Source organism: Schistocerca serialis, chromosome 5 (assembly GCF_023864345.2).
Source record: "Schistocerca serialis cubense isolate TAMUIC-IGC-003099 chromosome 5, iqSchSeri2.2, whole genome shotgun sequence".
Lineage (NCBI taxonomy): Eukaryota > Metazoa > Arthropoda > Insecta > Orthoptera > Acrididae > Schistocerca > Schistocerca serialis.
In genome coordinates this window covers 90,707,928-90,780,016 of record NC_064642.1, presented here as the reverse complement: position 1 = coordinate 90,780,016, position 72,089 = coordinate 90,707,928, and positions in this window count along the sequence as shown.

Here is a 72,089-nt window from a genome sequence, read left to right as displayed (position 1 = left end):
CACTCAGTGATGTGGTTGTTAGAGTAAAGGACAAGGGCAGTGTTCTGCTCATGGGGGATTTTAATGCCAGGATTGGAAATCGAACAGAAGCGTATGAAAAGGTTATGGGTAAATTTGGAGAGGATACGGAGGCCAACAGAAACGGGAAACAACTCTTGGATTTCTGTGCCAGTGTGGGCTTACTAATCACAAACTCGTTTTTTAAACATCAGAACATTCACCGGTATACTTGGGAAGGCAGGGGAACCAGATCAGTCATTGACTATATAATAACAGATCAGGAATTCAGGAAGGCTGTGAGGGACATACGTGTATTCAGGGGATTCTTTGATGACGCTGATCATTATTTAATCTGCAGCGAAATTGGGATTTTGAGGCCGAAAGTGCAGGAGGTCAGGTCCATATGTAGAAGGATAAGAGTGGAGAAACTTCAGGATAAGGAAATCAGACACAAGTACATAACAGCGATCTCAGAAAGGTACCAGTTAGTTGAATGTAGTCAATTACAGTCACTGGAAAATCAGTGGACAAGGTACAGGGACACAATACTAGAAGCGGCTAAAGAATGTCTTGGAACAGTAGTGCGTAAAAGTAGGATGAAGCAAACAGCTTGGTGGAATGACACAGTCAAGGCAGCCTGTAAAAGAAAAAAGAAGGCGTATCAAAAATGGCTACATAGAAAAGGCATATGACTGGGTTCCTAGGAGGAAGTTATTGTCTGTTCTACGAGGTTATGGAATAGGAGGCAAACTTTTGCAAGCAATTAAAGGTCTTTACATGGATAGTCAGGCAGCAGTTAGAGTTGACGGTAAATTGAGTTCATGGTTCAGAGTAGTTTCAGGGGTAAGACAAGGCTGCAACCTGTCTCCACTGTTGTTCATATTATTTATGGATCATATGTTGAAAACAATAGACTGGCTGGGTGAGATTAAGATACGTCAACACAAAATAAGCAGTCTTGCATATGCGGATGACTTAGTTGTGATGGCAGATTCGATTGAAAGTTTGCAAAGTAATATTTCAGAGTTAGATAATAAATGTAAGGACTATGGTATGAAGATTAGCATCTCCAAAACGAAAGTAATGTCAGTGGGAAAGAAATATAAACGGATTGAGTGCCAAATAGGAGGAACAGAGTTAGAACAGGTGGACGGTTTCAAGTACTTAGGATGCATATTCTCACAGGATGGCAACATAGTGAAAGAACTGGAAGCGAGGTGTAGCGAAGCAAATGCAGTGAGCGATCTGCTACGATCTACTCTCTTCTGCAAGAAGGAAGTCAGTACCAAGACTAAGTTATCTGTGCACCGTTCAATCTTTCGACCAACTTTGTTGTATGGGAGCGAAAGCTGGGTGGATTCAGGTTACCTTATCAACAAGGTTGAGGTTACGGATATGAAAGTAGCTAGGATGATTGCAGGTACTAGTAGATGGGAACAATGGCAGGAGGGTGTCCACAATGAGGAAATCAAAGAAAAACTGGGAATAAACTATATAGATGTAGCAGTCAGGGCGAACAGGCTTAGATGGTGGGGCCATGTTACACGCATGGGAGAAGCAAGGTTACCAAAGAGAGTCATGAGTTCAGCAGTAGAGGGTAGGAGGAGTCGGGGCAGACCAAGGAGAAGGTACCTAGATTCGGTTAAGAATGATTTTGAAGTAATAGGTTTAATATCAGAAGAGGCACCAATGTTAGCACTGAATAGGGGATCATGGAGGAAATTTATAAGGGGGCTATGCTCCAGACTGAACGCTGAAAGGAATAATCAGTCTTAAATGATGATGATGATGATGATAATGATTTTATGGACAAATATTTCACTGTTACATGTTGTATGCAGCATGATAATTTAAAGCTACAACCTGCAAGTTCCCTTACCTCAAATAGTGATGCTATGACCGTCCCAATAATGTTTCCAATAGAAGACTTTATGCATGGAAACGTCTTTCCTCTGAATTCAGTTATTAATTTTCCTTCCTTCTCATTATTTTTTACTAAAAGTTTCCAGCAAGATGTTTATGCAACATAAAAACCATACATTGTCAGCTGATTGTAAGTTCAGTTGCGGTCTCGCTATCTTTATCGCCTTTTTTTAATGTTGATTTTTTAAGTGTTGGTTGTAAGGAATAAGGTAAGCAAAAGAGATGATGTACGATTATATTAGTGATAGAAGAAATTAAAAACAGTGAAGCCTTTAAAACGATGATGCATGACTGTGGAAAGACAACTAAAAGTTTTTGAGTCAGAATTGACTTTGTAATAAAATCACGTGCAAAATATGTGTTCGGACTTCGGTTTCTGGCTACTGATTGAAGAGAGGTTCGTTTTTGGAACATGCAATAAGCACTTAAGGCTGCAACAACGGCGGACTATCCATTGCATCACCACATTCAGACGACCGACAACGAATATTTGCCGAGAGACGTTTTAAAAAATGAGATGATGATAAGGAATAAGTTTGTGGTGTCACCGCCAGACACCACACTTGCTAGGTGGTAGCCTTTAAATCGGCCGCGGTCCATTAGTATACGTCGGACCCGCGTGTCGCCACTGTCAGTGATTGCAGACCGAGCGCCGCCACACGGCAGGTCTAGAGAGACTTACTAGCACTCGCCCCAGTTGTACAGCCGACTTAGCCTGAGGTGGATCACTGACAACTACGCTCTCATTTGCCGAGACGATAGTTAGCATAGCCTTCAGCTACGTCATTTGCTACGACCTAGTAAGGCGCCATAGCATTTGATATTATTTTATATTGTTGTTATAACATGTACCGTCAAGAGAGATGTTCTACAATTGTGGATTAAAGTTAAGTATTATATCAACTACGTACTTTATTTGCTACTATTAATTTCCTTGTAATGTTCCAGACCTCACGCCAATCTGCGTGAGCTTAACGCGTGCCTCTCGGCTTCCTCTCATTGTGACTTGGCTGTCTTGCCAAGTCACAACAAAGTTAAGCAATAAAATATAATAAAAGTAAATATTCAAAACAACATCATTTTACTCAGTCAATACATTAGTATATGACGCCTCCTTTTCTCCATCTGTTCAGGAGAAAGCTAAGAAACGAGGGAGTTAAAGATGTTGCTGAGACACCAGCATTTGTCCTTTAGTAAAACAAACCAAGAACTAAATGGAGTCCCAGGATGAACTTCTTTGAGATCGGAGAGCAGTGGGAATGAAGTTAATTGTTGTATAATATAATGCTTTATACGATACAATACATTCCTGTTCGTTAATAGTACAGTCCTCCTGATGATTGATCGTAGTGTCTATAATGTTTACTCCTGAATACCAGTCTTCATTCAGCTGCTAAGCGAACATCAGCATGTCCACTCTGTGCACTATACATGATATTTTATGTAATGGTACTTTTACTTATGACATTCCGGCATTCCACGCCTTGCATGTTGTTGAAATGTCTTTTTTACGTTGTGATATATATATATATATATATATATATATATATATATATATATATATATATATATATATATTGCGTATATGGACGACATTCTTTGAAGTGTAGTACATGACATACGTTACATATCCCTATTTTGTGAAAAATGTTTCGAAGACGTGTCGCCCCTGATTTTTTATAGCCACATTGTGCTTTCTAAATTCATACTCATCAAAAGCGATAGCTGGTGTTTCAAGCTTTTTACTTCTGTTTTCATATTAATCTAAATTGCCCCCAAACTGATATGATATTAGGTATATACGAGTAGAATGAACATTTGTTTCAAACATACATTTTACAAGGCGAGAGTACAAAAACTTTATATCAAAGAAGGTTATATGCTTATCTACAAGCTCAAGATATTAGTCAAGCTATTAATTATGAATGGGATAACATAACATAAGCTGTAAGAATTATAGCTAACTACGTGTTGCGTAAAAATGGGAAGTACTGGAAGGTAAATGATTAAGAATATGGAATGAAGAAATTACAAATCCGATAAGTGACAAGAAATTGTCTCATCTACAAACGATACAACAACAACGGACGAAGCAAGAGAGATATACAGGGTGTCCCATTTATCTTGATTACCGTAAATGGACGATCCCGTACAGGCGTCATTTTCAGAGTTAGGCAGATAACAGAAAAGAGGAGAGAATATCAGTTTAAACTCTTATTGCTTTTAGTGATTACGACCGAGTAAATAAGGGAATATTATGTGAAATTATGACTCAAAGAGGGTACCCGAATTACCCAAGCGTTGACGAAACGATTAGAGAATGGATGTATAAAATTAAAGGAGGGGTTTGTATTGCACCAAAATTTACGCTTAAGACTACGCCATTTGCTGACAAACAGGTTATTATACGCAAAACTAAAGACGAACTGCAAAGAGCAGTAGATTCGTTACAGAAGTTATGTGAAAATTATAATTTTGAAATTTCTATAAATAAGAGAAAAACAATGGCCTTCAGAAGTAAGTATATACTCTTCGCACCATAATTGTAATCATTGACACTTTGTTAGAACAAGTTACCAGTTTCAGTTACTTAGGAACATATGTCAGTTACAAATATGAAGAGAATTGTAAAAAAAAAAAAAAAAAAAAAAAAAAAAAAAAAAAAAAAAATAAGGCTTCAAAAATAAATTATCCATTTTCCAGCATACATGCGGTACATTAAATAAAAGCCTAAAAACTAAAACCAGAAAAGAAACACGAATGAATTTCTGCGAAGTAATTGCTACGCCTGTTTTTCGCTATACATCTGAAACGCGGACGTTGACAAAAGATGATGAAAACAAGTTACATTTTGCCGAAATGTGATTCTTAATACCAGGAAAAGGATGTACTCTTTGAGACAAAACTGCAAATGAAAAAAAGGGGAGAACTAGAAATAAACTCTTTGGAAGAAAAAATTGTAAACTATAGAAATTATTAGAAAAAACATCTCGATAGAATGTTGAAGGAGACGATCCCAAGAAGAGTGTTGTACTATAGGCCAAAGGGGGACAAGGTATCCGGGAAGACCAACGGAACGATGGTCAGATACGTTTTGAAACCAGAACATACAACATTACCTAATCAATGGAGTGCAGAAAGAAGAGAAGAAGACTTACTTTGTTCCATCTGTCTCATTTATTTTTGACTGCCTCTTGTAAAAAGATAAATAAAAACTGTAAACACACTTATGTGCTATGTACGTAACCAGTCCTAAATCTGGATGAAACCACAAAACTATCGGAAAATCCACGCCTAACAACGACCAGTTTTGCACCCTAGTATTTCCGACCAACTCCTACCCCACTGTCGCGGCTTCTTCGACGGCCTGAACAGCCACAGATGAAATATTTGTGGTCGGAAACACTACGTTGGCGTCGCTGGTCGCAAAGTCCAAGGTCGGAAAATTCCATGTGACTCAAGGGTACGCTTCTCTGAAAATGCCCCACTCTTGTTGCATAACGGTCTTAGCGTGGGACAACATGTGTAACTCAGTCCTTTAAATCCACTAGTAATGTTAACAACAAATTATTTTCGGATGACAGTGGCACATTATTCAAATGTAGCGCCCTTTCCTGAACAGAAAGTGAATTAGTTATAATGATGAACTATTTTGTACTCACCAGGTAAACTGAAGAATATATAAATGGCCTAGTAGATAGTGTCGGAAGTGTCGGGTTTTCGCGGATGATGCTGTAGTATACAGAGAAGTTGCAGCATTAGAAAATTGCAGCGAAATGCAGGAAGATCTGCAGCGGATAGGCACTTGGTGCAGGGAGTGGCAACTGACCCTTAACATAGACAAATGTAATGTATTGCGAATACATAGAAAGAAGGATCCTTTATTGTATGATTATATGATAGCGGAACAAACACTGGTAGCAGTTACTGCTGTAAAATATCTGGGAGTATGCGTGCGGAACGATTTGAAGTGGAATGATCATGTAAAATTAATTGTTGGTAAGGCGGGTACCAGGTTGAGTGTCATTGGGAGAGTCCTTAGAAAATGCAGCCCATCAACAAAGCAGGAGGCTTACAAAACACTCGTTCGACCTATACTTAAGTATTGCTCATCAGTGTGGGATCCGTACCAGGTCGGGATGACGGAGGGGAGAGAGAAGATCCAAAGAAGAGCGGCGCGTTTCGTCACAGGGTTATTTGATAAGCGTGATAGCGTTACGGAGATGTTTAGCAAACTCAATTGGCAGACTCTGCAAGAGAGGCGCTCTGCATCGCGGTGTAGCTTGCTGTCCGGGTTTCGAGAGGGTGCGTTTCTGGATGGGGTATCGAATATATTGCTTCCCCCTACTTACACCTTCCGAGGAGATCACGAATGTAAAATTAGAGAGATTCGAGCGCGCACGGAGGCTTTCCGGCAGTCGTTCTTCCCGCGAACCATACGCGACTGGAACAGGAAAGGGAGGTAATGACAGTGGCACGTAAAGTGCCCTCCGCCACACACCGTTGGGTAGCTTGCGGAGTATAAATGTAGATGAAGATGTCTTCGTCAAAAGATCTGAAATCGAGAAAGGAGGTTATGTATGTTGGACAGGTGAAAATTTGCACCATTCGCTACGCTTTGTAATTCGATATATACATCATTAACGCAGGGAATTCGAAAGCAGCTCTGACACCAGGAAGCATCAGGTCGAGATATTAAAAGCATTTCAAGAATACTGCATTAAGGGCGTCAAGAAGCAAGAAGACAGCTGAAGAACGCATGTGGGAGGACGTGAAGGCGAGACGCCGCTCACTGGGAGCTAAAGTTCACGGCTGACGCTCCGCTAGAGGAGTATCGAGCCCAACTCATCTCGTCTCCCACGCTGTAACAACAGTTGCACTTTAGACCAGCTGAAAAAAGCATACAGGGTGCGGCAGAAACAACAAACTGTTTTACATTGCATGCCATCGTTGAAAATGGCTTCCTAGAGAGCGCTTAATGCGCTTCAAAACATGACCATTAAGCCTACCACCTTTTTCCACGAAAATATGGGACTCCTAAAACGGCTGCGATCAACGCATCAGTAATTTCTGATATGCTGTGTTAACAGAACAACATGATGGCAGAAAGATGATACTAACTACATGCACTTTGCATCGGAACATTGTTAATGACTACCTTCTAGTGAAGTGCAGTAACAAATCCTTCATATTACTAGAATTTGTTTTGGATTTCTCACCTGAGTCAGTTATTCACACAACTGTTTCTTGCGTAACGATCTATTGTACAAGTCCGCACATCAAATTTTTTGATTATATTTGAAAAGAGTCGCATTGGTAACTGCACTACCCAAACCACGTGTTTTCTCACGTAACCATTAAAGTTTCAAACTCAATTTCTGCATTTGACCCTAGAATGCACATAACAGCTTTTACAATTTTAGGTATGACTTTTACTTTTAAGCATTTTCCCTTACTTTTAAGCATTTTCCCTTACTTTTAAGCATTTTCCCTTTAACTCTTTAAATATTCCAACCCATTTATTTGCACTACTTCATTCGGATCGCTGCAGTAACTTAATTATTCAGCTACAGTTGTTTGGACAACATAAAATCCACCAAAGAATTCTGCACTATCTGTTTCTACACTGCTTGCTTTCTGAATCAGTGGTATACTTACTCTTATATCACTCCGTTGTAGCTCCTTTTTCAAATTGGTCCAACAAAGCGAATTATAATTTGGAAACTGCTTCCTCCAGGAAACTAAATATTCAAATGTGGAATCTGTGGAATGATGAACATAGCAGTAAAACCTCCTGTGAGCAACTTGACCACCGTCGTACAATTCTTTCAGCATAGATTTAATCATAAAACTCCAAAAAATATTTTGTTTCTGATTTTTGGGGTTTCGTGCCTCAATTTACAAAAACGGGACCCTTATAGGTTTTTTTATCCGTCCGTCTGTCTGTCTGCCAGTCAGACATTTAAGAACCGTTTTTCTCAGGAACGGGTCAACGTATCAAGTTCAAGTTTATCTCACATATGAAGGGCTGTAGTTCCCTGGAGGTGGAAAAATTTTAAGTCGCTGCTGTCAAAAGATACGACCATTTATGTCATATATTTCGATATTCGAAAACTCACTCACCAGTATCTATAGGGTACTTTTTGTTGACTTAGAATCTTGAAATTTGGTGAAAGGCAAGGTTTCACAGTACAAGTAAAGAAAAAAATCCGAAATTTGTTAATTTGTGATTATATAATAAGAAATAATTTTTTTTATTATTTATCCGTCTGTCTGTTCGTCTATCGCGCTGTGAAGAGCCTTTCCCTCTGTAACACTTTGGCCTATCAAATTCAAATTTATATCACATACGCTCACTTGGCGACGTAAAAATTGTAGGTTTCTAAGTCCACGTAGTCAAAAGATACTCATCAAAGCCTATAGGTTCCCTGTTAATCTACAATCAAGAAATTTGCCAAGAAGCAGGGTTTCACAGTACAAGTAAAGGTAAAAAGATGAAAGTTGTTACGTTATAATTATATCATACGAGAAAACGTTTTTTGTCTTTTTTAATCTGTCTGTCTTTTAAGACCCCTTTTCCTCTAGAACACGTTGGCATATCTAGTACAGATTTACGTCACATACATAAGTCTATGGTTCCTTGGCTGCGTAAAGGATTTAAGCTTGTAAGCCAATGCAATCTAAAGGAGCTGTCATTCATATCACACAAACTGACTCGAACTCACTGGTCAAAACCGATAGGGCAATTCCCATTGATCTACTATCATGAAATTCGGCAAGAATAAAGGTTTCACAGCACAAGTAAAGTGAAGAACTTGAACTTGTTAAACTGTAATTATACCACGAAAAAATTTCTTTTGTCATTTTAGCATAGAGTGCATTCATCATACGTCAAAAGTATAGTAGACTAACATTACTGCATGCAAATATAAAAGGCCGGCCAGAGTGGCCGAGCGGTTCTCGGCGCTACAGTCTGGAACCGGGCGACCACTACGGTCGCAGGTTCCAATCCTGCCTCGGCCATGGATATGTGTGATGTCCTTAGGTTAGTTAGATTGAAGTAGTTCTAAGTTCGAGGGGACTGATGATCTCAGAAGTTAAGTCCCATAGTGCTCAGAGCCACTTGAACCAACCAAACATAAAATTTAAGTTGTAGTCATGTTTTAGTAAGCAATTAAAAATGTTTTATTAAACAGAAGCCAACGCGGCAATGAGTTGCAGTTGCTAAATATGTATGGGAATTGGATATACGTACCAGTCTCCTTCTCCCCCACTCTCTATCCCTCTTCTTCTACCCCTATCTCTGTCCATCTCCTGCTCCTCTCCCCTACCTCTGTCCATCACCTTCCCTCCCCCACCCCTTATATAACTCCCACCTCACACTCTATCGATTTCCTCCCCCTTATCTCTCTGTACATATCCTCCTCCCCTTTCTTTATATCCATTTCCTCTCTCCTCCCCCTCCCCACCCTTCTCTGTCCATTTCCTTCTCTCCACTCTCCCAGACCTTATTTATTGATATTGCAAAATGAGCCTTGATTAGGAGTAGAGGTCAAAATGAATGGGTAAATTCGTAGGAATCATTAGTAAACAGCGTATGAGAGAAATCATTCCCGATGCTGATCTGTGAGGGCAGTACCTTTAATGACAGTATTTTGCATGATTTTCATCTAGAAAAAGGTAAATTGTAAGGTTAGCCATAAACACAGATTTGCCGCTCTCTCTTGAAAATTACTGCGAAAAGGGAAACAAAACTGCGCATTTGGACAGCACTGATTAGCATGTTCTTCCTCGCAGCCGGCTTCACACAGAGTGTTTCCAATATACACCCATTAAAGAAGTTTTGCATCACCCCGCTTCTCAGAACTCCTGAAGATAGACGCTTACTGTGGATATTGTATCACAGACACAGTCCCTTTGACTGTTCAAAGATGTTACTAAACCCGCCCAAAGATGTAAACAACCACGCATGAGCAGGGCCCATTAGACAGAGGGGGTCCGACACCCGATCAGTACCAGTCATCAACCAGGAATGAGGTACACGGCTCACGTTGTCTGTGGTTCAACCATGCCTAGACGGTCAATACCGTGGTTCGATCGCGTCCGCATTGTTACTTTGTGCCAGTAAGGGCTCTCAACAAGGGAAGTGTCCATACGTCTCGGAGTGAACCAAAGCAATGTTGTTCGGACATGAAGGAGATGCAGAGAGACAGGAACTTTCGGTGACATGCCTCGCTCAGGCTGCCCAAGGGCTACTTCTGCAGTGGATGAACGCTACCTACGGATCACGGCTCGGAGCAACCCTGACAGCAACGCCACCATCTTGAAAAATGCTTTTCGTGCAGCCATAGGACGTCGTGTTACGACTCAAACTCAATAGGCTGCATGATGCGCAACTTCACTTCCACCGTAGATGGCGAGATCCATCTTTGCAACCACGACACCATGCAGCGCGGTATAGATGGGCCCAACAAAATGGCGAATGGACCGCTCAGGATTGGCATCACATGCTCTTCGCCGATGAGTGTCGCATATCCCTTCAACCAGACAATCGTCGGAGACGTGTTTGGAGGCAACCCAGTAACGCTGAACGCCTTAGACACACTGTCCAGCGAGTGCAGCGAGGTGGAGGTTCCCTGCTATTTTGGGGTGGCATTATGTGGAGCCGACGTACCCCGCTGATGGTCATGGAAGGCACCGTAACGGCTGTAAGATACGTGAATGCCGTCCTCCGACCGATAGTGCAACCATATCGGCAGCATATTGGCGAGGCATTTGTCTTCATGGACGTCAATTCGGGCCTCCATCGTCCGCATCTTGTGAATGACTTCCTTCAGGATAACGACATCGCTCGACTAGAGTTGCCAGCATGTTCTCCAGACATGAACCCTATCGAACATGCCTGGGATGAATTGAAAACGGCTGTTTATGGACGACGTGACCCACCAACTACTCTTAGGGATCTACGCCGCATCGCCGTTGAGAAGTGGGACAATCTGGACCAACATTGCCTTGATGAATTTGTGGATAGTAAGCCACGACGGATACAGGCATGCATCAATGCAAGAGGACGTGCTACTGGGCATTAGAGGTACCGGTGTGTACAGCAATCTGGACCACCACCTCTGAAGCTCTCGCTATATGGTGGTACAATTTGACATGTGTGGTTTTCATGAGCAATAAAAAGGGCGGAAATGAGATTTATGTTGACCTCTATTCCAGTTTTCTGTACAGGTTCCGGAACTCTCGGAACCGAGGTGATGCAAAACTATTTATGACGTGTGTAATATGTCTCTATCTCTAGCGGCGTGGACTGCGTGATGCCCTGTTAGTAAGACAGTTGCACGAGGAAAGATTTATTTGTATGAACAACTTCAGTAAGCTCATGAATTTATTCAAATGAATGAAATCGGATTTCGTTGCTTTCATAATGATATATTAGTGCTTTTAATGTGGATGTCGTAATGGCTAGTGATGAACGATATTCTTGCCTTTCCGTCCGGACAGAAAACGAATGGCACCTATAGTTTACCGACTCTCGAGCACGCCACGTACAACTGTTCTACACTTTACCAACGACTGGCCTTGCGATTTGTTAATTGCCATTGCGAATGCAAGGCGAAGCGGGAACTGGGCATGCTTAAATTGAAATGGCAAGTCGGTTTGAGTCAGTGGTATTATTGGAATCAGAACATCCTCGCCTTTAAAATTTCCCATGTTTATCGTTGCTTCAGTCATGCTGTTCGTCATCTTCTTAACAGAGAGTCTTGTTCCACTCCGTAGTTTCAGTTGGTTCAGATTGCGTAACATGATTATTACCGAGCCGACCTTGTTTTATTCTTCACGAAACGTCCATATTCAATGGGGAATTTATTGTTGTTTCGGAAACGCGTCGGCAGAACTGTCAAAGTGAACGTCACATTTCTTTTATTGAGATTTTCATACAAAAACTACTATCGAGATTTTTCCGGTGGACTTCGCAAAAAAAATTTTTCGTGCAAACGTTGTGCTGAAATTTACGAACATAAAAAAAAATCAGCCAAATCGCTCAAGCCATTCTCAAGTGATGATCTCTAATACATGCGGCAACTGATTTTTGTTTATATGGATTATCTTTCTAAATATATAATCCGAAGTCCCCTACTCCCTTTTTTGTATGTCTCAACTAGTCTGAGGAGCTACTGTAGAGATATTGATACGGTCTTGGAATTCCCGGGAACAATATCCTGCCAGTATCGATATCGATAACAAGCAAAACTTGTTGAGATTGTTGATTTCCAGCCTGGATGAACCACATATATACATAATTATTTTTCACGGTATTCTGAGTGAGAGAGTTTTAGTTGCACATGGCCAATTTTTAGTGTGTCTTTGTTATGAGTAAGCCTGCAAGGCAGGCATTCTGCTTTTTGGTTTCTCGAATGCTTCTTTCAAAAACATTTATCTGACTATGAGCAAATCACAACCATAAACCAGGTTCCTCTTTGTTGAAAACTGTTTTGAAAGATAAAAGAGAACCTGATTCAGAGAGGTAAAGTGATTTAGTGCACGATTACATTCAAAACTATTTCAAGAGCAGGTAACAACGCCAACCATGTTGTACTGCCGTAATCCAGCAACTGATGGCAACTGACATTCACTTAATCACATAACTCTTTGAGTCTTTCCATCAATACAGTATAAATATGAAAATCCTTATAAATTTTACAAATGATATTCACTATATCAACGGGAATCTTCCCAACGTCTGTTTCCACACTGCTGGGGATGAAAGGTGCAATGCAACACACACCTATAACATAATTCCTAGCAAGACTAGTTTGTAATTTAGCGTAAACATTTTCTCTACCAATTCTGTTTACTCCATCAAACATAATGTTTGTATTGGCGGTAGATAAACACACACACTTTGATTCTAGGCAGTGATCATACAGAACCGACATCATATTTTTAATACGTTCTTATTAACTCGCATTCTTGTCTCTCTGTTCGGCACAAATTTTGCAATAGATTTTAAGGTAACTTTCCCATGATCTAGAGACTTGAAGCTTTCCAAACAGCTCTTAACTAGATAATAATGCAGTATTAACTCGCTCTCATGCTGGTTTGTGGAGGAGGGTACTTTGTTTTTCTGTCTGTCGGCCTGTTCGGTACAAATTTTGCAGTTGATTTCAAATTAACTTCCCAATGAACTAGAGACGTGAAACTTTCAACATGACGGAGAAGTGGATGTCGCGCAAGATTAACGCGCTCCCTTGACTGGAGTGTGGCGCAAGATACTTTTTTTTGTCTCTGTTAAAATGGTTCAAATGGCTCAGAGCACTATGGGACTTAACATCTGTAGTTTTCAGTCCCCTAGAACTTAGAACTACTTAAACCTAACTAAACTAAGGACATCACACACATCCATGCCCGAGACAGGATTCGAACCTGCGACCGTAGCGGCCACGCGGTTCCAGACTGTAGCGCCTAGAACTGCACGGCCACACCGGCCTGCTCTCTGTTCAGAACAAATTTTTGAGTTAATTTTAAATTAATTTCTCGATGACTTGGACACTTGAATTTTTTGAGATAGCTCAGAAATGGATGACAGAGACGTATTAACTTGCTTTCTTGTACGGTGGAGGGTATTTTGTATACCATTATTATTTCCCCATTTTCTTGTTCCAGTCTCGAATATTTCGCGGTAAGAACGATTACTGTTAAGCCTTCGTGTGAGCGTGGATCTCTCTAATTTTTTCATTCACGGGCTTTTCGAGAGATATGCGGTGGAGAAAGCAATATACCGGCTGTCTCAGCTGAAGGAAAAATGAAATAATCATGAAATTTACCACATGTCTCTCTTGTAGTCTCATCAAAACGTTTGAAAGCTACTGAAAAATTTCGTACACACAGGACTAAAAATCAGAACATAAATACTTCAATGAAAATGAATTTTTAATACATCAAGTTTTTAAATTGGTCTGAAAAGAATAAAACAAAACTCTCCCAACCCCATACAGACTCATAACACCATACATACAGTCCTGAAAATTTGTGCTTGAATTTTTTCCATGTTATAACAATACCCGTAACAGCAAACGTGGGGGGCATGCAGCAGATGATGGTAGGGAGTGTAGGGAGTCAGCGTTGCTGAAATATCACTCAACAGTTCACATCATTTGCAGTTCAATAAAATTTCTAGTGACTTAGGTGACCTACTCATGTGTCAGTTACTTACCGCAGGCACCCCATGTTTTTCATTTTAAATTTCATAAAGATTGTCACAGCTATCAAAAATTCACAAGTACAATTTTTTAGGACTATTTGATTGGGGCTAGTAACCTGTATGAGGATAAGAGAAATTATTTTATACTTTTTATTCCTTTCTGAAACCGTGTTATGTTACAAAGTTTTTTGTTTAAATAATTATCAGACATTATTTTAAAAGTTTCACTTTCAGTAGAACTGAATTCCATTATTTTTTATACATCCCATTTTCGGGACTGAAATATTTAACTAATAGCTGAAGAAATTTTGTTGATCTGTGATTACTAGTATCAATGGATAAAGTTACAGACATCTCGTTTAAGAAATTTTTTACACCAAGGAGTGAATACATTGTTAACAATGGTTTTATCTTTGGTTCATTTGCAACTAAACTTGACATAATAGGGTTTTTAAATTATATTTGTTGTGCAGTCCATGGAACTTTAACTATGATTATGACGCACGATATGTTATGCAAAAGCTCCTTTAGTTACAGCTGATGTATCCTCTCCATTTCACCGATTTCACTTTTACTGTTTACCCATTTTTCCCCCTGTAGCTGAGTGATGCCGGCACAGTGGCTCAGTGTGTTCGGTCACAGGGCTGCGTGCTTTCTGTAATAAAAAAAATTTAAAAAAACTTAGTCAAAGAATCAATGATCAACTTGAACGGATGTCTTGTGATGTCAGCCCAGACCAAACGCAACGAATTATATCGAACAAAATAAAAAAAAAGAAATGGTCAGCAAGTAACGTCTGTACGATACGTGAATGCCTTCCTACGTCCGATTGTGCAGACGAATACAGGCATGCATCAATGCAAAAGGATGTGTTACTGGGTGTTAGAGGTACCGGTTTGTACAGCAATCTGGACCACCACCTGTGAAGGCCTCGCTGTATGATGGTACAACATGCAGTGTGTGGTTTTCATGAGCAATGAAAACGGTGGAAATGATGTTTATGTTGATCTCTATTCGAATTTTCTGTACAGGTTCCGGAATTTTCGGATGCGAGGTGATGCAAAACTTTCTTCGATGGGCGTACTTCAACGAAATGTCTTATGGCGATTACGGTGAAGTATCAAGCAGCCTTAAGCGATAATGTTATATATTTTGTTATTATAATTAATATAAAATCTCTGTGATCCTGAATATAATGATACCCCTTTAATAAAGCATGTTTATGTTGACAATGTTGTATACTTTTAAACGCATGAGTCATAGAAACAATGCTGCAACAGCAGCGAGAAAAGCCAGTTTATGTCCATCTGATTTATCATGATTTACCGTGCTGAACCGTTCTTACCCTGTGCAATGGAAAATGTGGCATTGCAAATTTTACAGTGAACATCATATCCAAGGTTTGTCTCTTTGAGGAAAGGATATTTTTCCTTTATGGTGAAAGAAAAGGTGCATTTGCATTTGGGCATAATAGCTTGGTTCACGCTAATAACAACAAACCACATCAACTACCAATATTAGACTCAGAACGCGCTAAACTGTCTCACCAATACGTGAGATAAACGTCAATCTAGCATTCCCTACAAGAAATGTCAAAAACAGTTCGGTTTTTAATGTAGGAAGACGGTGTCAAAATAAGCCATAGGACCTACAAGTGTCGCAACAAAAACACTGAAGGTGCGAAACACACAAGCACAGAAAGGTGGCTGCCCCGTTCTCTTTAATGGGACGCATGGCAAGCTTAATTACCAGTCTGCATGAGCCGTTGACGAAACAATCATTCTGCGTTCGCAAGTGAAACGTTTTTCAAATGGGGTGACAGTATCTTACGAAGGCAGTGTTTGTTTTTGCCAAATTTTTACATTGGCAGTTATCATCAAATTCGGACCCAGAAGTTGATTACGAGATGGTTTCAGCAGTTCAGAGCAGCAAATAAGTAGCCAGCTGGTAGACCACGAACAGTTCGTACCCCATAAAGCACTGCAACAGTAGCAGCTGCTTTTCAACGAGGTCCAGCCCGATCAATTCGTTAGCATCCAGAAGTCCACAATACATCGCACAGAAGTATGTGACAAATATTGCAGCTGCACGCTCATTTCCAACTCTACTAGCTGCAAGTTGTGCAACAAGTTGTGCTATAATTCTTGATTTTTCCAAAGAAATCTTACCACACAGATAGTATGACACTTTCATGTGTAGTTAATTCACTCACGCGTGCATTGCAAAAGAAAACTATAATGTTGGACTGACAGACGAAAGTTTACTTCTAGTTATGGTTCAAATGGCTCTGATCACTATGGGACTTAACATCTATGGACATCAGTCCCCTAGAACTTAGAACTACGTTAACCTAACTAACCTAAGGACATCACACACACATCCATGCCCGAGGCAGGATTCGAACCTGCGACCGTAGCGGTCACGCGGTTCCAGACTGAAGCGCCTAGAACCACACGGCCACACCGGCCGGCCTTGCTTCTAGTTATTTCGTGATAGTAACTCCCAGTAAGTATATATTATTTTATTTTGATCAACTGAAAACGAAGACATTGTACTTACTATGATTGCCTCGGAAGTGAGTGAGGACTGAGGTGGTCTGCCCTGTGTCATAAAGAGGTTTCGCAATTCGTACTTCCGTCCAGTCTACTCTAGTCTCTCTCTACTTGTCTTCCGATCACTGGCTCTTTACGTCAGCCAACTAATGTAATTGTTTCAGAGAGGGCATTCGGCTCAGGGAATCGAACTAAACAACCTGTCTACACAAGATAATCAACGAAATTATCGTGCATAAGTAATACTCGTGCATACACGATATTTTTCCTGGAAGTTTAACTGAAATCCATGTAGCATGTACAATTAGATAAAATAACGGACGATGAACGAGTAAAAATAAACTATTCCCAAACAGGAACGATTATCAGTGAATTAGTTTCCTAAAATGAACGAGTTTCATAATTAAGATTGTTTCATAATTAAAAGAAACTGCTATTATACATTAAGAAAAATTGTTTTGCTTTAAAAAATATTAACCACAATAGAATCGCTTCTGAATATAGAAGAGATAAAGAGGCGTAGAACAAAACGACTGTTTCAGTGCATAAAAAATTGTTTATATTGAAGAAACAGTTAAGCGCAGCAATGGCTATAGCTCAACAGTCAGTTAAAACTTCTCGTATCAAAAAGGAAATATTTTCCTCACTTTTGCATTACGTCAGGAAAGTATTTTCTTTGTTGCGCTGATGTTCTATCAAGGACAACGGAAAGTTCAGTTACTTATAAAAACGTTTTACTGTTTATCATACTGTGACATCCAGAACTTCACACGGCGCAAATGGGAAATCAAATGTCCTACGTAGTTGTCTAAATCTGTATAAAAGTATTCCGCAATTTGAGTTATTCAAGTTTTAGAAATCTAAGTAAACAGTAGTAAATACATCACCTAACCAAGAAAGCGAGGCAAGCAGAAAGGGAGGAGAAAACGACACTATACTCTCCGGTTGAGAGGCTGTGTGATTTTATTTCAGTGATTACAATGTCTAGACAAAAATAGAAGGAACTAGGATCGTTTTGCAACTCATCTAAGAACATCGATTTATATGCAAAACATCCCGAGTGGAATTCACGAAATCGTATCTCCAACGGCAAGAAACTAGACCGAAACTACATTATACTAGAGCCGGACATCCCCGCGTACGTGTCCGCACAGCCCCGACTCGGGCTAGACGTGTTAGACATATGTAGCCTTCATCAAGGGCATCACATTCACACTCAACCTTACGGTTGAAAACGATCTTGACTCCGACAACATGCCTGTAATACTTCACACATAAGAAACTTGCAGGACACGGAACCACATAGGATACTGATCCTTGGACTCTGTACAAGGATCGCGCGATAGTCGTATTCCGGACGCTCAAGAAATTAACAACACACAACAAATTGTTGAGGCAGTGGGGGTTCTCACAGCTGCTGTCTAAGACACAATGTCTGACCCCATCCCACATATAACACAACAACAACACTTCGGCAGCCCTGCCCAGGAAATTTCAATGAGGAACCGCCTCTGGAAATACTGGCAGCGTACCAGGCGTCCTTTCTATAAACTGCGCGTCAACAGACTCCAGGGACTAATACGGAAGAAAATACAAACATTTAGAAACGAACAGTGAGGGCAGAAACTCGCAGAGCTAGATGCCACACGTCGGGGCGTGTGGAAGCAAGCCAGACACTTCACCAGGGATAAACATAACGTTCCTACTCTACGAGGCCCAGACGCCCTGCATACTCAGCGGAGGAGAAGGCAAGCTTATGACCAGAGTACTTACAGCGTCTTTCATGCCGGATATGGTTTCTTCAGACCCAGTACTCACGCTGAAACGGACCAGGAGGTTACACGCGCAACAATATCAGACGTACTAGCACAAACGAAATCACATGAGCTATCAAGTATACCAATTCTAGGAAAGCCCCTGATCCCGACAGCATTCAAAACCTTGTCTTCCAGGAGTTTACGGACGGGGCCGTAGAACACCTTGCACGCATAACGAATGCCATCTTACAGCGTCAACATTTCCCTGACTTTTGGAAGTCGACTAAGTTCCTGATGTTCAGGAAGCCTGGAGAAGACGACTCCCTCCCACGAAATTACCGATCCATCAGTCTGCTGTGCTCCTCAGCAATATTGTCAAGAAAGTAATTCTAAAACGCATCACCAGGCACTACATCGCCAACGACACCCTAATACTGGAGCAATTTGGCTGTAGGAATCACCCCTCAACAACACAACTCCTCCGCTACAACACGATCAAAGCCGTGAGGACTGCGTTCCTCCACATCGAAAAATTTTTCGCCTTTCTCCGGAAAAACGGTCTCATACGAAAACGATGCTGGTTTCCCCGACGAGCTCCTACGTCTCATAACTCATATCTCACCAACGGATATTTCAACACTGGCGTGCAAGACAAACAATTGACAGGACAGGATATTCAAGCTGGAATACCCCATGAAAGCAGAGTGGGGCGCATCTTGTTCAACCTCTACATTAAAAATGATCTCTCAACAACATAAAACACGACGTAAGCCATCTTAGCGGACGACACAGCCATCCTTGGGTAAGATTGGAGACCGTCGAGCATAAAATCACGATTACAGGCAGCACTCAGAACTGCCAAGCCTTGGTTCGAACGATGGCGTATTAAAGTGAACATCGACAAGTGCGAAGCAGTTCTGTTCACACGCAGACCAAAACTACTGCGCAAACAACAACACATACAAACATAACAAACAAACACTTCAAGCCCAATATGTTTCCGACAGAAAGTTAGGTACCTCGGCGTCTGGCTGGACTGGAAACTTACATGAGGGGACCACATACCGTGTGACAGTTATTGAACTATATGAAATAAAATCATCGTAGTTTATTAACGGTTAGAGTTAGGATGTTCAAACTGCACGATTGGTTGTGGGACATGATGGGAATTAGTATGCGTATGCATGGGTTGGTTTAGCGACGAAGCCGACTTTCATTTGGATGGGTTCGTCAGTACGCAAAACTGGCGCATTTGGGAACTGAGATCGAGAAGTCTCTTCACCCTCAACGGATGACTGTGTGGTGTGCAATGTCCAGTCGCAGAGTAATCGGTGCGATACTCCTTAATGACAAGGTGACTACCAAACGGTACGTGAAGGCTTTGGTAGTTCATTTCATCCCCATTATGAAAAGTGAGCCTGATTTCGACAAGATGTGGTTCATGCAAGACAGAGCTCAATCCCATGGAAGCAGGAGAGTGTTTGATGTCCTGGAGGAACACTCTGGGGACCGCATTCTGTCTCTGAGGTACGAAGAGGCCACTGGCATGGACCTCGATAAGCCGCCATATTCTCCGGATCTGAACACATGCTACTCCTTTTTGTGGGCTATATTAAAGGCAAGGTGTACTGCAATAACCCCACAATCATAGCTGAGCTGAAATAGCGGCTGAGGAGGTCATAGATAGCATCGATGTTCCGACACTTCATAGGGTCATGCAGAATTTCGCTATTCGTTTGCACCACATCGTCGGCAATGATGGCAGGCATATCGAACATGTCATAATCTGCATTCGAACATCCGTAGTGACGTTTAGATGTTGAACAAAATGTATGCACGCCGTAGCTTGTAACTAATTGACGTTTTTTTTTATAGTTCAATAGTTGTGGAACTGATGGGAACAGTGCGTACATGAGGCTCAGACAGCTCTATCCAATACAAGTACACTGAGCAGGAGGGATCGAAGTTCATATACATGACAGTGATGAGACCTCTGACGACGTACGCATCTCCTGACTGGGGATAAGCAGCTCCTACACGCCTGCGCTGCCTGCAGGTCATACAGAACAAAGTACTACGTATCATTAGTAACGCTCCAAGCTACGCTCGCACCGCACATCTTCACAATGAATACCTTCTTGAAACCCTCAAGGAAGTATTCAAAAAAACTCACCACACGACTATACAGGCCCTCGAGACACTCGAACAGTCCTTTGATCCTTACTCTGGGGAATTATGATCACAACTATAGGTGGAAGCATAGGCGACCGAAGACACTGCTAGCTAAGGCATTACCACCTGTGGTGAGCCAAGACACACACACGAGCGACAACATCATAAGACTCTGCACATCAGCAATACTGACTGGATATGCCATCTGCTGTCACAGCCGACCAACACAGGGAAGACTAGAAGCTCTCAGATTAACACACAAACAAACAGCCATTACTACCCTACACTGCACATCCGGTATATGAACTACCGGACACTAACCGATGATTAACGCTACAACAGTTGCAGGTATGCTGGCGCTTGCCAAGAAGACGACTCCGGTACCCAGCTGCAGCCGCTGAGTGACAACGTCTCGCAACGTCAAAGGTATCCGCCTGCACGTCACCCACCACTAACTTACCTAACTCTTATATGATATGTCGCAGATAGCAAGCATTCCACTCCTGGAATGAGATTTTCACTCTGCAGCGGAGTGTGGGCTAATATGAAACTTCCTGGCAGATTAAAACTGTGTGCCGGACCGAGAGTCGAACTCGGGACCTTTGCCTTTCGCGGGCAAGTGCTCTACTAACTGAGCTACCCAAGGACGACTCACGCCCCGTCCTCACAGCTTTACTTCTGTCAGTACCAGGTTCACACGAGAGCTTCTGTAAAGTTTGGAAGGTAGGAGACGAGGTACTGGCGGAAGTAAAACTGTGAGGACGGGCCGTGAATCGTGCTTGGGTAGCTCAGTCGGTAGAGCACTTGCCCGCGAAAGGCAAAGGTCCCGAGTTCGAGTCTGGATCCGGTACACAGTTTTAATCTGCCAGGAAGTTTCATTCCGTTACTGCTCTCACAACCCTAGACGACTATCGCAGAGGTTTTTTTTCCCCCTTGGCTTTTGCCTTGGAACATTTTTCCCTCTGCCCTTCAAACCGCTACGCTTCGTTCAACTTTCGACCCAATCTATCTCCTGATGAGCACGTATTAATGGATAATCATAACCAGATGTACGCAAACATCGCAGTATCCACATCCTGCAAAGACCTCTAGTGTAAACTAACCACTGTGCAGAGATGGCAGCAGACCTTTTGTGTTGGTCATCATGCCGGTGTGGGCGTGGAGGAGGGGTTCCGCCCTATGTATATATCAGCTTACCAGTATGACGTTGCACCCCGGCCGACCAGGAGGCATGCACTTATTCGGATGGGAAGCGTGTCGTAAAGCCGTTGTATTCTCTCTTGAGTCTAGCTGGCCCACAAGTCTTGTAACTGGTCCTTGATAACCTGAATACCGACACTGGGACGGACTTGTCCCTCTAGCTGGTTTCACGTGTGTTCTATCGGGAATATAACTGGAGATCTTGCTGGTCACGGGAATACCCGAACATCACTCTGACAGCTCATAAGGACACATGCCATGTATACAGGAGCATTTGTATGTCAAAAATGGGACTGCAGTATCTGGAGATAGATTGGGTCTTAGAAAAACTCAGGTTTTATGGAAGTAAAGGTTATACACACAGCTGGTTTGAATCATACTTAATGAACAGAAAGCAAAACGTTGTGCTGAGTAGCGCAAAATAATGTTATGAGGGTGGTAAATTATAGTGAATGGGGAGTTATCACAAAGGGAGTCCCGCAGGGTTCAATTTTAGGTCCTCTGCTGTTCCTTATTCATGTGAATGACCACCCACTTAACGTTCAGCTCGCAGAACTAGCACTTTTTGCAGATGACTGAGTGTTATAACAAATCCCATTCCAGAAAAAGCGGCTGAAGTTATCGTTAAGGACGTCTTTCAAAGAATTATTAAGTGATTCTCAGAAAATGGACTCTCCCTTAATTTTGAAAAAACTCACTATATCCAGTTCTGTACACCGAATAGAGTCATACCGACAATTGATGTAGCATATGAACAGGGCTCAGTTAACAGGGTAGATTTCTCCAACTTTTGGGTGTTCACATTGATGACAACTTGAACTGGAAGAAGCATATTACTGAGCTTCTCAAACAACTAAGTTCAGCTTCTTTCACCCTTCGTATAATCTCTAGTCTTGGTAAAAAACAGATCAGCCTCCTAACGTACTTTGCATATTTCCTCTCAATAATGTCTTATGGAATAGTTTTCTGGGGTAACTCACCACTTAGATATGAAGTATTGATTGCAAAAAAGAGTGCAGTGAGAATAATTTAACTGCACCATCAGAGTACATATATTCGCTAATGAAATTCGTTACAAGTAACCCATCTCAATTCGCGAGGAACAGTGATGTTCATACATACAACAAAAATGGTTCAAATGGCTCTGAGCACTATGCTACTTAACTTCCGGGGTCATCAGTCGCCTAGAACTTAGAACTAATTAAACCTAACTAACCTAAGGACATCACACACATCCATGCCCGAGGCAGGATTCGAACCAGAGACTGTAGCGGTCGCTGGGCTCCAGACTGTAGCGCCTAGAACCGCACGGCCACTCCGGCCGGCATACGTACAGCACTAGAGGGAAAAATGACCTTTTCTATCCGTTATTGAAGCTGTCAGTTGCTCAAAAAGGAGTACATTATTCAGCAACAAAAATCTTTGATCATTTGCCCAACGACATAAAGTGTCTGGCAGGTAGCAGATCAAGTTTTAAATCTAGCTTAAAATCATTTATTTTGGACAACTCCTTCTACTCCACGTACGAGTTTCTGTTTCATAAATGGTAAACAAAATTCTACCTCTAAATGTAGTTGCATGCGTAGAACTAAAAATTTCAATAATATTAACATTAGCACTATTCATGTGTGTGTATATATCTTGTATTCTGACTTTTTCCACATCATATCGATAAAATAATCGGGAAAATGATCTACGGAACATGACATAACTAAAGCTGAAACAGTAGCATGAGAGGTAACACTTGAGGACGCAGAATGTCCGTGATGTACCGTTGTGCTATCAGAATTCACTCAGTCACCACCAGCCGTGACCTGAAGTCGTAGCCAATGGCTCCCTACAACGTGACGCCAGAGGTAACACGGCTGTGTCTCTCCAAAGAACTGGAAAAATTACACCCCAGGTCACAGCCAAAGTCGCCGACCGCGTAGTGTAGGACAGCGATTCACCAGTGAACAAAATGCGACTTAATTCATCAACAGTTCATGCCTCCCGGTCACGGCTACACTCAAACGCAGCCGTGTGTTGTGGTATTAACGGCAGTCTACGCATGGGACGGTGATTCGCTTCTCCGGCTGCAGCTGGTCTCGGACCACTGGTGCGGGGTGTCACAAAATGTTCACATGTTCTCGATTGTTCTCGGATGGCAGGCGCAAGTGATGTAAGTAGGCTGTTTAGGTTTTCTTATTGGTAACGCCACGTAGCGCTCTGTGCTGTGTGCAGTCTGTGGCTAGTTTGCATTGTTGTCTGCCATTGTAGTGTTGGGCAGCTGGATGTTAACAGCGCGTAGCGTTGCGCAGTTGGAGGTGAGCTGCCAGCAGTGGTGGATGTGGGGAGAGAGATGACGGAGTTTTGAAATTTGTAAGACTGGATGTCATGAACTGCTATTTACATTATGACTTTTGAACACTATTGAGGTAAATACATTGTTTGTTCTCTATCAAAATCTTTCATTTGCTAACTATGCCTATTAGTAGTCAGTGCCTTCAGTAGTTTGAATCTTTTATTTATCTGGCAGTAGTGGCGCTCGCTGTATTGCAGTAGTTCGAGTAACGAAGATTTTTGGTGAGGTAAGTGATTTGTGAAAGGTATAGGTTAATGTTAGTCAGGGCCATTCTTTTGTAGAGATTTTTGAAAGTCAGATCGCGTTGCATTAAAAAATATTGTGTGTCAGTTTAAGTACAGTCGTGCATAAATTGTTCAAAGGGGACGTTTCATATGTCGACCCTTAGCCGAGGATACCTCACTGGAATCTTCTGATTTTTTCTTGTAGTTTGTGTAATTAGTGTAGCTTTTGTTTATTGCTAGCGCGTAATTATAGAGTGACTTTCCTTTGTAGTTGCAGTTTTTCATTGTTGTACAGTAAAACAGTTGTGGCATGCATGTAGATTTGCAGCAAGTATTTCGCAGCTGCGCTTGCAATTAACGAGATATTATCTTCAGTACTACGTTAATGTGTTCTCTTATTTTTGCTCTTCAAATTGTGCTTTTCTGTGTTATTGTGTGAAATATTGTGACAATAATGGCGTGTGAAAAACGTAATACTGGGCTCCAAAGTAAACTGAGAAATGACAGTGAAGACGAAAGCAGTGTGTAGGCGCCACCGAGTAATGAATTAACTAATGTTCAAAGTAGTAATTTGGTAATTGTGCATAGGGAAATGGAGCGGGCTGCAAACAATGGTGTAGACAGTGAAACAATTAGTGAACAGGGAAGCATTATCGATCGATCAGTCGGCAACAGCTTGCCTCAGGAATCCGAAATGACAGGACACAATCTTGTAAATACTTTAGATTCAGGTTTTGCATCCTCACCGTTTTCTCAAATAAGTCAAGATATACTTTCTGCTTTGCAACCTGCGAATATTGCCGGTTCAAATGCATTGTCGAATAGCACTGAGGAACATGTTTCAGACACCAGTGCATTGTTTCTTTAATTAATGCAACAAATGGGACAAAAGCTTCAAAAGTTAGACATAATGGAACAAAATCTTCAAAAGTTAGACACAATGGAACAAAATCTTCAAAAGTTAGACACAATGGAACAAAATCAGAGACAAACACAGCAAAAGCTTCAAAAGGTAGACACCACACTTAAACAAACACGTGAAGATTGAACTACTGAGTTACATAACTTTGAATCGAAATGTCAAAAAGTCTGTAATGATGTAAAAACACAGATTTGTGAGCATTTTCAATCTATTTTTTCAGCGGCATGAAAATGCATTACAGAATCACGAAGCAGCCATAAAAGAACTGCAAACTATTGTTCATGAAAATACCTTGCAAGATAAAATTGACTCAGTTGCATCTACCGATTCGGTTACGCAACTTGCAAAAACTCAAGAAAACTTGAAGGACACAGTAGATACTCTGAAAATTGGTTCAGAAAGCCGCATGGAGGAAATTAGTTCATTATCAGAGAAAGTAGTTGAACTTTCAGATCAGCTAAATAATTTATCTACGAAGGTAGATGATAATCTGAATGACACAAAACTGGTAGTCTTTAATGACACAGAAGAGTGCGAACAAATTAGGAAATTCAAACAAAATGAGAATCAAATTAATACGCAACACCAAAGAGAAATCCTGGAAGTACAAGATCAGCTGACACAGGTAATACAAGAATTACGTATTTCAGAGGACATTCGCGCTCCAATATGGGAAGAGGGACATAGAAATACGGAACAGCCACAAAATAATGACACAGGGCACTTCGGAAATTATGAAAGAAATTGGCAAGGTACACCGAATTTTGAGATGGAACCACCGAAACGACCTAACAATGACCGACATGATCATTTTGACTATAAGCTGTTCATTACTACACGTAAATTCAAAATATTTAAGAATTCCGGTAACGACGTTCATCCACAAGTGTGGCTTCATCAATTCTCTCATTGTTTTCCTCCCAACTGGTCATTAGAACACAGATTAGAATTTATGTGTGGCTACTTAGAGAATGAACCAGCTGTAAGAATGCGATCTGTCATTCACGATTGCCACAGTGAAGGAGAATTTTACTATACCTTCCTCTCAGCATATTGGTCTCAAGCCACACAAGACCGAGTAAACCATGGCATCATAATGATGAAACTTTCGAACAATCTGAATTTTCCAGTCTTGTGAAATATTTTGAAGACATGTTGCACAAGAATCAGTACCTGTCAAACCCATACAGAACTCATCCGCATTTGCTTAATCAAATTGCCTGAACATTTACGACATATTACTTTAGCAGGACGTTGCAAAGACGACATTGAAGCTTTTCAGGGACTCTTACAAGAATTAGAAATTGACACTGACAATCGCGGAACGCGAAAACAGGAACACAACAATTACAGGTCACATCCGTCGCAATTCCGTGATGAAAGAAATAATAACTGGACGCGACAAGGCTATTCTTACAACGTAAATCGTGACCAAAACAGACACCACCTGTACGACAACCACTGGCAGGGTAATAGTTACAGAGAAAGATCGTACTTCCGTAATTATGAATATGACAGAGATAACCATAGAAACAGACAATATGGAAACCAAAACAATTATTATCAAGGGAGCAATATAACCTCAGACGCAACAGTTCAGCGCGCAGTTACGATTCCAGGAGAAATTCTCCACCACATGACCGACAAACAAGAAACTATGTAAACTACCGACAAAACGAAAGACCTGAATTCCATCAGAACTGGCGAGCTTCAAACAGGGCAGGGCCTTCTCATCAAGGTGAATTTGTAGAAGTTACATCTCCTAATCCCAATAACGACGCACGCCAACAAAGGAACAGACAATGACTCGCACCGCAGGCAGCCGCGTGCGCCGGCTGGCTCAGGGAAAAATAACATAGACGCTAACCTTGAGAAAAATTCCAGTATTCTTTACCGACGTATACCACATGATAATTGCGTTGAAGTTGAAACTCTGCGTACTAGGAAGAGTAAAGGTTAACACCATATTTCACATGTAAAACCGTTTATTGAAAGATAATCTGCTTTTTAACTTTGTCTTTGCCATAAAACTTTTCACTTCACATTTCTAGTATGCTTTGTCAGACTTAAGAAACTGTTAACATGCAACAATGTTTGAAGTTAAATATCCAGTCTAGAACCTAGGGAACATTTTTAAACAGAAATTACGAATGCATTGTTATAGTGAACAGATGACACAGTGTCGTATTTGTACATTCTTGCTTGTTAGTTGCACGATTACGTAACGACTATCAGGCTTACATACTTAGGACATATACTGGTACTGCTAATGATATTTTAATGCAACATTTAGGTTTACTTGAAGATACATTCTGGATTTAAAGTACTTTCTGTGAGACACCAGATGACACAGTGGTTAGTTTATGTGACAGCTACACGATTATATCATGACGTTACTAATGAGTGACAAGTTATAATGTTGCTTTTGCGGTGTATCTGTTTTATATCTGCACAGTTTTTCTGAATTATTCTGGAAAGTAAAACATGTTTTAGTAGTAACTTTTGTGGTACAGCTACAAGGAGACAGCCTTTTCCGTAGCACAACAATACGTTACAGCACAGTACTCTCTTCATCACAACAATAAGCGTAATAAGTAAGATATCTATACGCAAAGCATTTCACTTTTGTTTATCATGAGGTAAGTACATTGGCTTCCGCAGAACTTAGCTTTCGGAGGACGATAACTACGACACTTCCACAGAGATTATCTTACAACAAGACGCACAGTTTAGCGCTACAATACACGTATTTGAGTAATTAATTTTGTACTTAAATCATTTATTTTTAAAGATATTTGAAGTACAATGATACAAAGGTTTTCCGTGATACATTTCAGTCCATTGCTGTAATCTGTAACACCTGAGGGTATAATTACATTAATCCTCAGGGCGGTACACGCCTACTTTGTGTACCATGTGTTTGGCAAGCACAAGGAGCCCTAGTTAATATGGTATTTGCTTATACAACTTTACACATCGGTACCATATTTCTCTAACACGCAAATTACACAGCTATCTGATCATTTAACTGAGAGATAAACATTTACTACATCAGTGATACATGTTTACGCAGTTACACAGTTGGGTAACTTCACACTTATGAAATTGTATTTTGTCTGTACTTTGTGAACTGTTCATATTTTTTCGGAACCATTGTGATACTATGAGAGCTTTGAATGATGTATTTGGTATGGGATCACGATTTTTAAAGTACGTTTGAGGCAGATGACTTTTTTGACATGAGCAGAGATTTTTTTTTAGGTTTTAAAATTATTGGAGGAAGCTACGACGATTTTGAGAGTTGACTGAGGTGTTATGATGTTATTATTACGATGACCATGTGTATTATGCTTTTGCAGTATGTTTATGATCAATAAGCTGATGCTATATGAGTTATTTGATTATGCTACATATCTGTTATGATGAAATATTGAAGAAGTGTCGACGAATAAGGTAAGGAATAATGAGTAGTGGTTAGGGACTACGGTTTGTGAAAAAAGTTGTTGGAAACCAAGAATCATACTTTAAGAGTTATGAAATATATGTATATGCGTGAATGCATTACAATGCTGATGAAAATTTTTTGGACACTGTTATATCAATAGGATTTTGTTTCTACAGATTTGTAATGCAAATTCTTGACCTGTGAAATATTTTTATATGAGACTGTCACTGTAGTGGAAACTGCTGTCGTAAATATTTCAGTAAGAAAGTTAAGTGACCACCTTCACGTAATGCGTTGTGGGCACCCAGCTGCACGACAGACACTTGGAAAAAAAGCCATTAGTGTGTGGCTTTCAGAGGCACAGGTGGAGAAGAAAAAAAAAAAGAGGCCATTATCCTCGCTATTGACATTCCTTTGCAGAAAGCATCGTAAATACGACACCCTCAAACTTGGTAACATGATTACACTGTAGAGTTCTTAATTTATGATATTTACTGAAATGAAATGATGAGAAACATTTCCTGTCTATTGTCTTTCTAATTGAAAGATTGTTTACTGCATTATGAAATGCCATATGGCTAGTGAATGATGTTTCACGCCTTCCTTTGCCTATTTTGTTTAATATTTAGTTCCTAGCTGCACTGCAGCATTGGTTAAAATGAAATTTTATAGATGTACTAATATAAATATTTTATGCCTACAGATCCAGTAAAAAATAACTTTATGATGGATGTACTCCAAAAAAATGAGGGAGCACAAAAAGACATTTCCACTTCACAGGAATTGCATACATAATTTTTGTCAGTGACTTGGTAACTTGTCTGCTAGAGCAAGTTACAGTGATGCATCACTCTAGTGTTAAGATGTGACATAGGTATTAAACATGGCCATTTTTACTGTAATATTTTTTCTGCTTGAGCTTTCTCATCTTTAGATATAAATTATTGCATTTGCTGTGGCTGTTTGCCAGGCATAGTGCTACTAAATTTCACTTTGTATTACTCTGTTAAGCTAGTTTTACTACTGATTTATTTTTCTTGTTGCTGCACATTGGCTCATAATAGTTGTAATGTTGCATTGCTTGGTAATTTAGATTTACTGTAGCTTGCTTTGCCAATTTCCATTTTTTTTTTTTGTCATTGCTGTTTGTGTTAATTGTTCTGTGCTGCTGCATTGCCTCGTCCCTTAGTTTAGCATCTGAGCTCAGTAGATTTAAGTTAGCTTGAGAGGGGGTAGACTATATAAGAGAATGAGTTGCGATGAATTGGAAGAAATGCATTGAGAAATCATACGAAAAAAGTACTGAAAGTAGGTATAGATAGGACTTTTTGGAAATAATGAAGAACGAAGGGAGATCTCCGAGAAGTAAAGGAAGTTTTGTTTGCAAAATACTGCAGTAAAAGAAGCCCTGTCCTTTCCTTGTGTTATACTGCTATGTGTTTGTGTATGCTTGTGTATTTGTGTTTTTCCTGTCTTATGTGTTTAGCTGATGAGAGTTATGTTGTAGAATTTTTCTAATACTATGTTATTTACTTTGTAAAGATGTTTAGACATTATTTATCTGTTCTGTTTTGTTGCTCATATGTCAAGTTGATGTTTCAAAAGTTATTCTGATCTTTATGTATGTACTTATGTCATAATTTTTGTAACACTGATGTGCATGTTTATTTCTATTCTTTTGTAAAGTCTGTGTTACTACAAATGTTATCTGTACTGTTATGTTCTTTAATGATGTATTTTGTACCTTTGTTATTGTATTCTTATATTATAAAGTTGTAATTGACACCAGTTCATCAAATTAAGTATCAATTCACTGCACACGTTTCTGTTGGTCATAGTATATGGACAATATGTGAGAAGTAGGGACTGATAGTGTTTGCACATGTGTTAATAATTCAGCAGGGGACTGGATAACAGCATTGCTGGTTCTAAGGACATTCCAAAAACTTTGTGAGTGCACAAGTGGTGGTTTATGGACTTGCTATATTCTCCGCAAGACTCTTCGATGGTGATTGTGCACCTGCACAGTCGCAACAGATGGCTGTTGGCCGTCTCTACAAAGACTACAGTGGGTCTGCATCTTTGACGACCCACCAATACCATTATTTCTACAAGGACTACAGTGGGTCTACACCTTTGCTGACTCACCAGTACCATTATTTCTACAAGGACTGCAGTGGGTCTGCACCTCTGGTGGCCCACCAATACCACAATCTCTACCAGGACTACAGTGGGTCTGCACCTCTGGTGGCCCACCAATACCATACTATCTACCAGGACGACAGTGGGTCTACTCTGTGATGACCTACCTACCAATATTCTTCAAAACTTCATATGACTCTGCTGTGGGTTTGCTCTGTTGTGGCCCATTACCTGTCTGCATGTCGAGAGTCAGCACTGTCTTTCCGTTGGAAGGACAACACTACTTCTTCAAGACTGCATGGAAATCCACTACTTCCATGTGCATTTTCATTTACTGCTCAGAGTTTGAGAAAAACACTGCAATTTTACTGTGATGAACGATCAGGACTGTCTTTATGGACTGTGAGAAAATTTTAGCTTTTGACCAACATTGTATCAATAAATGTGTTCATTTGATTTCTTTGTTATTGTAATTATAAAAAAAAATTTTCAAATGTGTATTGGCCACTGCCCAAAACAATTTGTAAAATTTTTTGTGGGGAGCATGGGGGCTATGTGAGTAGGCTGTTTAGGTTTTCTTATTAGTAACGCCACGTAGCGCTCTGTGCTGTGTGCAGTCTGTGGCTAGTTTGCATTGTTGTCTGCCATTGTAGTGTTGGGCAGCTGGATGTTAACAGCGCGTAGCGTTGCGCAGCTGGAGGTGAGCTGCCAGCAGTGGTGGATGTGGGGAGAGAGATGGCGGAGTTTTGAAATTTGTAAGACTGGATGTCATGAACTGCTATATACACTCCTGGAAATTGAAATAAGAACACGGTGAATTCATTGTCCCAGGAAGGGGAAACTTTATTGACACATTCCTGGGGTCAGATACATCACATGATCACACTGACAGAACCACAGGCACATAGACACAGGCAACAGAGCGTGCACAATGTCGGCACTAGTACAGTGTATATCCACCTTTCGCAGCAATGCAGGCTGCTATTCTCCCATGGAGACGATCGTAGAGATGCTGGATGTAGTCCTGTGGAACGGCTTGCCATGCCATTTCCACCTGGCGCCTCAGTTGGACCAGCGTTCGTGCTGGACGTGCAGACCGCGTGAGACGACGCTTCATCCAGTCCCAAACATGCTCAATGGGGGACAGATCCGGAGATCTTGCTGGCCAGGGTAGTTGACTTACACCTTCTAGAGCACGTTGGGTGGCACGGGATACATGCAGACGTGCATTGTCCTGTTGGAACAGCAAGTTCCCTTGCCGGTCTAGGAATGGTAGAACGATGGGTTCGATGACGGTTTGGATGTACCGTGCACTATTCAGTGTCCCCTCGACGATCACCAGTGGTGTACAGCCAGTGTAGGAGATCGCTCCCCACACCATGATGCCGGGTGTTGGCCCTGTGTGTCTCGGTCGTATGCAGTCCTGATTGTGGCGCTCACCTGCACGGCGCCAAACACGCATACGACCATCATTGGCACCAAGGCAGAAGCGACTCTCATCGCTGAAGACGACACGTCTCCATTCGTCCCTCCATTCACGCCTGTCGCGACACCACTGGAGGCGGGCTGCACGATGTTGGGGCGTGAGCGGAAGACGGCCTAACGGTGTGCGGGACCGTAGCCCAGATTCATGGAGACGGTTGCGAATGGTCCTCGCCGATACCCCAGGAGCAACAGTGTCCCTAATTTGCTGGGAAGTGGCGGTGCGGTCCCCTACGGCACTGCGTAGGATCCTACGGTCTTGGCGCGCATCCGTGCGTCGCTGCGGTCCGGTCCCAGGTCGACGGGCACGTGCACCTTCCGCCGACCACTGGCGACAACATCGATGTACTGTGGAGACCTCACACCCCACGTGTTGAGCAATTCGGCGGTACGTCCACCCGGCCTCCCGCATGCCCACTATACGCCCTCGCTCAAAGTCCGTCAACTGCACATACGGTTCACGTCCACGCTGTCGCGGCATGCTACCAGTGTTAAAGACTGCGATGGAGCTCCGTATGCCACGGTAAACTGGCTGACACTGACGGCGGCGGTGCACAAATGCTGCGCAACTAGCGCCATTCGACGGCCAACACCGCGGTTCCTGGTGTGTCCGCTGTGCCGCGCGTGTGATCATTGCTTGTACAGCCCTCTCGCAGTGTCCGGAGCAAGTATGGTGGGTCTGACACACCGGTGTCAATGTGTTCTTTTTTCCATTTCCAGGAGTGTACATTATGACTTTTGAACACTATTGAGGTAAATACATTGGTTGTTCTCTATCAAAATCTTTCATTTGCTAACTATGCCTATCGGTAGTTAGTGCCTTCTGTAGTTTGGATCTTTTATTTAGCTGGCAGTAGTGGCGCTCGCTGTATTGCAGTAGTTCGAGTAACGAAGATTTTTGGTGAGGTAAGTGATTTGTGAAAGGTATAGGTTAATGTTAGTCAGCGCCATTCTTTTGTAGGGATTTTGAAAGTCAGATTGCGTTGCGCTAAAAAATATTGTGTGTCAGTTTAAGCACAGTCGTGTATAAATTGTTCAAAGGGGACGTTTCAGTGAGAAGGGGTTACGGTATGCTTGGTGCACAATACGGCGGCCCTCGTTGGCGGTGGTCAGGCGTGGTCGACTTGAGCCTCGACAACGGGTAAGCCTGCTTTCGCCTTGCCATGCAGTCCAACGTCGAGTCACATCCGGAAATCCCCACAAATCTGAACACTGTGCGATTCGAGCAGCCGGCCAAATGGAGACGCACAATGTCGCCTTTTTAAAACACCTTATCAGGTGCTAATATTGCTGTACAATACGAGTACTCCACAACTCCATGTTCTTCACAGTGATCACTCATCGTCTGACGCTCTTGATGTTCCTTATATACCCTGCTATGCCCGGTAATAGCAACAAATACGAACAACACTAAAGCGCTCTGGAGGCCGTTCTACTTGTCACACAGAAATGCAACTCTAATGATTTACATACGCGCCGGTGTTGAACACCTGCAAGAAGATACGCTGACGTCCGACCATGTGTCTGGTACTTCATCTTTTTATTTCATTTTTTTTCAGGTAGTGTGTATCAGTACAATACGGAAGGTTTGCTACAGTTTTGTTTCCCCTACTCAACTTGACACAAAATTTACACTGTTGTATTTTTGTAGTGACGTCGCTATTAAGACGTGCGAAAATGGTAGAGGGAGTTGGCACAGTGGTTGAGAAACTTACCCGTGTTCTGGAGAAGAGTCCAGGTTTATTAATTTCCAAATCTCCCTAAATTGCTTTCAGCGAATCCTTAGATGGTTCTTTTGCGAAGAACACAATTGGACCTTGTGCACTGACTCTATTTAGCGCATCATTTATGGGACCTAAGAACTTAAGCTTTTCTCTTTTATTCCTTATGACTGTATGAGCTCACTGAATTTTCAACAGGTTTATGTGTTGTTAATCTGCGTTTTCTAGTGCTGGTGTAGTAATCTTTTAGTGAAATGGAAAGTAATTAACGTATCACACGTATTTTCTGTCTGGATCTGCGTAGTGTGCATAGCAGAAAGAAATTAACCACAAAACGGATTTTACTCATCACATCCAGAGCGCGATTACAATTAATACTTCCATGAACAATTGTTCTAATCAGCGTAAAGGAATTTTAATTAATTAAACAGAATAATATTCTGTGTGCTCAAATTAATTTAACAGTTTGCAACATTAAATGTCTCGTTTTTTTTTTATCGCCGGTGATGATGAATGTCATTTACTTAGAGTTGTAGGCGTAGGTTTCCGCGGCGGTTGTCACTGTCCATAACACCCTTCAAAGCATGTGAACGCGTTATCGATATATAAAATTGTCCAACGTTTCGGCAACTGTGGCAAATGGTGTGTTTTCCTTACTGCTTAGTGAGAAAATAGTTCTTAAACAGGGTGTTCAGAAATTCCCGGTACAAACTTCTAGGACTTGTAGAGGGGAGTGTCTAGGAGTTGTACCACTTTTATTCCGATCCACCAACTATAAATATTTTTACCTGGCCGACGAAGTCGAAAAATCGATGAAAAAACCCTATTTTTTCAAACGGCCGCCATTTTGTTTCCTATGGTCAAAATAACTTAAGCGAGGTACAACTCCTAAAGAATATTATATACTTCTCTACCGTCAACTCAATTTTGATTTCAGACGAGCCGGCTGACCTGTGACGTATCGCGCGTAGAGGTCTACATCGAAATTTTGTTTCGTTCCGACGGCACTTCCGCCTTTGTTCTTCGACATTTCCGGTTGAAAACATTCAATTTTGTGGAGGAAATATCAATAAACATTATGAACAAATTTGACATTGATATCTGTAACACATCCTGAGAAAAAAATTCTCAAAGAACATGCTTTTTTCGGGCCAAAGATAGTAAACCTCCCCTTAAGTAGTTCTAAGTCGAGGGGAATGATGACCTCTGATGTTAAGTAATATAGTGCTTAGAGTCATTTGAACCATTTTTTAGAGACAGAGGAAGATCTCCTGGCACGAGCTCAGGCCGCTAGATTAGAAACTGAAAAGACATCAGGTGGGATGGAGGTACTTCGTAAGTACAGTGTCTGTAACAACGTTGGTGGTTCCCATACCGAGCCGCTGCTACAGTGCATCAGTACTGTTCTGTGGTTACAGTATGCTGGCTTCTTTTTTGTTTGGGAATAATGTAAACACGTAAGGTTTAAGTGCTGATTTAATCTAATGAACTTATGTGACAAATATGTGTTTCGTTATGTTTCCTTTCGAAATGTTAACTAATAACTGTACTGCGTCACGCCCAATTCAGTTCCTCAAGCAAAAGTGGATGAGCTAAACAGCTGAATTGAAACCGTCGTAGAATGGTACGTTTCCGGACATGCATTCCTATTCAACATGTTATGTTCTCACTCCCCTCTACAAGTCCTAGGAGTTTGTAACGGGAATATCCGAGCACCCTATGCACTAGTGAAAGAGGCAGTTATTATGATCTGATAGGTTACTGAGGGTGAGGAGGAGGGATGTGACACATTCTCTGTTGTTTTCTGTTATATTTATTGTTATTGTTGAAAACAGAAGTCAAGGTTTGTCGTTTGCTTCATTGCTTGCCACTGGTGGACTAGGCGAATGAGGAAACGGGCGGCGGGTGTGACGTAGCACTGTTTACTTGCTGCCTAGTGCCGACTGGGGCGTGCGTGTACCGTGTGTACCTGCGGTCGCTGTGGTCTCCCGTGGACCTGTGTGGGTTGGTGTGCCAGGGCTGTTTTGTAGCGCTGCTTCTATTGACACCGAAGACACTGGAAGTCTGTATTCGTCTTCTCTCCATTCACGATGGCGGATCGCTTGGCTGTTTCCATCACCTCTCTAATCTTCCTCCTCAAAGCAAATAGCAGTTTGCTTAGTACGCGATCTTCTAGACATATTATCTTTTTGCCGCACTGTGCTGATGTTTTGCCACCTCTGACTTGGTGTGTTGCCTTAGACAAATGTATCTTTCGCTTTCAGATACCATTTTTTTTCTGTCCGCAGCTCGTGCTTGTGCGGCAGCGTTCTCGCTTCCCACGCCCGGGTTCCCGGGTTCGATTCCCGGCGGGGTTAGGGATTTTCTCTGCCCCGTGATGACTGGGTCTTGTGTGCTGTCCTTAGGTTAGTTAGGTTTCAGTAGCTCTAAGTTCTAGGGGACTGATGACCATAGATGTTAAGTCCCATAGTGCTCGGAGCCATTTGAACCTTGTTTTCCTCATTCAGCAGTAAGCAGAACACCCTATGGAAGGCCATTTGCGACAGTGGCCGAAACGTTGGACAATTTTACATAGTGACAGTGCGGTGAACTTACTTCAAGTTATTTATGGAACACCGTTTCGGTAAGTCCTTTGCCTAGTGTAGTTTTGCAGAACTCGCACCGTAGCACTGCGTACTCTGCCGCCCACACGATATATCGTACAGTATTTTGTTAAATTAATGTGTGTATCAAAGTTATAGTTATTTAACGGAGAACTACGAAGTGTTTTTATTTCTTTTCTTACATGTACGTCCGCGGAGATCTGGCAAGCGCTGTCGGCTGTTCACGCGGCACGGGAATATCATGTCATCGAATTCAGTTCTCAACCTGTCGACCACCGTCCACCGTAACTAGAACCTTGAAACGTACCGCCTCTACCGCGGCGATTATGATTCTACAATGAAAATAAATGAGTATTATATTAGTACCGATAAAGGGGTAAACAGTCTCTTTCTGTCCATTAACAAATCAATTTCTACTTAATCAAAATACTTAAAGGTTTTTAATATGGGGCATTATATTGTAGTCTCTGGTGGTAAATAAATCCAGTCGAAGTTGTTGTGAAGACAAAAGAAACAATTACTTCTTTATCAATATTCCTAGTGTGTCTACTAAGAAGTTTTCTTTTCTAACATACTTTTTGAAGAAATAATGAACAACTGGCTGCTTGTATCGAAAAAGAAAAGAAAAGAAAACCATTTAGACTGGGAGAAGTGATAAAAGTGAGAAATCGTATCTCTGGTTTCAAAATAACACAAACACAAATGCCACTCCTAACAACACACCAATACCCGCACAAGCGGCCGCTAGCTCCACAACAGCACCTCAGGCTGCCACACCCAACACCAACACATCACCTGGGGGAATACTGGAAACACTATTCCCTCGACACACGACGGTTCAAATCCTTACCAAGGTGCTGACGGCCGTCACTACACTCATCAACCAGCTCATGAGCGCAGAACCCGGGCAATACTGGGCTGTCATACACACTGCCATCACAACACCCTTTCACACTCTTACATGAATAATATACCACACCCGGCCCATAACGCAAACCCGCACACACTATGCAGACTCGATCCACAACAAAAGGGCAGAATTTGCCGCGTTCATGGAGCGCAGGGGAATCCCTGCCGCGCTACTGAGCGAGACTGAGCTTAAACCGCACAAACAAACTTTCCTGGCTACTGTGTCTATCGTACCGACCGACCGGGCGACACCGTGGCAGGTGGAACTGCAATCGTCATACACAAGGACATTGAGCACACAAACATAGAGCTCCCTGAACTGGAAAAAATCGAGGCTACGGCCGTCAGAGTCAAGTTCAACGGAGCCTACACCACACTGATATCGGTATACAACAGCCCTGTAGGCGTTTCAACACGCGATATCAGCACATTACTCAACATTTCACCGTGAGTAATAGTCGCTGGAGATCTGAACGCAAAACACCCAGACTGGAATTCAAGCATACGAAATCCCAGCGGCAAAAAACTGTACGAACATTCACTAGGCAGAAACTACATTATACTAGCGCCGACTGAACCGACGCACATTCCCTATCAGAGGGGACACAGGCCAGACGTGATACACATGGCCCTCATCAAGGGCATTACATCGACACTCAACGTTGCCGTTGAAAACGATCTGCCCTCCAACCACCAACCTGTAATACTATACATTGAGGGAACACTGCAGCACATGAAACAACGCAAGATGTTGGACTACGCTCGATGGCCACATCCCACCCATACACGAAATTAATGAAACAGCACAAATTGACGAGGCAGTAGAAACCCTCACTAACGCCGTCCAGGACGCAATGGCAGGCACCATACCTGATCGCACCTCACAACAACACAGTGCGGCCCTGCCCTAGGAAATCCTGGGCCTAATCTCAATGAGACAATGGCAGCGCACCAGCGTCCGTACTTCAAACGGCACATTAACAGGCTACAGGGTATCATACACGATAAAATACAAACACACAGAACACAACAGTGAAACCAAAAACTCGAAGGGCTGGACACCGCACGACCTGGCGTGTGGCAACTAGCCCGACACTTCACCAGGGAGAAAATATACACCCCAACGCTTCAAGGGCCTCACGGTCCTGCATACTCAGCGGAAGAGAAAGCAGAACTAATGGCCCGCACACTCGCAGCGTCATTCACACCGAACCTGGTACCATCTGATCCAGACCAAGAGGTTACACACTTTCTAGCCCAACCATCGCGCGATGACATTCGACATGCTAGCACAGCCGAAGTCTCCTGGGCTATAATGCATTCCGCTGCTAGGAAAGCCCCTTGTCATGATGGCATTCAAAACCGTGTCCTCCAGGAGTTCACAGATAAAGCAACTGAGTACCTTACACACATAACGAATGCCATACTAAAACACCAACACTTCCCCGCCTTTTGGAAGACGGCCAAGGTCCTGATGTTCAGGAAGCCGGGGAAAGACCACAACCTCCCACAAAATTACCGACCCATCAGCCTTCTGAGCTCGCTCAGTAAGATTGTTGAGAAGGTGATTCTCAAACGCATCACTAGGTACTGCATAACAAATGACATCCTGAGACCGGAGCAATTCGGCTTCAGGAATCATCACTCCACAACACAACTCTTACGGGTCGTCGAACATATAACATATGGCTTCAACATAAACAAAGCTACACGGGCGGTGTTCCTGGACATCGAAAAGGCTTTCGACCGTCTATGGCACAACGGCCTAATTCCCAAACTGAGCGACGCGGGATTCCCCGACGGGCTGGTGCGTCTAATTCACTCATACCTCACAGACAGGAGTTTCAACACTGACGTGCAGGGAAAAAATCAACACGACACGGTATACACGCGGGAGTACCCCAGGGAAGCATCCTAGGGCCCCTACTGTTCAACCTCTACATAAACTATCTCCCAACCACACACAACACAACGATGGCAATCTACGCGGATGACACAGCCATCCTCGCGCAAGATTGGAAACCATCAATCATTAGGTCACGCCTACAGACTGCACTCAGAGTGGCTGAGCCTTGGTTGGAGAAATGGCGTGTTAGAGTAAACGTCGACAAGTGCGAAGCCGTTCTGTTCACTAGAAGACAGAAGCAACTGCGCAAACATCGCTACTGCAGACCAATAACTCTACATGCACGCCCAATACGTTTCCGCGAGAAAGTCAAATGCCTCGGTGTCTGGCTGGACCGGAAATTACTCTGGGGGGACCACATACAACAAATGACCAACCGAGCTAGCGCGAGGCTCAAACAGCTCTATCCTATGCTCAACAGGCGTAGCACACTGAACAGAAGGGTGTCGAGGTCCATGTACATGACACTTATCCGACCCCTGATGACGTACGCAGCTCCTGTCTGGGGATACGCTGCGCCTACAAGCCTGCGCCGTCTGCAGCGCATACAAAACAAAGTACTCAAAATCATAAGCAATGCTCCACGATACACACGCATCGCAGACCTTCACCGGGAATACCGACTTGAGAATCTCACGGAGGTAATCCACAAACTCACCACAAGACTAAACAGAAACTCCAGACATTCACAGAACCCGTTTATTCTGAATCTGGGGAACTACGACCACAACCATAGATGGAAACATAAAAGACCAAAAGACATACTTGTAAGGACCTAACATCTATGGCCAAGCATACGCAAACATAACCGTACAGGCGAGCCCTTGTTAATCAGACGCCATTACTGGATATCCAGCTGGAATACACTGCCGAATAACTGGCACCACGCAGGGAAGGAAGCCGTACCGTACACTGCATGCAGACCAGCTCCACACATCCCCCACACAGTGAGACGATCTATGGCCGATCTCCCACTACTGTATAACGATTTTGATTGTTCCAGGAATGCAGCAGCTGCAGCAAATGGGATACATCGCCATCGCTTGCCACGGTAATGATGCATGATACCTATACTAACAAATCCAACCTTGCATGAACTATCGTAGCTAGTAAGCCACTACTGCTCTTACTACCCATCCCACTGTCGCAGAGGTTTTTTCGCACGGCACGAGCCATGGTACTTTTTTTCCCTCTGCTCTTCAAATCGCTACACTCACTCGCGTTTTTTAGTCCCCCTTAAACATCCCAACAACCACCACCACCATCACTCGCGTTTCGTCCACTATCTATCACCTGATGGACCGTGTTAATGCGTAGTCTTACCCAGACACACGGATAACATAACAGCCCAGCATCCTGTGATCCACTTACTAGATAACTAACATGTTTACGGAGGTGACAGTAGAACTTTTGGTTTGGTCACCATGTTGGTGCGGGCGTGGAGGGGCCCCATCTCTCTTCAAAATAGTTCACGGGGATCTGTTTTTCTAAAACAGTATTTTTGTTCATTTTTAAGGACGAAGTGAACTTTTAAGTGAAAGTGGAAGAAAGATATTTTTACTCTGATTATCTGAAAGTAACCACAAATTGTATAATGCGGAAAACTTTTTATTTCTATTTCGAATGATACCTTAAAGGGTAGTGGTTCACAGAGTTTATATGAACATCAGGTTAAATATCATAGGTTTTTAGAGTGATGAAAAAAAAATTAACAACTCTGTTAAGACGACTTGTGGAAAAAATATCGGAAAGAATTTTTCCTGTTTCATCCTATTCTCCCACAAATGAGGCGACCCTGGACACCATACTCTATAAAAAAAATTAATATCAAAAAGCTTGATGTGCACACGTGAATACAAGCTGGAGTTATAATCGAAAAACGGAGACCCAGCGCTCCCTAGTGACACGTTTCTGGTCAACTAACGTTGGTTGTTGTATTACCCGCAGAACTTCCTTCTGCTGGCACATCATCCTGAACTATAGGTTTCCTTTTAAGAGAGGTTTGGTTTGGACGATCTGTTATCAACGAAAATTATTCTAGTTGTAGTTACAGTGCGGAAGCGCAGTAATAAATATGGATGAAAATCAGCGCGCAGAACGGCGGCTTGGGGGAAGTCTTGGTGTTCGGTTCATATTTGAGCATGGAACATGGGGCGAATAGTTCTTGGCGTGGCACAGACCAGCGGCCTTTTGTATAGCCATTCCAACATCTGTCTTACTGAAGCTATATTACTGTGTATGAGACAAGGTTTGAAGGACAAATAGGAGCTGATGTCCAGCCAAATTGTGCGCATCGACAATTTTTTTTTTTGTTTTGCAGAAGATGTAAATTGGATTGAAATTAATGCTCAGATAATGACACCATTTTATGTTCACAGTTCAGATTTTACGCGAAAAAAACATTTTTTGTGAGTTGTCTTACGCGTGCCACTTCTGTATTTCATCCTCTTTTACGCGAATCGCCCGTGCTGGTACAGTTTAAATTGCTAGAGATAATAAAAATTATATTTTAGCAGTAATTGTAAGAAGTGTCTGCAAAAATCTATAATTGTTCGGATTTTACGTGCGGAAAATCACGCCTTTGTACATGAAACTGTATTTCATATAAACGAGTCGCATTTTAAGCGCTGCATTTGGACATAATTTATCAAACTCGTTATTACAGACGATTATCGTTTTGCTGATTTTATTCACCAGCGGCTTAACAATCATAGAAAAATCTGTGGACGTGCAAAATAATGCACGTACCAAAGCGTATGATGTGCTCTTTGATCGAGCATTTAAAGCCGTACGGATGATAGGAGCAATTTTCGTTTTGTTATTTTTATAACGATAGGCTTGTGTCAAAGGATTTGTACTGGGGGACAACTTCAAACTACAACGTACGATCTTCTTAATGAAGTTGCATTTCCATTAGACGGAGCTATCAGTAGATTTTCTTCAGTCGATTTCACGATCCATCAGTTGATTACATCCTCGTCAGAAATGTGAGCCCTCGCAGTATACAGGGGAAATTTCTTTCAGTTTCAGTGATTCCATCAAGGTGTTTCATATTTACACAGTATTTGTTATGAATATAATAAATCGATTACAATAACCCTTCTAGGAACAAGCTAAAAATAAGGACACGATTATATCTGAAGTACTGTATTGTGTGTAAATAGGTCGAATTATTTGAAGCAGTTAAGTAGCAATAATTAAACGTCAAAACATCCCACAATACACAACGTATTATCTGTGTAAAAACTGTCCCTCCTGCTCTCCTCGGCTTCTGTGCTTTCGTTCGCAAAACGTACTTTTTTGTGAGTCTAGAGAAATCCATAGTGCATTTTGAAGTGTCCCTTCCATGAGAAAGGCTGCGTATGTATGTGAATTAATGTCTTTGAAAAAAGGACACTCAACAATTTCAAATTTTTATAGAAGTAAATCTGAACGCATCCATAGCACGGGGATGCTGTAAAGATAATTGGTTCCGAGAAATACACTACAGGAATTTCTAACCTTATAGCTCGAGTGATCAACACCTCAAGAAAATTATCAACGGAAAATGCGAAGCGCTTCACTCGGCTTGTTGCGTGTTCTATTAAGCTGGAGGCCCTTGCAAGGCGTGGAATGACATGCGAACAGGCTTGATTAACTGCAAAACCTGCTCGCCCTATTATTGTGTGCGCTGTAAGGAAGAATGTAATTGCTTTCGAGTCTGTACATAGTCATAGAACCTCTTGATTTATGCCGATGTCGTCTTCTCTCTCCCAGCGCAACTAATGCGTTCTCCATGTCTGTCTCTGGATAATCCAGGTGTTGCATTAAATGAATACACGTGTTGTTAGTAAAGTAAGTCTCAGCTTTTCTTGTCGACACTGGAAGACTAACATTTTCTGCATTTGGCATCTTAATTGGATGTCGTAAAGCTCTACCTTTAGTTGTTTGAAACGCACCGGACAGAGTACTCATAAAATAAAACTCAGTCAATGAACGGGTTCACACAATCTGGTCCTAAAGATATTGTGAAGAAGTTTTCGCAATGTTTGCACTGACCTTTGCACAGTAGTTTTTTTTTTTTAGAGTTACAGCAACTTACGAAGACTTCTCGCATTTGTGTCTCTAAAACCAACAGTGACTGATAATTTTTTTGTAATATTTATGTTGCGCCTTGTGAAATAGTCTTATGTCACTTGGAAGGTATGAACCACACTTTCCGTGCAGAAATAATTATTGAGTATGAATCGATAGTGCACATGGTTAAAACCTATGGCAGCAGTCATTGTGCACAGTCTTGCCTTATTTAGATATAATACTGTTTTGGATACTTGATCCAGCTTATGCAAAACACATTTTTAATGATTTCAAAAAAATTGTCAAACTTTACAAGACTATATCTTCTGCATGAACGAATTTAGAATGTTGTTTCTTGATTCAAAAAATTTTACCAACAGCCGTATGTTTTGGTTTATTTTATTTTATATCACAAATGCTACCAGTTTCGGCAACTCAGTAGTGTAATCTTCAGGCCCCATACGCTATTATCGTATTAACGATCTTATCGAATGCTGCCATAAAAATGGAATCGTAAATCCGATCGTTATGCTACAGATTCCTGTGAACGGGTGATACTGATTGAGGACTGTATGTAGGCTCATTGAGTGTCACCAGGTCACAGGAATCTGTTGCATAATGATCGGATTTACAATGCCAGTTTTATAGCACCATGCAATAAGATTGTTAATACGATAATAGGTTATGGGGCCTGAAGATGGCAATATTGAGTTGCCGAAACTGGTAGCATTTGAGATATAAAACAAAATAATCCAAAACATACAGCTGTTGATAATTTTTTTTGAATCAAGAAATACGTACCACCCGATGTCCTCCAGGCCATAATGGACCGACAGAGACGTAGAAAGTTGTGGTGGGTTTTAACTTACACACTGAGAAACTATTTTCAGAAGAACCACCCAATTGTAGAAGAGTGTGTGTCTTTTACATATTGCCACATACAAATTTTGAGTGCTTTCTACAGTATTATTCGGATCGAATTTTTCATTTAACTTTCATAAATGTCCCTATGTGACCTCCATTGGCCCCACAAAAAATAAAGAAACGAGTCAAACTCGGTCCCACACTTTTTCTAACACGTCAGAAGCACTTGAATTCAGTGCTGTTGCTATCCTCCGGATGGAGAGGCTTATTGGCGGGGTGTTTCGCAAACTCTGCAAAAAAAAGAAAATACATATCGTGAGGTCAGGTGACCCTAAAGGCCAGTGTTGGAATGCGAGACCCTCACGACCAATTCATTGTTGAGACATCTTGTTATTACTAAGAACTGCAAACTCCTGTGCTATAGAACTTCATCTTGTCGAAAAATGAAATTTTTGGCATGTTCTTGCAATTCTGAAAAAGAAAAAATCTACGACGTATCCAGTTACGCGACTCCTGTAAACATGTTTTCTGTAAAGCAGAATGAGCCGTAAATATTTTCTCAGGAAACTGAGTATCTCTCTCGTGCTTGACTAATGTGACTACTGTTTTCCCCATGTTCACATGTTGTGACAGTTCCCTTTTCCCTGAAATAGACCGTAGACTTGTCAAAGAACACTAACTGTATACGTTGTTGTTTATCAAAATCATGAAGATCTTGTAGCAATTTGAGTGCTGTAACGTATGAAACACAAACGACACCGCAAAACACACCAATGAGGTACACTGAAATGCTCAACACTCGGCTGATATGACGAAAAGACTTCTGTCCACTAGGCACAAAAGTCTGTCGCTTTCCCTCTTGAATGAGTTCACGGCGTGTAGCCCAGAGGTGGTAATATCAACGCTAACATTAATTATATTTTTGTCTATTGCCAGAGACACAATGTTAGAGACAGAAAACAGAGAAGTTTTATGAATCGCTGCTAGGAATTACGTTCATCATCTGTTCTGGTACGCGGTGTTCAACTTTCTTTGACTTTTTCTTGTTCGTTCTGGCGTAGGCATCGGAGCGAACGGCACGACACTCGCCATTACGCTGCACTGCTCAATTTTGCATTAGACCTTAGGTCAGACGCACAGTCTCTGATGTACTGATTTTGTTGGACAATTTATTGAAAGATATACAGAAAAATGATCTTTCTTCTGTTATTCAGTAGTGGTTAGTCAGTATATGAATGCACTGACCATTCTTGTCTTCTTAAATGTTAAAGATTCAAATCCTACCTAATTTTAATTATGCAGCTGTACGCATATAATAATGCTATGAAAGATAGACACCCAAAAAAGTAACACTGCCAAATACTTATCTCCAAGCAGTCACATGTGTTGTAGAGAACACCATTTCAGCAGTCTTCAGTAACACCAATAATGTTATTTCAGTGTTACCTCAAAAACGAATAAAAAGTTCAAGGAATATCTCTTTCAATATTTTTAAATGTATTTTGTAAGTGTTATTTGCAATTAACCTAACATAACATTAACTGTATATCGCATGTAACATTACCATCTTCTCTGCGCGAACGCTACAGGAGGTGACTTGTGTGTTTCGTCTTACATAAACAACCACTGTGTTGAAACCGCTACTGCTGTCGTCGAATGCCTTGAGCTGTAGGAAGTGCAATTGCTGCCCGCTCGACGAAGGTCACGCCGCACAGTTGTAATTGAATTACAGCTGCGGAAACGCAGAATCCAAAAGCGCCTTTTATTGCTGAGAATCGCCATTTTGACTCTGCGCACATTCTGTACTGAACAACCGAGCGAGGTAGTTAGCTGCATCAGAAACCCCAACAGGGAACCACAATAATCGGCGATTAGTAACTGGTGTTAATTAACTTTTATTTTCTGTTTGTAAGTTAAAATTCACCACAAGCTTCCATCTTCATTCATTTAGATGGAATTGTGTTATGTAAACTGAAAATATATCTTCAAAATGCTTTGTATTTAGCAAAACACGCAGATGGTTGTGGTGAGGTTATAAACAGTCCTTATTGGTGACCAAACTGTGCACTTGATCACCTTGTGAGTTCGTTAACTTGGCTTCTCAGCATTCCATCTGCTTCGAAGCAGTTTCAAGAAATTGTTCCACTTACCAATCTATACCCTTTTATACACGTCTGTACATGAGAAATTTTCTCAACAACACTTCAGATATGAAGTGAAAGCTTCCCCTGTGAAGGAATAAGAAGGGTATTAGATTTATTAAATCGGTGATGGCTAAGAAAAGTATCCGTTGAAGTTGGAAACTGCCATAGCAATACCCATTTTTCAGTATCGTATGCTTCAATTACAGCAACAAATCCAAAGCACATAAAAAGAAAAAACTACATATGTTCAACTCTTTACACTATATAAACGTTAAACCCTCCAGACTACATACAAGTACCGGAATACTCAATTTAGCGGACTCCCTCTTCGCGTGCTTCATGTATACCCTTGGTCCCACCAGCAAAACGTCTATCAAGGCACTCATTTGCAATATGGCACACTGAATTTCCTCACAGTCGCACATACTGTCAGCACAAAAGCCCCACATGCTCTGTTTGCACATACCTTCTGCAGACCGGTGTCTGTTAAGCTGAAGCCACTTCTCCCTAGGATGACGAAAGGCTGGAACTTTAACACTTGGTTGTCAATAAGTTCGTGGGATGGGTTTCCATGGTTTGACACTCAGCATCGCGGTTGAGAGCATTCCGATTACTTCTCATATGCTGGTCTTCTTGACTGAGGCGTTTCCTAGGCAGCGAGAGCAAATCTTTGTGAAGAGGGATTGACTCATTTTGAGAACTCGCTGGTAAAATTTGTAGAGAGTTGGCTTCCGACGAAGGTGAGGTGGACACATATTCGACAGTAACAGCAACGAGCATGTAAGTGTAGATCTGACCGTGTGAACTTCAGTTGTCTTCAAATGGGCTCTGCGGAGCCAAACTGGAACACAATATTGCAGAGAATACAAATGCAAGAAATCCTCCACAGAACACTCAAGTATTTGCTCCCCATGTACTACCTACACCAGCTTTCTCACCAGGTCTCTTCGTGTTTGTATTTCCGTAGCTGTGCTAGAAAGCTGTTTATGATATGTCAGCCTTCTGTGTAATGTAACACCATGGTCTTTTTCTTTGTCCTTGTATCTAACTTTGGCAAGAGGTCAAAATTATTGGCTGATCTTTGCGGATGTTAGAAGACACAGTTCAGTTTTAGAAACATTAGGTCTAAGTCTCCATGTTTTAAATAATCATAGAGCTTAGTGAGGCTGTTTTTTAGGCGTTCTTCATATCCAGAAACATCTTCACTCTGATATAAAACTGTTAGGTCATCTGGGTATTGAAATTTCCCGCAGGTCAAGTTCGCCAGGTCTGCTGTGTAGAGATTCAACAACACTGGAACAATAACGGAACCTTGAGGCAACCCATCGACGAGTACATGTCGTTTGCTCTTCTTTTCACCTTAGAGTACTTTATACCACTGATTTGTCAACATGTTGCTTAAGAGATTATCTGGAGTTTTACGAGATACTTTTTCAGAAATTTCTGTACTACGCCCTTGTGCCACACTCTGTTATAAGCTGCTGACAGGTCAACGAAAATAACCCCAGTCCTGAGTTTCTTTTTCTATGTACGTAGTGAAGGGGGGGCACTCACTCACGACAGTCTCTAGGAAGTCTAAATTCAGCTTGTTGAGTAAAAAACACCACAGCAGTTGTATGGTTTCTTTGTTTAAAAAGCACGACCGGTTTCATAACGTTAGTTACATCGTTAGGTAACGTCAGTTAAAGCATGACACTATGGTACAATTGATATTAAGCTTCCGCCCCTCCCCCCCTCCCATTCATAAAAATTCACTCCCTTGTAAAATCATGTCGCACCCCACGATAGACTAATGCAAAATGGTGTGATATCGGTCGTGCTTTTCAAATAAAGCAATCATACAGCTTCAACAGGTTTTTTGCTCTACACAAAGTTTGTAACTGTGGATGTCCGTTGCATAAATTCTTGAGTTTAAATTCATCTTGTTCAGATGACATCACAAATTTAATCTGATCTTGTACTCAGTGTAGGATCTTTCTTTTCAAGTGCTGAAAACAGAGGAAAAAATGCCCAAATTGCAGACGAATCAACCATACTGAAGCACGGCTTTCTACTTGACAATTGTCAGAATCCTAATGTGGAGGTTAGAGACTGTAATTGGAAGTAACGTACGTGAGGGGCAGTTAGGTTTCCAAAAGAGAAGTAACTATACTGATAATGTCTTCACACTAAAGGAGATAACAGAACATGCAGAATACAGTAGATAGCGGAACCTGCTTTCAGAGAGTTTTTAAAATCTTTCGAGCCTTATGAAAAGATAAACTATGAGTAATTCTCCACATGCGTGGTATTGTCCGTCATTTGACAAACGTATCTATGAAAACTCTATGATCTTTTTTAAGGCGTGGACATTGGACAGTGGAAGTCTTCCTTGCCCTCAGTAGCTTACATGGCAGATTAATGGTAACGTGTAGTGTAGATCACTATCATGACTGCCTGTAGAATGCAACATCATGGTGTTTCTTTCTTTCTCTTTATTGCGCGACGATGAAACTCACCGTGAGTGATACATTGAAGAATTGGATTAAAAACAATTATATATATGGATTTGCTTTGGTCCAATTCTTTTTTCTAGAAATGTTCATGGACTCCTAATTGTCCAACTACATTATCTTTGCTTCCAATCTACAGTGGCAATACATACAGCTGTGAGAGACACCTGAAAAACACTAAAAAAACAGTGTAGCCAGAAGACTTTCTACTGCAGGCTCCTTTCAGGTAACTCACCTGAAAACTACAACTTCTGCGTCACATCAGCTCCGTGATGAAGATTGATACCAGGAAGGGAAATACTATTATGTACCAAGAGTCTCTACACTCTTTCTTTTTCGAAGTCTAATTACAGAATGTTCTTTCCGAACAGTGGTCTTTCAGAGCTAGCAAACGTTACCTTTTTTATGCAAGCAGAAAAATTGTCTGATAATTGTTCAGTCATGAGAGTTGCTCACTGTAAGTGTAGATCATCAGTGAACTATTATAGTCTAATTCAATTCATTACCAATAAATCATTACACTTGTCATGTGGTTTTTAATACGAATACAAAAGATATTAATTAGATGGACTCGTTCATCGCTCAAAGCTACCTACAAATCAGTCCGAAATTCAATCAAGGTATAACACATCCGAGTTGTGTGTGTGAGTGTTGTGTGAGCCAAAGTGCTCCATTCTTGAAGGCTGGACTTTCAAGAATGCATTTTTGGATCATTTATTTAGTGCATCTTTGAGAGTTTATTGGGCTCGAAAATGGACCTTCACACCTCCAGACTTGTCTACAAACTTACACCATGCTGCTAGTTATGTTGTTCCAACATCATCCAAGAGTCTTGATACTGCTCGTAAGGAATCTACCTCATCAGCTAACCTCTGAGTTCGATCCTTGATTTATTGTGAGACGTTTGAATGTGTAATTCCTCGTGAAGTCCGATGGTTCGTGTTCACCTAGGACCATTTAAAATCAGTCTTAAACATCTATTTTGTAGTCGTTGCAGGACTTGAATATGGGACTTGCCTGTAGGGTCCCATGAGAAGCAACCGTACAGAAGCGTAGCTTGTATTATTGCCTGGAATAGCCTACACTCGTGTTTTGTTCGCTAGTTTTGATTCCTGCTTTTGAGCAGGGGAAACAGCATGTGTATTGTATTAGTTGTCTCTGTTTCCTTCACGAGTGTATGTACCTTGTAAGGAAGTTTCTTTTCAATGATTACCTCTAGATATTTGATGCTATTCATCCAGGTAATACCCTCAATGAGCAGGTTCAGCTTCGTGTCTAAGATCGGGCGTCTTCTTCTAAATAAGATGGGTTTGGCAGCATTGACTTGCATTTTGTTGCCCGCCAGCCACGGTGCTAGTACATCAATTTTGTCCTGAAGCCGTTATATTATAGTATCCATGCATCTGCTGGATGTGAGAAGCGCGGTACCGTCGGAGAACTGCGCCAATAGTGTGGTTGGCAGCGCTGTAACGCGATCCCTGTGTCATGCCTTGTCGGAAGTATCTTGTTTCGGATCGTTTACCGTCGGTCTGAAAGTAGAATCTCTGTTGGCCAGCCGGAGTGGCCGAGCGGTTCTAGGCGCTACAGTCTGGAACCGCGCCGCCGCTACGGTCGCAGGTTCGAATCCTGCCTCGGGCATGGATGTGTGTGATGTCCTTAGGTTGGTTAGGTTTAAGTAGTTCTAAGTTCTAGGGGACTGATGACCTCAGAAGTTAAGTCCCATAGTGCTCAGAGCCATTTGAACCAATCTCTGTTGGTTAAATAGCTGTCTAATATATTGATGTAGCACAGCAGGAGTTTGATCGTATCGTTCAGCTTCACTATCAGTTTTTCTTCCCAAACATTGTCACAGGCTATTGCCACATCCAGAGAAATGGCAGCCACATACTGGGATCTGTTAATAATGTGCGTATTGAACTCTGTTATACGAAGCAGCTGAAGTTCTGGCGGTAGTTTTTCTTGAAAGGTGAACTGCTCCGGTCTAATTACTTTGCCTTCGATAAGTGTGGTGCGTTGCAACACTTTTGATATAGTCGCCAGTTGACTTTTTGGTCCATATTTGTTGGGATATTTTGGATATTTTCTTGTTTTTGGAATAGATGTTATTTTTGACGTTTTCCGCGCCGTTGAGAAGTATGGGTGTTGTAGGCAGCTGTTATATATTCTTGTCAATAGCACTGTTGGTCCTCTGGGTAGACGAAGAGTTGCTCGTTAGTAATTCGGTTAAATCCCGGTCCTAAATAGATCTCTAAATTCTTCATAATTTTCTTCGAATCTCATGATGTGGTGTGTTCAAAGCTGTCAATTCGTAGGTTGTTCTTCATTTATTTTACTTTACTTAGGACGTGTGCTTCGTTAGCAAGTTCTTGTATTGTTCATGTGTTCGAGTGTAGATTTCTGCATTTCGTTGAGCCTCTTATGTTAAGTTCGGATCACCAAGGATCGTCGTCTTCTTTGATATTAAGTTTAGAAAGTTGTGGATCAGTTTCTAGCCATTTCTTGATTTTAACTGTTGTTCCTCCCGGCGTTCGGCTCTCTATTGTTATCTTCGGTTGCTCTCGTGAAAGCTGCATGTCGCTTCTGTCTGCTGGGGTTCGATGTTTTTCCGTCTCTTCATGGCCTTGTTCTCTAAGAATTTGACTTCTTGCATCATTGGCTGGGGCACTTCTCTCGTGGATACGTGAAATGGTTTGACAGTTGATGCATTTTTCTGCCCTTTTTCTATTTCCTAATTTTGCGTTGAGACGGCTTCATCGATTTTCTCTGGTTGATTGATGTCTATTGTGGGTCTGACATTATTATTCAGCCATCTTGCTGTTTGCGGGGTTTTCCAGCAGCAAGGTTCCCGAATGGTGGGATTATGGTCTGAAGTTCGGTTTGTTGCAGTCTGGAGGTGCGTACCTGTGCCCAAGCCTTTAATAATTTAGATGTCCAAGACATCTGGTTGGTGGTTCGCAGGCCTGTCTCGGCTTATGGTAACTACTTGGAGTCGATACTCTAGGTCGTGTAGCTTCTCGCCCTTATCGTTGTTTTGCCGATTGTTCCACATGGCGTGTTTAGCGTCCAAATCACTACTTATCTGCATTTTGTCGTGGTGATTGAAAATACTGAAGAGGGTTTCTTCTTCTAAGTTAAAGAAGTCTTCTTCTAAGTTCTTTCAAAAGTCTGTTTCTTGAAAACAAGAAAAACATTTGGCCAAAGCTTTCGTATTGGGCTTGGTGGAATTAGCTCCTGGAAGCCATCCCTGCGAAACCTGTTATCTCATTGCAAATATAATGTTACTTCTGACTGTCGATAAACTCTACTAATGCTTGACATAATTTCTAAAAAGGAAATCAAAGGCGAAAAAAGTTAAAACAAATAAAGATAACAGATAAAGTAAACAGAACTGAAACGATTGGCAGAAAAAGACACAAATAATTTCAAGTTATTTTATGTTGTAGCTGAAACTATGTTAAGTTACATCAGAACAAAATTTTAATGGACGAAAAATTATGTTACAGAAACAAAGTGTAGTGTTGGCAGAAGCGCCAACACTGGGTTGCTAGAGGAGGCCGAAATGCACGCGTTTAATTACACGCTGACTGGCGTGAGGTCTGGAACAGGACAATATCTTGAGAATTGCAAATAAAGTACGTAGTTGATATAGTACTTAACTTTAATCCACAATTGTAGAATATCTATCTTGATACATGCTTTACATAATAAATTATCAATTGAATACGGCGCCTTGCTAGGTCGTAGCAAATGACGTAGCTGAAGGCTATGCTAACTATGGTCTCGGCAAATGAGAGCGTATTTGTCAGTGAACCTTTCCCAGCAAAGTCGGCTGTACAACCGGGGCGAGTGCCAGTACGTCTCTCTAGACCTGCCGTGTGGTGGCGCTCGGTCTGCTATCACTGACAGTGGCGACACGCGGGTCCGACGTATACTAACGGACCGCGCCCGATTTAAAGGCTACCACCTAGCAAGTGTGGTGTCTGGCGGTGACACCACACAAAGAACTTTCGGTCAGAAGCAAACGATCAGGTATCGATCTTTGATTGTTGCAAAGCTGTGAGTTCAACAGAATTATATAACATAAAAATAAGCACATGTCATATGTCAACCAAATAAAAAAATTAAGTGACAGTCACTCATATCCCAAGTAATCTGACTCTTGCGTATGACGGACGATATCGTCACAGCTTTTGGTTAGACTACAAATGGTTGATATAATGTAGGTCTTCTGTTTTACAACTGTCAAGTCTGTATGATGAATATGAGGATTTTATAACTGATTGTCGTAGAATCATAGCACGGTTTATTTCCTGAAATATTATTATTAGCTGTGGACCGATAATAACTGTCCTTACACAAATATAGAAGACCTTTAGCTCAATATAATTAATTGTTCTTCGAACCCCATGTCAATATTCCAATTTTTTTACCATTTCAACTATGAGTAAGAGCAAACTCTAGAAGAAAAACAAGAGTTTGTGACAAATACTTTCTGATGAAATGCGATCGCATTTGATGAACTCCAACAGCATCGAAATCTGTAAAAGCAGTTTATCACACCATGTATAATATGAGTTAAACTTTTAGAACATTACTCCAAATGGTGGAAGACGTGGAGGTGGCCAACGTTTGGTTCACTCAGCATAGATAAACGTATTACAGCGCGAGCAAATAGGCGAAAATATCGTATGTCATTTGATTACAAAATCGCTGACAAATCACTGATTCAATTGGCTCTAAGCACTATGGAACTTAACATCTGAGCTCATCAGTCTCTAGACTTAGAACTACTTAAACCTTATAACCTAAGGACATCACACAAAAACCATGCCCGAGGCAGGATTCGAACCTGCGACGTAGCAGCGCGGTACCGGACTGAAGCGCCTAGAACTGCTCGACTACAGCAGCCAGCCAAATCACTGGAACAGGTAGCTAAAGATATAGTCCGAAGCTAAACTGGAACGATCACGCATACCTGGTGGTGAGCAAGACTTACGTTAGATGCTTGTAGTGCAGGTCACGGAGGTAGCACGCTCGAAACCTGGCTGTAAACTAAAGTTCACCGTCTGTATTTGCCTTGAAAGGGTAGGAGACGTCGTGCGCCCAGTTGCTGATCACCAGACTTTGCATCTATGTCCTGAATTAAATTCCGAGACCTTTCTCAGTGTCTTGTGAGATGAGCGCTTGTGACGCAACTGATATCGATCTGTCTGTTGTCAGAGATGTTCAGCTTGGTGACCCCTTGGTGTTATTCGACAATAGTAGAGCCAGCATTGGGATTCAGCCTTTTCTTAATGCTATAACTTACATTTTCTGTGGGTCCGTATGTGCAAGCACGTCACCCTTATACGAGGTTTGGAACTTTAATTGCGGCAACTATTTATTGACAGCTCGTACAAAATAGATACGTGTTTCAAACTTTTACTGACCTTCAAAGTAGTCACCAGAATTGTGTATCACCCGTTGCGAGCGATGTGGAAGTCGTAGGATACTCTTAGCAGTGCCAGTTGTGCTGACAGTTCGAGAGGTGCGGTCTATTGCCCGACGAATTTGTAGCAGTTCTGAAGCGAATGCCGTGAAATGTTTCCTTCAGTTTAGAAATCGAGTTGAACTCACGAGGGCTTAAGTCAGGGAGTGCAGTAGGTGGTATATCACTTAGCAGCCCCATCAGACAAACAAATCAGTAACAGCTTGCACTTTACGTGCTTGAGCATTGTCCTACAAAATGCTGGTCAGGTCCTGCAGAAAGTGTCATTACTTCTCTACGCTGTCCATTTTTGGAACACAACCGACGACCAGCATGAGACAGAAGTGATGACACTTTCTGCAGGACCTGACCATCATTTTGCTTCACTGATGGGGTTGCTAAGTGCTATACCACCTACTGCGCACCCCTGACTTAAACCCTCGTGAATTCAACTCGATTTCTAAAACTTTGAAACACGTATCTAGTTTGCACGAGCTGTAAATAAATAATGGCCACTATTAAAGTTCCAACCCTCGTAAATAACAACGAGTACTATAACAATAACTACGCTGTAGTAGTAATGAGCTTTTCAAGCAGTGGAATGTTCTACAGTATTTTTGCCCTCCATTTTTGATTAAAATGAATCCTGTCATAGACAATTATTAGGAATCTCTAGTTCTGTGCGGGCTATCAGAGCGACATATAAGAGGATTCAATTATTACTGTAAAGGAACACTTCCAATCCGTGAAATAAGATATTAAGCAAGTAGATGTTTAAACTGTAGTGATGCTAATGCAATACAGTACCTTCCGAGTGTAATACACTCTACGGTCCCTTGTGCAGCAAGATTCCTCCAATTACTTGCTCTGTTGTGTAGCGGACGCAAATGATGTGGCAAAACTGGGATTTTTGGAGAGATGGTGCTGGGTTGAGAGACTTTAAAATCATTTATTTCTCCAAATAACTCAAATCTCCATTCCAGGAGAGTGGTTAAACAGTTCGCAACTATGAACATACAATTATCCCACAAAATGTCAGAACACTCACTTAATACAATTTAACACTGAGACATTTCATGTAAGCTCAAATATGAAAATAGGAAATTTGCCTTACAAATTTACAATTTTCCTAACACAAGTCTGACACATTTTGGCTGGTCAAGCTCCAGCTACAGTATTCTCAAATTAATGTCGTTAAATGATTAAAGAAGCTCCCTGCACATGTATTGCAACCTACACAAGTTATAGTTCCAAAACGCAAATGGTGGTTAAGCTTCACCTTCAATTACGATTTCAACAAGCTGCAGGGTTCGTATCAAAAGTTAACCTGTGCTTAAAGCAGGTAGTGGTTAATACCACAGTTTAAAAAACAAACAGTACACTGCCAAGAGTGTCCAAAGAGTAGTTAATACCATTGGCCCACAGTAGATTACACAAACGATAATTTAATACCAAAGGGAAGAGCACAAAGACATGTGGTACATACGAGTAAATGACGTTACGCTCGACTATTCAGCAGGCCAATAAGCAATTTACAGAATGTGCTCCCCTATAATGAAGAATCAGCAGCTCAGATAAACACAGAACTGAAGTCCGCCGGTGAACGGCCATTTGTGCACAAAGCATAAGTTGCGTATTTAACTACACACAAGAACACTTTGCAAGCTGCCCATCGGCTGCGAAAGTCTCTGCAACTAATACGCCTCACTGGTTACCAGTGCAACAGGTTTCACAATAGGTCAGACAACCAGTAGTTAGTGAAAGAATGAGAGAGAACAGAAATATATCGATGTCCACATAACACCCTTTGAGTCTGATCCAGTCTTACCACAGAACGAACCATCAGGATTTACGGCCACTGGGTATTCAGATGTCCTCCTATTATTCAGAATCCCCCTCATAGCATCTAAGACTGGTATCGACGCAAAAATGCTCGAAGGCCACCAGTGCAGCCGCTGAAACCCAAATAGTGTAATCTTGCGACAAACCAGGCTGCCTCGCGTGAGCTCAGTCCTCGCAGGTGATGACGTCTCGCTCGCTGACCACGAAACAGGACTATCGATCTCCAGCGCCTGTCGCACCAGCGGACTCCAGCTGGCGCGGCAGCGCCACCAGTGGCTACAGCGGACCAGCTCTTTGCTCCAACGACACGGTTTTCCCGTGCTGCGGCCGTCAGCAGGAGTTTCAGATGGGCACGCACGTGGTCTACAAAGTACACAGACGATCCAAACTCTTATGACCACTGGCCATCGCGAGACTGAAGCTCCCTGGTGGAACTGTGGACTCGTTACATGGTAAAGAAAGTATACAAGCAGGGCAGAGACAAGAAGGGAATCATTCTACTGACGATGGGAGCCGCTAAAGCGGAAACCCACTGATATAAACGGCTTTTACAAAGGGCAGGCTGCTATGACCTTTTCTATAGAAAGGAACATCCAGAAGACTGCGAAGGTGGGCGGCTGTTCACGTGTTACTGTCGTTATCATGTGTGGAAAGTGGTTGAAGCAAGGTGAAACCACTAGTAGGCAGCAAAATGTTTGACATCTACATCTCATCAAAAAACGTGGAGGTCCGACATTCGCTCGTTTAGTAAAGCACTATAGGTGACAGTCTGTGGTAGGTTTCACGACAGAGTAGACTGATGGTATAGGTACGTTACGGAACACATCGTTCAACGCACACTGCTGAACATGGGACACTCAGCAGAGGACCCCTACATGTGCCCATATTGGCCTAACGACATCATCAATTGCGATTGCAATGGGCACTGGATCATCGAAATTCGAATGTGGATCAATGGAAACCAGCCATCAGGTAGGGTGAACCTTGTTTCTTGTTACACCAGGTAAATCCTCAACCAGGCGAACGGGTGGTCGAAATATGCGTCGCGCCACGGATGCGGACCTGTGGGGGCAGTACTGTGCTGTAGTGCTCATTCACCTGGGCTGCCACCATGACAACTGTGGACTATGTGAACATTAATTTGGACGACCTGCTTCCCTCCCTGCTTGATGTCTGCCACAATGGCGGTGGAATCTCCCAACAGAATGACTGTCCGTGTTAAAATGCTGCAATCGTGCTACTGTGGTTTGAGGAGCTTAATAATCAGTTCACTTTTGTGTCTTAACCACGAAATTCACCGGATCTGAACACATCTGGGACGCTATTCGACACCAGCTCCTCGTCCACAAATCGTGGGTCCATAATTTACAGGAACTGCGTGATCTGTGAATGGACATTTGGTGCCACACATACCATTATCTGTCGAACTGGTGTCACGCAAAGCTTCTGCGATCTGGCGTTCCAAATGTCGCCCAACGCGGGATTAAAAAGGAGGATGAAATTTCTGGATTCACCTGTGTTCAGAAAACGTTTCCTCTGGTTACTGTGTCGGCCGCTGCGGAGCTTCAGTCTAGATCCGCGCGCAATGCTACAGTCGCTGGTTCGAATCCTGCCTCGGGCATGGATGTGTGTGATGTCGTTACGTTACGTTTAAATAGTTTCTAAGTCTAGGAGAGTGATGACCTCAGATATTAAGTCCCACAGCTCTTAGAGCCATTTGAACTACTTCTGATTACTGAGCGAAGCACTCGTAACGTAAGCGAGTTGAAGCTGGCCGTGCAGGGCTTCCATCGGTCGGCCCGGCCAGTGGGTGAAGCAGCGGCGGAGCCAGCAGAATGGCCCGTTGTGAATGGCGCCGCGGCCCGCGGCTGGTGGGGTCAAGGCGAGCTGAGCGCCCCCACCGCCCACCGCCCACCTGAGGGGGATCGGCTACTTGCTGCGCGCGCCGTAACGGCGGGCCTGCACTGGACACCGCCCGCTTCCCGTGACGGACAGGTCTACCTACACTTTGCAGAAGCTACTGTCAACAGGTGGCAATAACAAAGGTTGGCTCTACGATGATTATTTCCGTTTGACTGTCACAGGTCACAGAACAGGATAATATCACTGCTGAAGGGCGACAAACGATCAGTATCAAATATCTGGTGTGCTTACTAATCGCTTTTCAAGTGCAGAAAAAATATAAGGTAGATACTTCAAGATAAAAATGAGATCAATATATTGAAGAAGCAACGCACGGAAAATTCCATCAGATGGATTTCTCACCCACTTCTTGTGAAATTAAGAATATTGTGTAATCTCCCAAAAAACAGAAGCTCATCTGGATTTTATCGTGCCTCGAACAGAGCACTAGAGACTCGTTCCCATTTAATAAGTGCTGCATTTCCTGGTTATAAAATAATGGATCTGACGCTGTCGCTGAGTAAGTACGCATGCCCCAAAGGTGAACTACCAATGGCTGTTAAGCGTGATGGCTTCTCAATCGAATGCAGCATTTCTGGTGTCTGTAGACATTTCAATGTGGCCGTAGCCTTCGTGTGTCTAAAATTGTTGTGTTTTGCCGGAAAAATAGTGTCATAATAAAGCAACAACTTGTCCTGAAGTTTCACACGAAACTTGGAAAAACTGCTACTGAAGCCTATCTGTTAGTAAAAGAGGTGTATGGCGAAGACTGCTTATCACGTACGCGAGTTTTTGAGCGGCTCTAGGGCTCCAAGATGGCCTACAAGATGCTGAAGATGACTCACGCCCAGGACACCTTTCAGCGTCAAAAATGGATGAAAATACTAAAAAAGTAAGTACCCAGAGTCGATCTGACGGTCAGTTGAGTGTTCGATCTATTGCTAAATCTGCATGAGTTAATAAAGAATATGTAACACAAATTTTACATGAACTACTTGACATGAGAAAAGTGTTTGCGTAACTTGTGCCGAAAATTCTCACGCCTGAACAAGAACGAGATCGTCACGTGATGAATCTTGGTTTTCGACTTATCATACAGAAGACAATGCCTATCCATGTAGTGGAACGTCCCCAATTTCACCGACTGCGAAAAAACTCGAATGAGGAAATCAAGATTCAAAGCTATGATGATTTTTCTTTTTTTGCGATGTTATGAAATGGTGTATCTCCACTGGGTTCATGAAGGTAAAACTATTAACCTTGAGGTTGTTGCTCAACGCCATGAGAAAATAAAAAAAACACTCGAATTGCTGAACAAGTCACGGGTTTTGCCTGAGAATTACTTACCGGCTCATACTGTATGTCTGTTAAGAGGTTTCTAGCAAAGTACGGCATCTCGGTGGGAGACCACCCACCTAATTCGGCTGACCCAGCACCATGTGACTTTTATCTGTTTCCCAAGGTCAAATTTGCATTAGTAAGAACAAGGGAGCACACAGAGTAAGGCTTCCAGCACTGTTCCCATCAACAAAAATTCGCATGGAGCTTAGCACCTTTAGAGGAGGCAGTACACTGAGGATGACAATAACTAAACACGTATGTCTTTGAAATAAAATGCCTTACAGCACTAATCCCGTTATATCATAGCCATATCGCGTATGTAATGCACCACTATCTGAGGTCGTTTTCCCAGAAAGATTAAAATCTGATTGATACACTAAGAAAAAGTAAAACGCATAAGATTACACCAATTCTGTCCGCTGGCCTATAGGAGAAAGTCAGTAGTTGCCAAAACTGGTCCAGTACCTCATTATTGCGGAATTTCAGAGATCCTCGCAAAAAAGACTACAGGCCAGCATTTTCTAATATCATCAAAACATCAAGATTTATATTCGACAGTAAAGACAAACAGCAATCCCTGGCACAGATTAGTGTGTGTGTAAAAGTACATGCAAACACTGTGGAAAAGTATAGCCTGTTCAGTAAGGCAGAGGCAATTAGGTTATCTGAACATGACAAATCCTAGAGATTAAGAAAGAAAGATTCAACTTCTGCCCATTGTCTTCTAATAGAAAACCGCTCATATAATCTAGAACGTGAGTTTTTATATACTGTTAAGAAAAGCAGAAATGGCACCCTGCTGGAAATTCTGGAAGTCAAGAAGCATATGACACAGAACATAACTTACTATGACCTGCCCAAACTCAGTTTTCTTTTTCACCCTGTTTTAAATTAAGTTTTAGTTACAAATACTTGATAGAAGCTTTATTTTTCATCTGTTGTCAAATATATCTCCGCATGAAAAACTTTGTTTCCTTTTTTAGTTAATGTAACTATTTCTGCATGACCAAAAAAGTGTAATACTTTCCTATACAATCACTCCACATGTCATTTTTGTTGTACTCGTCCGTTAGTCGCGCGTTATTTTATCTGTCTTTCCGACTTTCCGCTGTCACCTGAGGATGGTTAAAGATGCCGAAAGCCTGTTCGTAATATAATAAATGTAATATTACTGAACATTAAGAAATGTTTCCTTTCTAATATTATTATCATGTTCTGCCTAGTACCGACAGAAAATTTATTTTAAATATGCCTTGTCAAATCCTTCTATGAGAAAGGTGAAAGGGGAGATGTCAATACGTATCGGAAACGTTTCACTAACAACACTATCGCAAAATTTTTTTACAAAACGTGCTCTGGAATAGCATTCTAACTGAGCAACAGTAACACCCTCAAAAACAACAGTTTGCATTTCAAAATGCCATTTACACGTGCACTCATTAAGTTTTACAAGCATTAAATCACAAACTAGCACCAGCTGATATTTTCTGTGACCTATCCAAAGCGTTTGACTGGTAGAATCATAATATCCTCCTAGACAAAGTGCGGTGTTCATGGAATTCATTATGTACCCAACCAGTGGACAATATCACAGTTAACCAAAAGAATATATAAAGCTTTACTTAATAATGCAATTAATTTAAGCTGAGGAGATTGTTCTGCCTGGGGATTCCACAAGGTAAAATCTAAGGTCAACTATTGTTTCTCATGTATTTAAACTACCTTCATTTTAGTGTACACCAGGCAGAATGATCACTGTTTGCAGATGACACTTGTATTATAATCAATCCAAAATGCATTCATGTCCTTGAAAGGGTTCTTGAATGCTTTTCTGCAAAAACACTCACACACAATTTCAAAAAGGCTACATACAGAATTTAGCTTATAGGTACAACATCAGTAATAATGATAAGTGTTAATACGTAGCGAGGAAATAATAACTACTGCGAAAAATTCAATAATTTACGTTTTCTTACAGATGAAAATTGAAACTGAAGAAAAAAAGATTTTTTAAAACCTAAAATCACTCACTTCAGACACATTTGCATTTCAAATCATTGCAAATCTCGTAGAGAGACAGATCTGTAAGTTAACCAACTTTAATTATTTTCATTTAGTAACATTGTATGCAATAATGTGCCCGCCCGGCTAGCCGCGCTGTCCGACGCGCTGCTTTCCGAGCAGGAAGGCGTGCCGGTCCCTAGCAAGAATTCGCCCGGCGGATTAGTGTCGAGGTCCGGTGTGCCGACAAGCTTGTGAATGGTTTTTATGATGGTTTTCCACCTACCTCGGCGAATGCGAGCTGGTTCCCCTTATTTCGCCTCAGATACACTGTGTCGACAATTGCTGCACAAACACCATTTCCACGTATGCGTACACCATAATTATTCTATTATGCAAACATTTGGGGTTACACTCGTCTGATATGAGATGTTCCCGGAGGGTGAGGAGGGAAGGGGGGGTCCACTGGGGACCGAACCGCACAATAACCTTGGGTTCGGTGCGGGGCGGCGGTAGGGTGGGTGGACTGCTGTGGTCTGTTGTGGGGTTGTGAACCACTGAGGCCTAAGCCGGGACGAAGCCTCTCCATCGTTTCTAGGTCCCCAGTTTAATGCATATATATATACAGGGTGAGTCACCTAACGTTACCGCTGGATATATTTCGTAAACCACATCAAATACTGACGAATCGATTCCACAGACCGAACGTGAGGAGAGGGGCTAGTGTAATTGGTTAATACAAACCATAAAAAAATGCACGGAAGTATGTTTTTTAACACAAACCTACGTTTTTTTAAATGGAACCCCATTAGTTTTGTTAGTACATCTGAACATATAAACAAATACGTAATCAGTGCCGTTTGTTGCATTGTAAAATGTTAATTACATCCGGAGATATTGTAATCTAAAGTTGACGCTTGAGTACCACTCCTCCGCTGTTCGATCGTGTGAATCGGAGAGCACCGAATTATGTAGGGATGCAAAGGGAACGGTGATGGACTTTAAGTACAGAAGAGACTGGAACAGCACATTACGTCCACATGCTAACACCTTTTTATTGGTCTTTTTCACTGACGCACATGTACATTACCATGAGGGGTGAGGTACACGTAAACACGTGGTTTCCGTTTTCAATTACAGAGTGGAATAGAGTGTGTCCCGACATGTCAGGCCAATAGATGTTCAATGTGGTGGTCATCATTTGCTGCACACAATAGCAATCTCTGGCCTAATGAATGTCGTACACGCCGCAGTACATCTGGTGTAATGTCGCCGCAGGCTGCAACAATACGTTGTTTCATATCCTCTGGGGTTGTAGGCACATCACGGTACACATTCTCCTTTAACGTACCCCACAGAAAGAACTCCAGAGGTGTAAGATCAGGAGAACGGGCTGGCCAATTTATGCGTCCTCCACGTCCTATGAAACGCCCGTCGAACATCCTGTCAAGGGTCAGCCTAGTGTTAATTGCGGAATGTGCAGGTGCACCATCATGCTAATATCACATACGTCGACGCGTTTCCAGTGGGACATTTTCTAGCAACGTTCGCAGATCATTCTGTAGAAACGCGATGTATGTTGCAGCTGTTTGGGTCCCTGCAATGAAGTGAGGACCAATGAGGTGGTCGCCAATGATTCCGCACCGTACATTTACAGTCCACGGTCGCTGGCGCTCTACCTGTGCGAGCCAGCGAGGATTGTCCACAGACCAGTAATGCATGTTCCGTAGATTCACTGCTCCGTGGTTTGTGAAACCCGCTTCATCGGTAAACAGGTAGAACTGCAACGCATTCTCTGTTAATGCCCATTGACAGAATTGCACTCGATGATTAAAGTCATCACCATGTAATTGCTGATGTAGCGACACATGAAACGGGTGAAAGCGGTGACGATGCAGTATGCGCATGACACTACTTTGACTCAGTCCACCGGCTCTCGCAATGTCCCGTGTACTCATGTGTGGGTTCATGGCAACAGCAGCTAACACACCAACTGCACCCGCTTCTCCTGTGACGGGCCTGTTACGGACCCGTTTGCGTGCTACGACCATACCTGTTGCATACAGTTGGCTGTAGATGTTTTGCAATGTGCGGCACGTTGGATGCTCTCTGTCCGGGTACCTTTCTGCATACACCCTGCAGGCTTCAGCTGCATTTCGTCGACACTCGCCATAGATGAGTATCATCTCCGCCTTTTCAGAGTTCGAATACACCATGGTCACAGTTCCTACAACACTACACTATCACAGACGTCTGGTAACACGGTGTACTACAGTTGGTCTGCGTGCGGAGACGAATGCAGAATAACAATAGCAGCAAGCGCTACATGCGGACACTGCGACAGCAAGACCGAACCACAACAGTGCACTACAGCCACACTCGTAAACACGGTCGTCATCGTAAACATGTCCCTGCAGATGCTGCTCGCCGACCGTGGCCCGTGTTTGTTACAACACGCAACTGAACGTCGGAGGTTTCAAGCGTCAACTTTAGGTTACAATATCTCTGGATGTAATTAACATTTTACAATGCAACAAACGGCACTGATTACGTATTTGTTTATATGTTCAGATGTGCTAACAAAACTAACGTGGTTCCATTTAAGAAAACGTGGGTTTGTGTTAAAAAACATACTTCCGTGTATTTTTGTATGGTTTGTATTAAACAGTTACACTAGCCCCTCTCCTCACGTTCGGTCTGTGGAATCGGTTCGTCAGTATTTGATGTGGTTTACGAAATTTATCAAGCGTTAACGTCAGGTGACTCACCCTATATATATATATATATATATATATATATATATATATATATATATATATGCAATAACGTTCTGAGGTAACTGATATTTAAGGAATAAGGTTTTCGTTGGCCAAAAATGTGCTGAAAGAGTAATAGTGGTGCTCACTCACTATCATCTCGTAGACATCTGTTTAATGACTTAGGCGTTTTGACCACTTCTTCACAGAACACGTATTATCTGACGAGGTTCGTTAAAGTTGCGCACTTCGGTTCAAAAAGGAGAATGGTGTACACAATTACAATACCAGAAGAAAAAATTGCATTCGTTATTCACCACTAACGCTGCCTTTAGTATAAAGTAGGTTGCATGACGCTGCCACAAAAAATTTCGATCACGTAACTAATGATATTGAATGTCCGTTAAATGCGAAAATAAACTGAAAAAAAGCTTCTAAATTGTCTGCATGTAGCCATATTTACGTAGGAATGTGTAATATGAATATAAAATGACTCGTTCCACTTAATTATGATTCGTTGTACAACTGATACATGGAATATGAAACTAACTACTGAACTACACCAGTGATTTCCAATGGGGAGCTAGGCGTTGAAGAGATCTAAGGGACTTTTCTAGCCAAGGGAAAGTGAAAAGTGAATATTGTCTATAGCAAATGTCCCCAAACTATTAGAGCAGCGGTGCGGTTGTATGCTGGAGAGCGACCATCTTGTGAACATTTCAGCGATGGGTTTATTCTTATCAGAATCGACAGCAAACCAACACCGACAACATACTTCAGGTATAAATGCCGACAACGCAAGCTGAAGATTAAGAGACAGAGGAAGAATATGAGGATATTGAAAAGGTAATACAGTACGTAAAAGCAGACGAAAATCTAATAGTTATGGGGGGTTAGAATGCAGTTGTAGGGGAAGGAGCAGAAGAAAAGATTACAGGTAAATATGGGCTTAGGACAAGAAATGAGAGTGGAGAAAGACTAATTGAGTTCTGTAATAAACTTCAGTTAGTAATAGCGATTACTCTGTTCAAGAATAACAGGAGGAGGAGGTGTACTCAGGAAAGGGCGGGTGATACGGGAAGATTTCAATTAGAGTCTATCATGGTCAGAGAAAGATTCCGAAATCAGATACTGGATTGTAAGGCGGAACAGACAGAAACTCAAATCACAATATAGTAGTGATTAAGAGTAGGATTAAGTTTAAGAGATGACACAGGAAGGATCAATAAGCAAAGAAGTGGGACACGAAGGTACTAAGAAATGACGACATACACTTGAAGTTCTCTGAAGCTATAGATAAAGCAATACGTACTAGCTCAGTAGGCAGTACAGCTGAAGAGGAATGGATATCTCTAAAAAGGGTAACCACAGAAGTTGGAAAGAAAAATGTAGATACAAAGCAGGTAACTACGAAGAAATCATGGGTAACAGAAGAAATTCTTCAGCTGATCGATGAAAGAAGAAAGTACAAAGTAAATCGAAGAAGGCAAAAGTAATGAGAAGTAGGAGATGTGAGACAGCGAGAAATTTAACATCAGAACTGATGGTCCCGAAGTACCGGGTGATCAAAAAGTCTGCATAAATTTGAAAACTTAGTAAACCACGGAATAATGTAGATATAGAGGTAAAAATTGACACACATACTTGGAGTGACATGGGGTTTTATTAGAACAAAAAAAAACGATGTTCACAAAATGTCCGACAGATGGCGCTGGACAGCAAAATGTCAGTGATTGCGCATGACAATCGTGTATAAAAGGAGCTGTAATGAGAGAGATAATCAGATGCGCCAGCAGTCGCAGCATGTTGACGTTACCTGAAAAGGCGATTTTAGTGAAGCTGTATTATGAGAATGGGGAATGTGCTAGTTCAGCGTTACGATCCTATCTCCATAGGAAGGGGATTCGAACGGGTAAAGGTTCGTTGACAAATGCAGCTGTGGCGATAATGATTTCGAAGTTCGAAGCCACGGGCTGTTTAGACGATAGATCCCGTAGTGGCCGACCGAGCACAAGGCGTAATGCTGATGAGACAGTTCAGGAAGAAATAGAGACTGTTGGCTTGCTTGGCCTCCCAGGTCCCCAGACCTCAGTCCGTGCGATTATTGGCTTTGGGGTTATCTGAAGTCGCAAGTGTATCGTGATCGACCGACACCTCTAGGGATGCTGAAAGACAACATCCGACACCAATGCCCCACCATAGCTCCGGACATGCTTTACAGTGCTATTCACAACATTATTCCTCGACTACAGCTATTGTTGAGGAATGATGGGGGACATACTGAGCACTTCCTGTAAAGAACATCATCTTTGCTTTTGTCCTACTTTGTTATGCTAATTATTGCTATTCTGATCAGATGAAGCGCCATCTGTCGGACATTTCTTGAACTTTTGTAATTTATTGGTTCCAATTAAACCCATGTCATTCCAAGCATGTGTGTCAATTTGTACCTCTCTGTCTACATTATTCCGTGATTTATTCAGTTTTCAAATTTATACTGACTTTTTGATCACCCGGTAGATGAAGTTGAGGAATTCTGCTACCTAGGAAGCAAAATAACCAATGGTGGACTGAGCAAGGAGGGCGTTCCTGGCTAAGAGAAGTCTACTAGTATCAAACATAGGCTTTAATTTGAGGACGAAATTTCTGAGAATTTACGTTTGGAGCGCAGCATTGTGCGGTAGTGAGGCATGGACTGTGTGAATACCAGAACAGAAGAGAATCGAAGCATTTGAGATGTGGTGCTACAGACGAATGTTCAAAATTAGTTGGACTGATAAGGTAAGAATGAGAAGGTTCTGAGGAGAATCGGAGAGGAAAATAATGTGTGGAAAATACTGACAAGGAGAAGGGACAGGATAAGACCTCAGGAAATGACTTCCATAGTACTAGAGGGAGCTGTGGAGCGTAAAAATTGTAGACGAAGACAGAGATTGGAATACATGCAGCATATAATTGAGGACCTAGGTTGCAAGTACTGCTCTGAGATGAAAAGGTTGTCACAGGAGATGAATTCGTCGGGGAGCTGCATGAAACCAGTCAGAAGACTCGTCACCCAAAAAAAAGGGAATTAGACGGTTCCGCCGACCCATCATTATTGCCGCCCAGAACATTACACCTCCACCTGCAAACGGACGGACTTCCTGAAAGTACCGGCGTTCCTGGTGCCGTCTGGCGCTTCTCCAGACCCTAATACTTCTACTGTACGGTAGGAAACCAATCCTGGTCCCGTCAGCAAACGTGACATAACTTCATTCTGGAATGGCCCAGTGCTGATGTGCTAGAGCCCAGGTCCTCCGAGTGCGTCGTTGGTTCAGTGCAAAACTTCTCATTGGTCTTCTGGAAAGAAGACGCCATCCTGATGCCATCTTCTGCACAGTTTGGTCTGAGATACGAATCCCTGTTGCCATGGTGAAGCCATTTCCAATATTTCTGGCAGTTGATGGGCGCCTGCGAGACGACCGACAGTTGGAGGAAACGATCCTGAATTGTCACACGAGGATGACCACTGCGAGGTCTATCGTTCACATTTCCCGTCTCTTTTTACTGTCTCCACATCTTGGACACACCACTTTGTGTGACATGTAACCGATCGACAAAATCTTGCTTATGTATGACCTGCTGAAATTAGAGCTACTATCCTGAATCCATCAGAGTGTTGTATGTCCCTACGTGGCATGTTCCTGCAGTGCTAAACACAAAGTGAATGCAGCTATTGTTGATACAGGACTGCTCGCGATGTGTCACTGCAGCAGCGGTATGTTTACGTGACTGGAAAGTGGCCACAAAGCCAGCAGTAAACACCGTCGAGTATATGGGCTGTAACTGGGCGATGCATGAAGTACCTAGTTCAGTGAGACCTCTAGTATCGTAGACTATATTTTACGATAGTATTCGAATTGAGCAGTGTAGTACGTTGTGTGCGTGTTTTTGCGTGGAATAAACGATTTCGAGAAGGTCGGGTGTCACTGAAAGACAGCGGTCATCCAGGACATACTCATCTTGTCAATATCCCTTCTGTCACTGCTTCGTTGGTGTCATTACTCCTGCCACTTCTGCGGCGGATGCTACCCTCAGAAACGACCGACGGCAGACGAAGACATTCGGCTCCTGTTGCGCATCAGTCACAGTACAGCTCACACCGACAGAGCATCTGTAGTTTCAGAAAATCTGTGCGCAGTTGATTCCCCACAGCCTGACGGGGGAGCAGCAGTTGAACAGAATGTCGACATCACTGTAGTACCTGGAATAGTATCACGATGAAGAATATCTTATCCCGTCCCGCGTGGTCGTGGGAGATGAAACACGGTGTCATCATTTTGCAGCGGAGAGGAATCATCAGAGCCAACAACCGAAGTATATGGATTCAGCCAATCCGAAAAAATCCAAAGCTACGGGAAAGTCATGCTGAGCTTCTTCTCTGGCTGCAAAAGCCCGCTGCTCCCTGATTTTCTGGAACGTGGCACCACAATTAACGCGCAGCGTCACATGGACACTTCGCAAAAATGGCGCGCCATCAGGTCCAAATGCCCGGGAATGTTGACGGACGGCATCGCTCTAGTGCAAGATAGCGCCCACCCACATGTTGCCACCATTGTTTCGATGAAGCTGCAGAAGTTCTGCTGGGAAGCTCTTACACATCCTCCATAGAGTCCCGATCTCTCCCAATGCGATTTTCATATCTTTGGAGCCCTGAAGATAGATATTCGTGGCTGCCGCTGGGTACAATCATCGTTCTTTAGCCAACCGCAAACATTTTTCCATGAAGGCATCAACGAATTCGTCTCACAGTTGGATAAATGTATTAACATCCATGACGAATACTTTTGAAGTAATATATAGTTTACTTACTTTTTGCAATCTTCCTTGTGTCCATTTGTCTGCCACTTAACATGATCTGAGTCTTTACTCAGACTTTTTGCTGTTTAGTATTTGATTTCTTATCCTTAGTCTAAGAATAATGTAAAGTAGCTGATATATTGGCAAAGATTGTGAAGGATTGTCTTCCTTCCTTTGTGCTTTACAAAGAGGATGAAACCTGTTGCAGAGCTAAAACTGCCGCAAAGTGTTACATGCGCCTGCACGGCCAAGCCTTATTCTGCAGCAATGAACCTCAAAATATGATGTTATAAGTTCCCCACTGTGTGTTTCGCTATTAAATTTAGCCCAAATTTACCTCCCACTCTATAAAGTCTACGTATTACCAAAACTATGTACCCACAAACTGTTATCTAACTTAAGCTCGCATGCTAACCTTTGACTAAACAAAACCTAATTTGAATTGATCTGTAACTGATCTGAATACAACTTGTCTTTATATTAAATACGCTACTGAAGCAAAACAATTATTTGGCCCTAATCAAAATTTCCATTTGCCTCGCGTCTTGACAACATTGTTGCATATTTCTGGAAAGCACAACAGAAAACCGCAAGCAGGCAGCGGCTAAGGTAGATTTCTATTATTAAATAAAGTTTCCAAAAAATACCCAAACTGTTGCATACCATATGGTGCAATGTGTTAATGCGTATTGATAAACCTTTTTTAAACAGTGGAATGAGGAGAGTAACTATTCCTATGAAATCGTGTTCCAAGACCACGATTTTAGAATGAAGTATGTATTCAAAAAAACAGAGTAAAACTTCGCGTGATCCTCACACATAATATTGGTCTGAACAATACTATACTTAAAGCGAACAATGATTTAAAAACGGTACAATGTTAACAGAGAATTTATATAAAAACCAAACAGCTTAATCAGTTTATATGTTAATGCATGACTCAGTGAAGTGGGATGGTCTTTCTATGATCTCTGAGCAAGTGAACGGAGTTAACTTGCTGACAATAATTATTCCGACAAACTAGCTGTGCAGTGCTGCAGTCTTACCTCAAACTTCCTCTCTTCAAAAAATAAAAAGAAAGAAAACATTATTCAAAATTTATATTCTTTTCGCCTTTCATTATGTACAATCCTTTACAATAAATCTTTCTTCATCCAACAGATACAATCACAAGTCAACACAGCACTACTGAACAAGTCCGATACCTGCCACACATCAACTAAGAATGTATCAGAGGGCGCAGAGGCAAAGATTGTGACACAAAACCAAAGATTGTTTAACACTAACATGACGTGTTCTGTCTGACAAGCACATGGATAACTTACAAAAATCAAAATAGCATGTTCATCTTAAAATGTCATAAGCCAATTAGCGAACGGAAATAGGGAAGTAAGTCTCCTTTTGGGCATTTTCGTATCCAAAATCTGATACTATCCATAACGCAAAAGTTATAGAGGTTGGCTCAGTTTCTTATCAATAGAAACAGTAATAATTTAGAATATTCCGATTTATTTAACGATTTACGCTTGTGCTATTCTTTTGTTTTGTTTCGTACATCCTCTGGCTATCTTAAAGCGGCACTCTGCTTCCTGTCAGTTAAATAGGATGAACATCCGTTACTTACAGGGTTCCTGATGCCAAAATATTTCAGCTTCTTAAGAAGAATAATTGCGCAGCACCAAAACTGTTTTTGACAAATCACAGAAAACAGCGGTTATCAGTACTGTAACGTGTACAATGTATCAAAAAGAGAAGACCACTCCTGTTGCATATCGTAGATAAGAACGATTGCTTTCTTGCTCTGGCGACACGTGTAACTGGAAGAAGGAATTGTAAAAATAATAACAGTAAAAGTTTACAATAAATAATTTATGGCAAACAATTACGACGAATTGTAGAACATTACTTTCCTTTCTCCCCAGCAAATCTCGTAAATATGCAGGGTTACTCAAAATTATCTACACACTTTCAAGTCATTGTAAAAATGTTTGGATTGAGGTAAGGTATTACACGTTCTTACGTGTGGAAGTAGCAACTAGGGATGTTTTTTTTCAGTGATCTCTAACAACGTGGCTGCTAGACCACAGAGAAGGTATATGGCCTGATGGACTCCTACTACAAGAACGAGTCTGCAATTGCAAAGCGTCGAAAATTGAAGACCGTATTTAACAAGGCTACACCTACCAAACAATTCATTTAGGAACGGCTACAGTATATCTTTGCTTAGGCAAATGTTGTTGGCGTCCATCAGCATCGGAGGAACAGATGGAACGAATCAGGGAGACATTCCTCAGAAGTGGAAAAAAGTGAACGAATCTTGCCAGTCGCGAGCTAGGAATTCCACAACCAAATATTTTGGAGAGAGCTGAGAAAACGCCTGAAAATGAAGCCATATCGGATCCTGTTTCTCCTAGTCATTACACACGGGGACCAACGTTATCGGAAAGAGTTTTGCTTTGATATGAAGGGCTTATTTCAATAGTGGTACAATTCCACTTTTGTTCATATTGAGATACAGAGTCCTAAAGTTAAATGAGGGCTGAAAATCTGCAGTTGAGATACCAGAAATATTCAAGCATATGGCTTCTTGCTAGAGATGAACCTTTCTTTCTGTTTGTTTGGCTCATTAATTTCAGAAGCATTGTAGACAGAGAAGTGGAGGTAATGGACTTGTACCACTATTGAAATAAGCCCTTCATATGTAGTATTTAACTGAAGAGAACATTTTCACTCGCAGGTTTGTCTTGAGCGGTGAGGCTACACTTCACCGCGAACAGTGCAGTACACCAGCTTAGGGAGTAGATAAGCCTCACATTGTTGTCAAAGATGTCCGGGAATCACCGAAGGTTAAAGTGCCTTGTGCTTTGTCGAGGCA